The sequence below is a fragment of the Cucumis sativus genome, chromosome 6 (assembly GCF_000004075.3).
Source record: "Cucumis sativus cultivar 9930 chromosome 6, Cucumber_9930_V3, whole genome shotgun sequence".
In the NCBI taxonomy this organism is placed as follows: domain Eukaryota; kingdom Viridiplantae; phylum Streptophyta; class Magnoliopsida; order Cucurbitales; family Cucurbitaceae; genus Cucumis; species Cucumis sativus.
Window position 1 is genome coordinate 13,704,764 of NC_026660.2, and position 71,477 is coordinate 13,776,240.

General features: G+C 33.6%; 7 protein-coding genes across 16 annotated transcripts in view; 2 read left to right on the plus strand and 5 right to left on the minus strand.

Annotated features, from left to right (window-relative positions):
* The first annotated feature begins 16,317 nt into the window (after positions 1-16,317).
* LOC101207122 lies at positions 16,318-17,245 on the plus strand. The gene has a single exon (XM_004149330.3). The coding sequence runs from the start codon at positions 16,397-16,399 to the stop codon at positions 16,859-16,861; it is 465 nt and encodes a 154-aa protein (XP_004149378.1). The 5' UTR covers positions 16,318-16,396; the 3' UTR covers positions 16,862-17,245.
* Positions 17,246-19,937: 2,692 nt separating this feature from the next.
* On the minus strand, positions 19,938-24,473 carry LOC101206886 (cation/H(+) antiporter 18-like). Of its 9 annotated transcripts, XM_031887476.1 has the most exons (5): positions 23,167-24,473; positions 22,693-23,086; positions 22,506-22,579; positions 22,336-22,425; positions 19,938-22,165 (listed from the first exon to the last, which is right to left on the minus strand). In XM_031887476.1, exons 2-5 carry the CDS (start codon positions 23,060-23,062, stop codon positions 22,103-22,105), a joined length of 597 nt encoding a protein of 198 aa, XP_031743336.1. In that variant the 5' UTR covers positions 23,063-23,086; positions 23,167-24,473; the 3' UTR covers positions 19,938-22,102. The 9 variants fall into 9 exon arrangements, 2 of the variants coding, with proteins under 2 accessions (XP_031743336.1, XP_031743335.1); XR_004217497.1 differs by lacking the exon at positions 22,506-22,579 and having other exon boundaries at positions 22,693-22,791; positions 22,934-24,473; XR_004217493.1 differs by having other exon boundaries at positions 22,336-22,517; positions 22,693-22,791; positions 22,934-24,473.
* Positions 24,474-27,615: 3,142 nt separating this feature from the next.
* On the minus strand, positions 27,616-32,970 carry LOC116404796. Its single transcript, XM_031888279.1, has 9 exons — positions 32,720-32,970; positions 30,504-30,577; positions 29,860-29,868; positions 29,626-29,772; positions 29,229-29,540; positions 29,012-29,155; positions 28,470-28,928; positions 28,264-28,359; positions 27,616-28,165 (listed from the first exon to the last, which is right to left on the minus strand). The coding sequence occupies exons 2-9, from the start codon at positions 30,567-30,569 to the stop codon at positions 27,620-27,622; spliced, it is 1,779 nt and encodes a 592-aa protein (XP_031744139.1). The 5' UTR covers positions 30,570-30,577; positions 32,720-32,970; the 3' UTR covers positions 27,616-27,619.
* Positions 32,971-35,836: 2,866 nt separating this feature from the next.
* LOC116404370 lies at positions 35,837-39,119 on the plus strand. The gene is made up of 3 exons (XM_031886679.1): positions 35,837-36,419; positions 36,974-37,053; positions 39,009-39,119. The coding sequence occupies exons 1-3, from the start codon at positions 35,837-35,839 to the stop codon at positions 39,117-39,119; spliced, it is 774 nt and encodes a 257-aa protein (XP_031742539.1).
* A 15,722-nt stretch (positions 39,120-54,841) lies between these two features.
* Positions 54,842-59,851, minus strand: WRKY38 (probable WRKY transcription factor 33-like). Of its 2 annotated transcripts, none has more exons than XM_031886484.1 (5): positions 59,627-59,851; positions 58,649-58,819; positions 56,634-57,070; positions 55,514-55,684; positions 54,842-55,374 (listed from the first exon to the last, which is right to left on the minus strand). In XM_031886484.1, the coding sequence occupies exons 1-5, from the start codon at positions 59,822-59,824 to the stop codon at positions 55,065-55,067; spliced, it is 1,287 nt and encodes a 428-aa protein (XP_031742344.1). In that variant the 5' UTR covers positions 59,825-59,851; the 3' UTR covers positions 54,842-55,064. The 2 variants fall into 2 exon arrangements, with proteins under 2 accessions (XP_031742344.1, NP_001274406.1); NM_001287477.1 differs by having other exon boundaries at positions 55,065-55,374; positions 56,787-57,070; positions 59,627-59,743.
* A 3,108-nt stretch (positions 59,852-62,959) lies between these two features.
* Positions 62,960-67,848, minus strand: LOC101204734 (F-box/LRR-repeat protein 3). Its single transcript, XM_011658881.2, has 8 exons — positions 66,818-67,848; positions 66,619-66,750; positions 65,886-65,990; positions 65,418-65,811; positions 65,201-65,330; positions 64,653-64,947; positions 64,318-64,569; positions 62,960-63,571 (listed from the first exon to the last, which is right to left on the minus strand). The coding sequence occupies exons 1-8, from the start codon at positions 67,481-67,483 to the stop codon at positions 63,509-63,511; spliced, it is 2,037 nt and encodes a 678-aa protein (XP_011657183.1). The 5' UTR covers positions 67,484-67,848; the 3' UTR covers positions 62,960-63,508.
* A 3,612-nt stretch (positions 67,849-71,460) lies between these two features.
* Positions 71,461-71,477, minus strand: part of LOC101204979 (peroxidase P7) — a 1,366-nt gene continuing 1,349 nt past the window's right edge. The window contains exon 3 of the mRNA XM_004149321.3: positions 71,461-71,477. This exon is cut by the window's right edge and continues 696 nt beyond it. The gene's annotated coding sequence lies outside the window, so the exon portion shown is untranslated.

Genomic DNA, 71,477 nt, shown 5'->3' on the forward strand with positions numbered 1-71,477 from the left:
TCCGTAGTCATTAGGGGAATATTGTTGCCATTTTACAATCAAATAATGTATGATTGAGTGAGCATCTTGCCAAATAAATGAACAATTTAGATCCTTGAATGCCAGTTTTTTCATCATGCTTTGTAGTGAGATTTCGTTAATCAAAATCAATGAACAACTTGATTTATGAGATGTTTGAATTTTGAAGTTTAGTTTGAAAAAAAAAACTCATGTGTTGTGTATAGTTGTTTTTCAAGGATAACGTTGGATCATGATACATGTGAGTTTTTCGATGTATAACAATGACATAGTGGAGTATGGAAAAAAAAATTAAGTGAATTTTTGTTTTATGTTTTAGTTATTTTTCTAATTTTGCAAACATATATATCCCTTTTAAGTGAGTCTATTTCGCACGCATCTCACACACATCTTGAACCTATCTCATAACATTTTGCACATTTCAAACTTTCACTGAGTTTCACAATCAAATTGCTACCGTTCCTAAGCCATTGAGAGTGATTTTATGCATGTTTAGTAAGTTTATTAGGTCCTTGTGTTTTATGTCGCACGCATCTCGTACCTATCTCGCACACATCTTGCACCTATCTCGCACATTTCAAACTTTGACAATCAAATTGCTACCGTTCATAATCCATTTAGTGATTTTATATATGTTTAGTAAGTTTATTAGGCCCTTGTGTTTTATCTCGCACCTATCTCGTACACATTGTTCTTTATAGTTTTGTGAATGAAAAATGAGAAAGGAAGAAAAAGAAAATAAGAGATTTTGTGCAAATAGGGGAAAATGGAATACGGAGAGGGAAGGAGAAGGAGAAGGAATTCCATAAATTGATTTGTATGGTTTTTTTAACTTAAGGGCAATATAGTCTTTTCCTAGTTAATTTGTCCTAAAAGTCATCTTTTTTCAAATCCATCCCAAAACTCTTTATATCCTTTAAAATTATCCTATTTTTGGTAATTACCCATTTTTTTTTGTGTGTTTATTATGACTAAATTTGAAATGGGTTTTGTTTGTTTGGTTCTTTTCAGGTCGCTGCTATTCAAGTGGCTGTTGAGGATGCATATCATGTTGTTAGAAAAGGTTTTGTTTTTCTTGCCTTTTTCTGCGAAATTGGTTTCAATTTCTTGCTTTCTTTATTGATTTTATGGTGTTGCTTTTGATTTTGTAGGAACAATTTTTATTCACAAATTTGAAAGTATGGTTAGTATCTCTTGCTTCAAACTCAAGTTATGGAGTCTGCTAGTTTATGGCTTTTGAATGGTGAAATTTTCAATTTGAGAATGTTTATAATTGGGAACGAGACTTTTAATTAGTAGATTATAGTTATCTCTATTTTTCTATTTGTTGGGGTAGTTTCTGTTTTGAATTATCTAACACCCAAGTTTAGAGTTTTACATGAATAGACCAAGATTACATCCAAATTAGATAAATATCAAAGTAATGAAAGTATGATTAAGTAAGACTAATAGTTCTTAATTTTTTATATCTAAGTACTTTTTTTGCATACTCTGGTTGTGAATCACTCCAAAACTCAACATCTAATTAAATTATTGATGGAACCAAGAAATCATGATCGCAACTCCACAACTTTAGTCATTTATCTTTTAGTTGCTTATTATAGTTTTATTGTGGAGACCAAAATTTGATGTCTTGAATAAATATAAAACGATTCTCATTTCTTATTCATGGTATACCATTTCTTATTCATGGTATACGATTCTCATTTTTTATATCTAAGTACTTGTCTTGAATAAGTACGTAATTCACTGTCTAGGAATGGAATAAGAAAACGAGAATTTGAGTTTCTATTTCAAGGATATGATTATTTTCTTGTTTTTTCACTTTTAGGATATTTAGTTAATTTCAATTGCCAGCGAAAGATAGAAGGTGAATTTCCTTTCTTAGTGTGGAATTTAGACTAAACTCTTCCTTTACCTCTCCCTCTGGGCTGCTATGTGTCTCAAGCTAACCTTTCTATTTTGTGATTATACTAAGTAATGGCAAGTAAAGGAGATACTGGTTAATTAGCTAGTTGAGCTTATTTCAATAGTTATCAATTAAGAAGTATGGTTGTTGTTGAAAAATTAGTCATTTAATTAACCGCATGAAACTATATTTTCTTCCTATGACTATCTTATGGCATTTTGAATAATTGATTGAATTGAGGATTAGCATAAAGTTATAGCTCTTACTTCAAGGACGTTGTCGTTATTTGTTCAAGTAAGTAGTTTCTACCTCCCTACCAAAATACATATTCAACTATTGTGGTTTAAAATATATTTTGTATCATTCTAGTCTTGTTGAAAGTGTTTTAGTCAAATTAGTATGATATATTAGTAGTATAACAACGTTTGCTTGAATTAATATCATCTAAAATCTCCATAGTAGTTCTTTCCTTACTCTGAAAGATCTTGTAGAATTTCAATTTGGATATGGATCGACAAAGAAAAGTTTTAGTGTGTGATTTATGAAAAAATAGAGATTTATGAAAGTTAAAATTAGCTAAAAAGTCATACTAGTTCTTTATCTTTCTCATAATATTTCATTCAAAACTGACTTTGTAGGTATAATTGATGTCTATCTTTTCAGTCTGATTGATGAAAATGCTAAAAGTAAACTAGAGAGCTTTGAAAGGCATTGGAGAATATCATTTGAGTTTGATTGATAAAAATGCTAAAAGTATAATTAATGTCTATCTATGCTTGTGGTTTATTAATTTTCTTTCTTCACTACTAATTGAAAACATCATTTTGTTACATAACTTAGGTTTAGTTGAGAGGGCTTAATATGAAGCCGGTGGATGGGTACTTGTCGAAAGGAGAATTAAAGGTATTGTTCTAAGGTTTTTTTGTCTCTCTTTTTCATTTTCTTTCCTTTTTAGCTTTCTAGTCAATCAATGAGTTTCTGTTGATGAGGGTTAATTCTATGCTTTCAGATTATGTATAGATATTGTGTTGCTAAAAGCTGAGATTGTCGAGCTACTTTTAGCCACTTTAGTTGTCAATCTAGCTGGAACAAAGGATTTGGATATTGATCTTCAAAACTCATTTCACTTCAGGTTTTTTATTGTTTATTTGTCAAGAGATTATTGGTGTTCTATTCTTCAATGTTTCTATGTTTTGGGTTTAATCATGCTCTAAGGTGAGCTATCAATATTATACAAACTTCACGTATGGATCTTCTTGCAATCAAATAACTGTCGAAGCTAATTCTTTGCTTGCGTCCTTGAGGTTTTATTTTGTCAATATTGTGTGGTTCATATGGATTGAGGATTGGAAATGTAGGTTTTAGCATTGTGTTGTGTAATTGGTGTTTTTATTATAATTGAGATAGGGTTGGTGTTGTGTATGATAAAGAACTGGAAATATAAGTGAGCTAGGCTTGTGAAGGTTCACACTTTTTAACATTTTGTTTGGTTTATACTTACTTTATTAGTGTCTTAGAAGTTGGTATCTTTATTTTTTGTTCTGGCATGGATGGGCCCTAGTTTGGATCTTAGTTTGAATCAGCTCACAAAATAGTGTCATGTATTCAGTAGTGCTAGTTAGGCTTAGAAAAAAAAAAATGGTATAAAGCACTATTTCATCTTCTTGACTTCCTGTAGGAATGATTATTTTGCATGTTTGGTTTTTTCAGTACTGCGGTCTTCCAAAATATGGACAGTTTGGTCATACACATGGGATAATGTTGGACACTTCATTTCAGTAACAAGCTATAGGCCTAAATTGCCGCAAGCCAACTATTCATATTGGTACGTTGATACAAGTATGTTTTGACACGAACCCCTTCAGTTGGCCCACTCATCTGCATTCCACAAACTTGTATATGTCTCATTCATTGCTTGTTAGGAAAAGTTATTCCTTGATTATCGTAGTTACGCAAAACTCTGATTGGGGTGCAATTTGGCTAACTGCATTTTTGGCTTTTTTTTGTTTTAACTTGAGTACTTGTTGTAATCTTACTCTTTGTTTTAATAATCTGAGAGAATTGGTGCATGAATTATTCATAGTTCATCTTTATTTGCGATGATTGCCTAATACAAACTGTTGAACTTTAAGGACTAGAAATTGTATCAGGTATATTGCCTTAGCTTTTTTGTTGTAAGGACTAGGAATAAGGATATTTTTTTGGATAAGAAACTAGGAGACCTTTAATTTCTGTTAAGCCATAAATGATAAAAGTTGTTCCAGTTCCATTTTCCTAGTACCTTAATATTTCTTGGCTTCGTTAACTGAAGTGGATTGCACATAAAACTGTCTTCTTTCTAATATTTGTAAATTTGAAAGTGTTTGACTCCTTAAGATGGAAACTTTTCGGTTCTTGTTGGATAACGGTTCTTGTTGGATTCTTAAGTTTCATTCATCTCTATTATTACTTATGATTACTTATTCAATAATTTCCTTGTAGATTACTTATTTATATCCACCTAAATTTTCTAAAGAGTAATGATACAAGAGTTGTAATTTGTAAAAAGTTCCAATATTGTAGACCAAGTGGATGTTAAGGTGACATTGTTATTCTACATTTGTTCTCTGCTACGTAGTTGTTTCTCTTATCGACGCATGTAGTGATAGGTAATGCTCAATGTTGAAATTTTCTATAAGAGTTGTACTCTCTTGTCTTATGATGGATGCTTATATTCATGTTGTCTTCGTAGGTTCAACTGGAGTCGACAACTTCATGAGTTTACTTTCAAAGAACATTTTCAGAGACGAACATTCTCGATTGGTCGTTTATGCTTCTATAGAAAATCTTGTTATATGTATTCTGATGCTATTTAAAATATTTTTTGATTAAGGGCTGAGATTCCGTACTTGTAAATTGTTGGAACTTGATTGGAAATGTACGAATATTATAAATTGTATTATAGCGTATATATATTAAAGTGTCGACTATTTTTTCTATATGAGTGTCAATATTATAAATTCAAAATTGTCATTGTCGGCTACATTATTGTCATTCAAATGGTTCGTGTAATGGCAGAGCAGAAAGGAGAACAAGAAAAAACTGTAGTAATTGAGTAATTTGCAACAGGAAATAAATGTCGTAATATATGAATTTGTGACAATAATTAATTGTTGTCAATATGAAAACAATGACAGTTTTTTTTACAAAATTAATTGTCACGATTGCCCTATCTGATTGAAAAAAAATGTCGTCAATAACAGAACAATGACAATTAAAAAAAAATTGTCGCGATTGACATATCTATGACATATAAAAAATGTCACAATAAACGAATTCACGACATTTATTTAACTGTCGTTAATATACAAATTATGATAGTTATTTATTGTCATAAAATAAAATATGACAGTTATTTGATGTCATAGAATCCTAATTAACGATATTTATTTTATGTCATGAAATAAGTTATTGCGACAGTTTTTGAAAACTGTCATGGAAGGACTTTACATGACTCCCGCTTCTATGACTGAAAATAACTGTTACTGATTTTTCGTGACAGTAAATAAATGTCGTCGTAGACCATTTTTCTTGTAGTGTAAAACCTTTATTCCAACAATCCTCCCCATAATTGGTAAATTGACAAATGTGGAGAAAATAAGTGTTCGGTATTTTCCAATGGAAAACCTACATAAGGATAAGTAGTATAAACTCTAAAATTTCCTAGTGAACATCAATTGAGTTTACTTGGTTAATTAGTGGACATGATGCCTTCGACTGTCAACCGTTCTAGAGTAAACTAAAGCAATAGATATAACACAGCTTCTCATTATAACAAAGTTTGTTCTCATGGTTGTGTTCGTTTTGGCCTTCAATATCGCCTGGTCTCATGAGTGTTTTAGAGAACGCCTTAAAATTCTCACAGAAGCGGTCCCTTCACACTCACATAGGTGATTTCTATACAGAACATTGTATATGTTTTTTTTTTCATAAATATCACTTACAGAAATCATTAAAAGCATAAAAAGCTAACCCTAAAATCATACTAGCACTACCTCATCATTTGTAGAATGGGTGAAATCTTTTAATGTAGTGCTCGTTATGTTATCTAGAGATCGATTTTCCTGTTGAACCTAGATATTGGGATCTCCAATCAATTAGGTTGAGTTGCCTCTCTAGATAACTTCATATTATAGACTTTACTCCCATTCTTTTTTATGAATTTTCAACTAACTCCCTATTTAGGCCTTTAGTAGGTGGATCCACTATATTATATATCTTTTGACCTCACTTAGTTAATTGTGAAAATTTCACTATAGAGTAGTTGCTTGTCGTATTATGTCTCCATCGTATATGTCGAGGCTTACCATTATACATAATACTACGTGCCCTTCCAATAGTTACCTGACTATCATTATGTATACATATTGCAAACACTAATTTAGACCAGTTGGGAATATCTCCCAAAAAAATTTGAAGTAATTATGTCGAGGCTTACCATTATACATAATACTACGTGCCCTTCCAATAGTTACCTGACTATCATTATGTATACATATTGCAAACACTAATTTAGACCAGTTGGGAATATCTTCCAAAAAAATTTGAAGTAATTATGCTTCTTCTCCAACCTTGTCTAGGGCTATAAATTCATATTCCATTATGGATCGTACTATACATGTTTGTTTGGAAGATTTCCAAGATACAACCCCCACCTCTAAGGGTAAAAATGTAACTACTTGTGAATTTGGAGTCTTTAGTGCTCGATATCTAGTGGCATCACTATAACCTTCAAGTACAACTTTCCATTGATCTTGATATGAATTACTTGTATAGTGACTTAACTTGCTTACATCATACACTATATCAAGACATGTACAACTCATGATGTACATTAAACTATCGATGATGCGAGAGTATTCTAATTGAGCTATACTATCTCTAATATTTTTACCTAAATGGAGACTAGCATCAACTGTGGTCTTTACAATCACAAAGAATAACATCTGCAACACCCATGTCTTTCATCTCAAATTTATTGGCCAACATTATTTGTTTGGTAGCCTTAATGATGTTGATATTGCTACCTATAATTAGCATATCATCAACATACAGGCACATAATGACATGGTCATTCTCATTGCTTTTGACATATACACATTTGTCACATTAAGTGATTTTAAATCCATTGGCCATCATTACACTCATTGGCCATTATTACACTGTCAAATTTTTCATGTCATTGTTTTGGTGCTTGTTTTAGTCCATAAAGAGATCTAATTAATTTGTAAACTTTCTTTTCTTGACCGGAAGATACAAATCCTTTAGGTTGTAGCATGTAGATCTCTTCATCTAACTCATCATTTAAAAATGTTGTTTTGATATATCCATTTGATGTATCTCAAATCTATGCAAAGCTAATATTGCTATGAGCATGCGAATAGAAGTAATTCTAGTAATTGGTGAGTATGTATCAAAATAGTCAAGTCCCTCTTGTTGTTTGTAACCTTTGGCGAAAAATTTTACCTTACATTTATCTATTGACTCATCGGTCTTCAATTTTTGTTTGAAAATCCATTTTCAACTGGATTTTCAAACAAGTGGTTTACTTCTTAATGGAAGATCAACTAACTTCCTAGTATGGTTATGCATAATAGACTCAAATTTCACAATTCACAGTCTCTTTCGAATATGGAGTTTCTAGAGAGAACATGACCTCTTTAAATGTTTGAGGTTCGTTTTCTAACAATATGTTAAAAAATCAGGCCCAAATAATTTTGAGATCCTCATCCTTTTACTTTGTCTAAGTTCCTCATCCTTGTTTAACTCAACATTTGATGTATTATGAGATTCACTCGTTATAGCATCAAAAGAATGTTTTTGTAATCTTGCTTCACAAGACCTTCTATGTGGAAAAACATTTTCAAAGAATATTGCATTCCTTGATTTCATGATTGTATTAACATGTATATCTAAAATATCTGATTTATGAACTAAAAATCGATATGCACAATTGTTACTAGCACAACCAATGAATATGCAATCAACAATTTTTTGTCCTATTTTAACCATTTTAGGTTTAGGCACAACAACCTTTGCTAGGCATATATAATAATCATTTATTCCAACATAATTCATATAGAAAATCTTATTATACAAAAACAAGTTCACAGTGTTGGGATTGATGCCCTAAATCTTGTGGTTTTGTAGTTTGTAATTGTATATGTTATACAAACATTTTATTTATCTAATAAAATAAAGTGTGTTATTTTATTTGACATTTAGTTGTATTAACCCACAAAACCAATAAACTAACATCCAAGGTTATCTTATGTAACCTAAACATGTATGTGGAGACATACAAGTGGATCATGTTTAAATGATAACCTAAATGGTTTGTAGTAGATGGATAAGGTTTGATACCTTATTCTGGTGACACTACGAATACGGTCTGCTTTGTAGTTGTTACAATTGTTCTAAAGTGCTACAAATCATTTGATCCTAATCAATCATGTCGAGACATTAGAGCAGGGGTATTCTATACAAAGAGTTTGTATAAGATCGGACCATGAAATGAATAGTCTCTCTTATTAACATTGTTACTAGTTGAGACTACATTTCACCAAGATGACCATAGGTGACTTGACCTGAATCCTGAGTGAGTTGTAAACTCCTGCCTATGAAGGCGGTCCTTTGATTTGCATGAGTGAGAGTGGCCTATATTGTCGATTCAACAGGCCTACCATTTTAGGGATTCGTTTGATTAGGGAGCTGGGAACAGAACTACACAAGAAAAAATTCACTCATTCTCTATAGATAGAGTAAGTAGAGAAATTGCTCTCTTAAGAACTGATTCTAAGGTTTGAACAATGTGGCGCCACACCCTCTCTTGGCTCGAGAGGAGTTTAGTTATAGTGGGACTATAACTATTGTTCATTAGAGGGATTGGTGGTACTTAAGGAGTTAGATGTAACTACAGGGGCAAAATGGTAATTTTTGGCCTAGTTGTACTTATGAGCAATTTGTGAATGATCATTGCACTGTTGATTGGTTATATCTAATGGACACAAAAATATATCTACAGTAAGAAGAGTGCAACTATTGGTCTTTAATGGAATGACTGATCGTTAATGAATAATGATTAATTTAATTAAAGAGTTTAATTAATTAATCTCACATCATTTGAGTTTTAATCTGTAGGTCCATAAGGTCCCCTTGTTAGCTCAATAAAGATAAATGAGAATCAAATTTATTTTGGTTTAATTTGAATCGTTCAAATTGATTAAAAGGAATAAATTGTATATGATACAATTAATATAATGTATTTGATATATTATAATATAAAGTTTTTATGAGAGGAGTTAATATTTGGATATGATTCAAATAATAATATGAATAAGATTCATAAATAAACTATAGATTAAAAATTAATATGGATTCGATTTGTATTAGAACTATAAATCATATGAGTAGATCTAAACAATTGGTTATATTATATATGATATAATATAAAATTAATATTATATAAAATATAATATAATTTAAATTTATATTATATTATATTTATATTAATATTAATTTAAATAAAAGAATAACTTTCAGTAATGAGAGAGGAATGAAGTTATTTTGATAACTTCCCTCTTCATCTCTCTTCATATTTTTTGGTTAAGATATAGAAGGAAGGTGATATATACAATCTCTCAAAAAATCTCTCTACAAAGATAATTTTTCCTTTGAAAACAAAACAAAACAAAAACACAGAAGCCCCACAAATTCTCTGTGTTTTTTTTTTTTATCTTGAGGATAACAAGGAGGATTTTGTGGTGTTGCTCGTGGTGTTCGTTGGGAAGTTCGAGACTTCTTGGGAGGTTCTACAAAGGTTAGTTTCTTTCTTCTTATCCTCCATAAGAGCATGTTTAAGTGTTTTCTCTGTGTTTCAAATTGAATTTCTTTTGCATGGCGTTCACATGCTTTCGCTATGGAAATTCCATTCTTTCACACAGAAGATTAAAATGTTTGTTCATTATTACGAAGTTTCAATGTTTTGTACGAAGGATTACAATTAAAGAAGAGGAAACACAAGGAGTTAGTTGCAACGAAGAATCGTGAAGAAATGAGGCGACCGATATTTACACAAGATCGACATGTCAAGTGACAAACCAAAAGATTGCATGCATGAAGAACATACAAAGGGATGAATTAGTTATTTGGTAGCTGTCCAATTAGCAAGAAGTTGGTAGTCACCAAAGCTCAGATTGTGCCACATCCAATAGATCTGTAACGGGATGAAGCAGCACATCAAGACATGGAATTTAATGTTCCATTTCAAATCAAATCATATGATAGATGTTAAAAGAGAATATGCCAATTCAACACCTATATAAAGCCTTCAAAATATAAGTTCAAGATACAGACCCTAGGCGGAGATATTATTTCTAGCTGAAGCATTGCCACTTTTTCTATTCTATCCCTTTCCTCAATACTTTTAGGTTCTGGGTGAGAACTTAGTTCTTTTATGAAAACAGAGTTGAAATCCATTAATTTCATTCACATGATAGTTGAGAAGACAAACATCTATGATAATCATTTTGTTTGTAGACAAAAAAAATCTAATATAAGTATGAGCACGTTCATCATACGCCTTTCATCTCTTTACTTTCCATAATATCAGTTATATCAAAGTTTTAAATAAAGTAAAAAGATTAAAAAAAAAGTTATCATGAAAGAATAAGTATCAATAAGATATTGATAATTCCCTGTTTAATCTGTGTCATATTCAATGTATAATCCAATCGAAAGATTGAATTGACAATTGATCGTTAACTGCTCAAGAGAGTAAGTGACTTGGATCACATTAAACAAAAAAAAAGTTAGTTTTAGAAAATAAATTTGAGTCTTTGATTTAACCTTAACATGCATATCCAAAAATGAGAATGCTTGTGACATTAAAACACCAAGAGGTAGTGATATGAAAACTCAAATAATTGAAACTAAAAACCCTTTTGATATGAGAACTCCTACTTCTCAATTACTTAAATTCCAAAATCAATATGATTTCAAGTCTATGGATTGAGTTAGACGCGGATTGCTTTAAGATCAATATCTTGAAACAAGACCTGGTTCTTTGTCCAAGATTCCAACAGTCCACATGATAGGATGATCAATCTAATTTGAATGATTTTGCAAAATTTAAAAAACTATAATGTTAATATTGAAAACAAACACAAAGGCTAAATTTGATTCACCATCTGAACTAATTAAAACAACATAATAGCAAGGCTTAAATAGCATGCAATAAAACCTAATTCAATGTAAAAAGACTAAATTACCCTTACTTAAATGTCGTTAAAAAAGATAAAACTGAAAAAGTATTAAAATTACATCATAATTACTAAATAAAAATCTAATTAATAATTTGATATTTGGTTGATTCATATATGAGGTTGCATTTCTTAATTAAGAATTGAAACATAAACACATTATTCATATTTACTTAGAGAAAAATTAGTACTTCAACTTCAACATATATATATTCAAAGACGTGAATATGTATGGGATAGCCGCCGAGAGGTTGCTTGTCTTAATTAGAAATTAAGTATAAAACTTATAGTCGTTTTGAAGAAATTCAAGCATTTTTAATTCAAAGCTATCAGGTAGATGGAAGTCATTCCTTCATTTATTTTTTAAATTTGTACTACGTATAATTGTTGGTTCAACTTCATCGCCAAACTCACACACTCCTTCAATGTCATTCATCACATTCCACGTAACTTGTACATAATATAGGTGTAGTTAATCAATTTAATTGAGCTGCATATTGAGAATATATACACACACAATGTACAGTTTCATCCCAAAAGATTAAAACGCTGCATTTGATTTTGATAACCACTAAGTCTTTGATTTTGACATTGACTTACATTAAAACATTTATCCAATATTTGCCTTTGAATATGATAGAGGAAAACTTGTATGCAATTTGACACATCTATACATTGAGTTCATACTATTTACCAGTCAACCAAAGTACAAAGAATAACACACATGCTCATTAACTTATTGAACTATATTTAGGTGAGACACTACTTAATTTGTAAAAATATGAATTTGTACATATTGATCTAAGTATATAATGAATTGTGAGTTTAGAAAACTTAGAGCACGTTTGGTTGGTAATTCATATATTTTGTTTTATATCTTTTAGATTCACTCAATCCAAAATTTTGTGTTTGACAAACAATTCCTATCATGTTTTTTCTTTTTAATTTTTAGATTATGATGTAATTCAAACCAAGGAAAAAAAGAAACAATTTTATGTCAATATTATATCTAAATTTTAAATTTTAAATTTGAGAATTAAAAATTATTTATATAAAAATGAACGGTGCCGTGTTTTAAACTTAACTAGTTTTTAGAAAATTTTAATTATCATGTAATATAATTTATTTGTTTTTTAAAAAAGTGCATCACATAATTTATTATAAATTATCTAATGTTATCAAATAATAATTATACAACTTTTCAAAGAAAAATGGTAAAAAACAGAACATTCTGATAAAATTAAGTCTAATAAATTTTAAGAAGTAAAATAATAAACAAGTTAGTAATACTTTATTGTCAACTAATATTTATTAGGTAACTACAAATAATTAATCAATTGTATGATCCATAAACATACTATCAAACATATTTTAAACTATGGTCAAAGTTAGAAATCAATTTAAAAATATATATACTACCATAACACAATTAAAAATATGATACCTTATTGTCAAATTTCATAAAAACAGATTCTTAAATAATATTTACAATGTTATAGTGTATCCCATGTGAGCAGTAAAATTTCAATTAGGAACAATTAATTATTAAACAATCAACCTAACCTAGTATGTATATACTTTTAGATGTGTACGTACAATCATATAACTAATACACATGAATTAATTAAAGTCATAAATAAATATCAAATAATGCATCTGATCAAGAAGCTAAAAGTATGTCAATTAAACTCAACCCATGAGTTTAAATACCTTCACATGGATAGGGAATAAAAATTGACACCTTAATGTGATATACATATATATATATATATATAAGTACTTAAAAATGGATGCATTGAACCAAATATATTACAATGAAACTGCCAGCTATATTGGAATTAAAGATTGAAAACTACAAAACATCTAAATCAAAAATATAATGCACCTAGAGATTATAACCCCACTTTCAATATGGAAAAATTATTCCATTTCATAAATGCATATGCCCCATTATTATTTGGTTGAATTGGGTGAAGGAAAATCCCAAGTACCACGGCAACCCACAATTAGTTAGCCTCTTCAATATAATAATATACTCTCCAATCACAACTCCATTTCAAGGTTAAAGCCTCTCAAGTTCACTCATTCCCAACACTGTTGCTCTTTTAGACTCCATCAATATTACACCCATACGGCCATATATATACTATCACTTGTATTAGTATATATGTATATATGCTGTGTGACATGTCAGCTAGGTGGTGTATGGCTATAGTTTTGTTGTTTAATTAATAATGAAGAATAAAGAAATGGGGTTTCCAACTAGGCTTTCGTGTAAACTCACGTTCTTGAATTATAATGGAAATTAAATGATTGGGTTTTTCTCCATTAGATTGAATCTGGCAAATTTCAAATTTAGTAATTTTGGAATCTTTTCTTCAATGTGCCCTCCCCACCCCTCGTGCGTTTCTCACTGCCCAAACCCCTAATTATTCTTTCTCAACTCTTATGCTTTCTTAACTTTAATATTAAAACTATATCTAATTAATAACTCCTTTTTTTTCATTATTAATTATGTTTTTCAACTTCTAAATTTATCTACTTCTTCTTGTAATCAAAATAATAAACTTTTAAAATTTATTCAACATTTATAACCCCGGTTATATTTTCAAAATTAATCAAAGTTTAACTACTACACTTTTAATTTAACTTTAACTATAAAATTCAACTTTATGTTTAATTAAACCTTAAACATTCAATTTCCTATCATCACGTAGATTCAAGAGTTTAAAAGAAAAAGAAAGTTGAAAGCTTCAAAATTTTATTACACATAAGAATTGAAAAATGGGTGGATAATTAAAAACAGAAGACAAACTTCTTTTTACCTACTGAAACTCCATCAACTTCTTCTTGTACATTTTTGAGATATAGGACGACAACTTTTCTAATAATATATATATTATTTTACCTATAATCGAACACAAACTTAAATTAGATATAAAATTTTGAAAATGGAGCAATAATAAACACATTTTAAAACTTAAAACAACCCAAACATATATATGTATATAGATACAAACACAAAAAGGTTCAAAGGCTAACTATGTAATTTCGTTTTTTCCTCTTTAGGTTGCCCTTTACATTATTATGCATATTAGGACATGGTCGGTGCCTCTAAAATAAGGTCCATTTCGTGGATGCTTGTCCCACGAAGCTTCGTCCCCCATTGTACCAACTTATATTTTATAAAATGCACATTACAACTTTATATTATAATTTAAATCTCCTATAGTAGTTCATAAAGTAACAAACAATAGAAAATAATTGGATTTGTATTCCCCATTGATGCAACAAACTTAACTGCTTCCCCATTTTCTTCTTCCTTTCACTATTACCTTACCTTAAAGTTTAACATTTAGGAAAATCAATGTCTATAAATTAACTAGCAAACTTTTTAATTTTAAGCCACTATACAATACTTGTTTGCTAATGGTGGGACAATCACAAATATTAAATTATATTGTTGTTGTTATTTTAAGAAAGAGCTTTTGTACTTGGAAAAATTATAAATTGTTTCATGGTTGATTAATTGTTTTTAGTCACAAACATGGTGTTATTTATATCTTCATCTTTTTCCAATCCACATTATTCCATGCCTTAATTTACGATCGTGAGCTGTGACATTTTATAATGTTATATTTGGGAAAAAAACTATATAATATAACATAATATATTTCAATTGTCCCATTATATTAATTATGAGATGTCTATCCATTTTAGAATTGTTTCATTATTGCTCTTATCCTTATGTGTGTGTGTGGTTTTATGATTTTTAATTAAATTCATTAATTTGCATGATTAAATCTCTCACATTTTTAAGGCTCTCAATTTTGAAGTCCCTCAATTTCTTTTTTTCTCCCATGTTCAAGCCTAAATTATCAGAGATATAAATGGTGTATAGCTCACATAAGGCAACCATAGTTTGAGGAGTAATTAACATATAAAGTTTTTGTTTGAAATGGAAAGTTTCATTCTAATTTCATAATTATTGTTCTAAAAAATAACATCATTGATAAAGAAGTTAGAAGCTTGAATCTCTTATTTTCATATATTATTATTAAACTAAAAAAATGTTAGAATTATTTAATTTATATAATTTAAAAATTAAAAATGGATGGATATAATAAAACTTGATAGTCTATTGTTTTAGCAATCTACATAGAAATTCAATTCTAAACTTATGAAATTATAAGATTTAAGAATATGGAATTCTTGTAATTTAATGAAGAGAGAAAACATATTTGTATAAAATAAATTTAGTAATTAAAACCGGTATAGGAATTTATAAAAACATACATGGAAAAAGAAGGCTCTACTTTGTATAAAAAAACAACTAATGTGTTGAATTAGGTTGAAAATGAGATTAATTAAAAAAGAGAGAATCACGTTGATTGGGTTTAATTATGTTGTAGTATAGGGATTAGGAGTTGCTTAATGAAAACTTAAAGAAGGAGAGAGAAAATTAGTGGTCGCCACAATCATGTTGTAGTTATTTATTATATAAGTTAATGCATGGCCCTATCCTTGGCCAGGCGCCTCATAACTTTGGGGATACCCTTAAACCCCCGCTTGCTTATACCAAACACACCCCTCCAAAATTATTTTATCTTATTTTACTCCATATTTTAAGCTTTAATGTTTTCTAACCATCTTAATCTTAATCTTTTTTTAAATTTAATTTAACTTCTATTAAAATCCATTATATAATAGTAATTTTTTAATTACTTTTTTATTCAAATAACAAAAAAGGGAAAGAAATACATGACTATAGTTTTATTAAAAGAATTTACTGCATGGGATGATAATAAAGTAAAGGAAGAAAAGGCACATGGATCAGAATAAGGATTTTTAAAATGAAAAAAGAAACCAAAGTAAAGAATTTAGAATCAAGATGATACTAAAGTCAAGTAGTGATTTTTCAAATACAAACAAAAGGGCCACCAGAATTGGAATTTACTCAAAGGGGCAAATTGGTAATTTAATCCTTCAATTTAATAATTTTTTTTTAAAAAAAAAAACGAACTTGATGGTTTTGTTGTTCGTACGACTACGAGTAAATTTGGGGGTCTTTATAAATCCATCGTTGTCCTTCCATTTTCTTCCCCCATTCATAAAATTCAAAACATTTTTTTTTTCCTTCAAACTTCAAAACTTTTCATATTTTCTCCAAATGGGTAACAGTTTAAGATGCTGTTTAGCTTGTGTTCTTCCTTGTGGAGCTTTAGATTTGATCCGAATCGTCCATTTAAACGGCCACGTCGAAGAAATTGCTCATCCGATCACCGCCGGCGACGTCCTAAAAGCCAACCCAAATCACGTTCTTAGTAAGCCTTCTTCACAAGGAGTTGTTCGCCGGATTCTGATCCTCTCCCCTGAATCTGAGCTCAAAAGGGGAAGTATCTATTTCTTGATTCCCTCCACTTCTCTGCCGGAGAAGAAAAGAAACGCTGCAACCACCCTTAAGACTCCTTCAAGAAAAGTAAAAAATTGCACCGTCGCCGCCGTGCCCACCACCGCTGACACTGACTCTTACCTCTCCGATGTTGTCTCCGACAAAAAACCGTCGCGGCGAGAACGACGCGGCAGCCGGGTTATCGTATGGCGGCCCCATTTAGAGAGCATTTCTGAAGACTAAACAAATTATACTTAACATATAAAAATTTCATTTTTGCCGACGCCGGAATCTGAATTTCCGGCCGGAAGCGGAGGGGTAATTTGGGTTTTTTTCCACTTTTTTTACTGGGGGGTAAGTTTGTTATTAATCATCCAGTTTTTTTTTTTTTTTTTCCGAGTTGTGAAATCTTGAAAAGAAAAAGAGAAGACTCGGGATTTTTACCATTCGTTTTGAAGCGGTAAAAAAGAAAAGGATCTGTTTAATTTTCTCATGGTAAATTTGGAAGTAAAAAACAAAGAAACCATGAGATTTGAGAAGAAAACGTTTGGGATTTGTATCTACAGTGTCATTTTAAGTTGTAAAGTGAATATATAGTTTTTTCTATCCCTATTTATCTTTTTTTTTAATTTATTTTTTCATCCATTGTAATTTGGTTCCTTATATATTTTTATTTTCTCAATATTATTTGTTGTCATTCTTAAAATAATTGTCGTAAAATATTTGGATTTTTGATTTATATCTTAACAGTGAAACTTGGAATCCACAAATCTATTTAACTAATTTTATTTTTACTATATGATAATAGAATCTTTAGATCTACATGGTAATGTTAAAAGAAAATAAATGAAAAGGTATGGTTTAAGGTAATGGAGAAAGGATACATATATTTTGTAGTAATGTTTTGAGATTTGGAGTTAATAAGAATGAAGTTTGTAATTAGGGTAAGAGAGTGAATTCAATGATTGGGATCATTGTTTTGACTTTGAGATACATTATGGTTTTTCTAATTTTAATATAATAAAACCAATAAATTATTTTCTTTCAATCATGGAGGAAGCTGATGAGCTGCCATACACTAAATTAATTTTCCTAATACTGTTTAATCTTAGCACTGACACAATATGCTATTATTACAAACAATAATCAAACCACCTTTTGTTCAATGTTCATTTAAAATGATTTTGTTCACATAATTATTTATATACAAAAATAGGAAATTCATTTGTGCATGGATCGTAGGTCAATCAACCATAATTCAATCACTACTTGTTAGATTATATATATATGCATCATTAATTCATATAATAATATATATTATATATTATATATTTGAATTAAATTAAACCAAATTTAACATCCAACTTATAAAAATTCATGCGTCACAATTTGAGTCCAAATATTTTTCTTTTCAACATACAAAATCAGAAATTTGATTTTCTCAGTTCACAATAAAACAAATATTTATTACTACTTTAAAATTTTCACCTTAATTATTTTTAAGAAAAAATAACAAAAAATGTAACGTCACTAAAAAGAAGTTTAAAGTAATTATACAAAAAAAAAAAAAAAAAAAAAGAGTCATCCATATAGTTAATTTTTTTTTATAGTCTTGAAACGAGAGCAAGTCACTTTATTTAACTAATTGTAGTAACCAAGATATTTGATTCTTTTCATCTCACTTTAAAAATCTTGATTTTACAAATTTAAGATTTAAAGTTATTAACCTAGATGTTGATGAAGAACAAAAGCACCAAAAACTAATAAATAATTTACTATACAAGTTATAATATTAATAAAAATATATATACATATACTGACACATTTGAAGCTCAATTATGTACGATAAGCTGAAAAACTAGCTGCCAAATGTATATTATTATATTTGAATTGAATATAATAAATTTCATACATACATATATATATATTATATATATATATATATTATATATATATATTATTATAAATGGATCTTCTCAATTTCACATGGATTACCCCATTTTTCCTACTCCCAAATTAAATAAATACACTTCCACGATTACAATAATGTACATGTTAATTATTTAATTAATTATTTTTTTGTCTTGGAGTACAAACTTCATTTGACTAACTACAATACAATTTAAACCCCTTATTTGAGTATAATATAGTTTTATCTTTCTTTTCTTTTTGTAATGATTTATTTCTCAACTTAATATATGAATTTTCATTTTTAATATCAAGTGATTTGCCTTGGTTAAAGTGCAATCATATTTGTTTGAAAAGATTATTTAAACTTTTGTTTTTATTGATCATATGCCGATTCAAGTAACCTGTCTTAACCATATGTTGAATTGCTATCAGTTTATGTCTATTTTAAATCTTGAGTATGATTGTGAAAATTTGATTATATATCATCAAATTTGATCGGTAGAGATTGACTCTTCAAGCTATTAAAATTTACGAAGAACTCCGACGTTAATAAAAAACCTGGGAGAAAGCATAACTTAATATGAATTTATTGCTAATTAAAAGGTTTGTTGTTCAATATTAAAAAATGAAAAAGAAAAAAAATGACAGAAAATTTTAATGAGTTTATTCACTTAAACATTAAACTAATAATTGATCAATACTCTTCTAAAGTTATATGAAAAATATAATTGTTTTATTTAAACTTTAATGTTGTTACAAATAAATCAATTTAGATTCTTGATTAACATTACATTTAAAAAGATCTATAAATTCAACTATTACATATGTGGACTTCTTCAGATACGAGGTTGAGGTTAATAAAATGGACGAATGAAATTGATGCATGAACATTTTTTTTTAAAGAAAAACTCTAACAAGAGTCTAAATTGATTAGCTTATAAAAATTTAGAAGTTTAAATTTATATAACTCACAAGGTTTAGCATGTAAAATGAGTATTTTTCGTAATGATTCAGAATGAGAATTTAATGAAAATTTTAATTTGCTTGAGTTTGTATAGCTTATAATGTAATTAACATATAATTAGGTGTACGTAAAAGTAAATATTTATTTAGTTTGTACACTTTTAATTTGTAAAAACTAGGGGTGTGGTACAAAAGTAGCTCCATTAAATTAATTCATGTAACAAGACTTCACATAAGGGAGAAAAAAAGAAAAAAAAACAGATCACTACAAAACCAAAAAAAGATTGAAAAATCAAATGATAAAGATGTTTGAAGATAAAAAGACTTTAATAAATCAGATGAACTAAAATGGCAATGTAACAGAACAGACTAAGAGCAGTTAACAAACATGTAGTCCTGAATAAGTAAACAAACTCACATGCACACTGAGAAGAGACTCCTAAAGTGATATTAAATCAACTAATCCATTAGCTAAAAGTAAGATTGGGAGTAAATCTAAACAGTACATGCATGTGAGTCTTGCAAAAGCTTAATGTTCACAACACTAGATCATTGAAAAGAGTGCACATGTAATGTTCAGCCATTGAAAATTCCCAAAAAAAAAAAAGAAAAGAAAAAAAAAGCATTGATGAGGATAAAGAGGATCTGGGTTTACAGATTAATACTTCAATCCCCTGAGAAATTGGGAGAGTCTTCCCCATATTGAAGACATACTCTTCCCTTCCTTTCCCTGTTTAACCTTTTACACCTTCAGCTCAAATTCAACCAATGGTCATCTTTTTCACAGTTTCCGAAGCAACAAAATCACTACTTTATCCATATTCTCCATGTACAAAAACTACATTTATCTAGATGGATGAATAATAATATATCATATCCTCAGTTCAGGCATTTCAATATCTTGGCATGGTTAACCTTACTAACTACATGTAAAGGAAGAAGGAACATATCTGTTTAAACTTGGTCACTGTTTAAACTTGGTCACCGATGCTCTCTGCAAGTGCAAGCAGATGAATAAAAGTTCATGACAACGATGTCGTTCAACCACGATACTTGTAGTCCTTACTTTCGACGGTTGATGAACTTGTTTAAGTCAAGAGGAGCCTTTGACATATATCATTTGTTGATTTATGAAGCTGATCCTTGCTAGCAAATTAATGGTTTTCTTTGAATGATTTCGATCATTGTGTATGTACCCAAAGTGTACATCAGCCAGATGATTCAGGTTCTGCTTATTTATATTTTGACTTTTTCGAGACTATATCTAGGTAAAAAGTCAATGTTGATCAATGAGGTTGTAAGGTTTTAACTTCCAATATCTTTCCCAATCAGAATTAAGAACACGAGGTTGTAGAGTTTTAACTTCCAATATCTTTCCCAATCTTAATTAAGATGTTCTCTGCATTATGTTAACATATCAAGAGAAGGAAAAACTGGAACCAAAAGTAGAGGCCCAACTCTGAACTATATACTGATGGAGGGACAATGTCTATGCAATAAAATAAGTCAGATATCATTGCAGTTGATATTAAGGTCCTAAAAAACTGCTTATATTTTCACTCTTCTCAAACGTGTCGAATCTTTGGGGTCTCGCAGTCCCCATAATTCTGTCTGCTGTTGAACCACAAGTATAGATGTCCACACTCATGGTCGAATGAAGCAAGAAAGTCTCCAACAGCCCCCAAATCGCCCTGCCATTCGTTAGATTTCCTAACATCAGACATCAACCATGATTCGGCATGTCGCCTTCCAATCATTACAAGGTCATAAGCATTTTGAAGAGATACAGAAATCTATATCCCCGCCATCCATGACCACCTTATATTGGCAAGATATTCGGTTATTTTGAGAGGTTTTGAGCTTAAATTCACTCAATAACTTTGTATCAAGCATCTTGCCGCTAGCTGTACTCCCAACAATCTCTTCCGAAGACGAGAAATGAAACAGAGTGACCATTATTCTATCCTGTTCTGACACTCGTGTTGCAAATGCTAATGCCTCTCAATCATCGGCACCACCAAAAAAGAGCACTACCACTCGATGGAATGCCAGACACGAAAAATTATGGGAAGACCTGACATTCCCATTATCAATTAAAACTCCAACAGTACAAGGTGCCTTCTCAAGTACATTATTGTATAACGTCTCATAGCATGAGATGATTTTAACCCTTCGCCAGCCATATGTTGCCTATGGAAAGGGATGACAATAAAGGTCGTTCTCTTGTCAAGTGCTAATGAGCATACATCATTGTACATGGTTGGGTATGGTGAAATACCTTCGTAGCAAGTTATTATGATACGGTCACTGAAATGTCCTTCAAGCCTTCTAAAAGCACTGAATATCTGTTCCGACAGTGTCTTACATGAAAAAGACCTTTCACGAGGCTGATGAGGAATTAAAAGTGGAGAAAAACGGCCTGCAAGCTTAATATGATGTAGGACAATCAAATTAATGTGGCTCTGATGGGTCGGATTTGATACCAAAAGGAGATCTAGAATTGCCTGGGCATTCTCTAATCCATGGATGCAAGCAAGTATTCGAAGTTCTTCATCATTTCTAAGATGTAAGATAGTCCTCCGTTTGTAAGCAAGAAACCTCCTCGAAGGATTATATATGGCCTTGATAAGAGGTGAAATAAATCATAATGGTAAAGCTTTCATCATTCATGACCTGCATTCAGTGTAATTATTTTCACTGAATAAGCAAAATTTAAAAATAAATAAAAGAAGCAATGCCCATTAGTTTGCCTCTTCTTAAGATTTAGTAAACTCTATGATGGTAAGTATCATTTCTGATAATACAGTCCAAAAAGATTTTGAACAAGAGGGAAGTTTACTTACATTCTGTACTTTCCAGCTAATCAAGATTACAAGTTCAATGCCTTTGCAGTTCATAATAAGTCCGAGAGTGAGTGCATCTCGAAATGCATCCTACAGATAAGAGAAGGCAGTATGCTCCTCACAACCTTTCCAAAGAGTGAAACAAAAACAACTAGGTGAATTACACCCACATTCTCCAAATTCTGTATAGAAAAAACATTCATTCTTAATCCACAAGCAATGAAGAATATTGGCATGAGCAATACTGATACAAAGCAATCAAGCATATCTGTTAGTGCAGCTCCTAAGGGTGGACCATCTGGAATGACCAAACCCAAAACAAATGATGTGTAAACAGCCGTTAGATCGGTAGCTCACCCAAGAGTCCACAAATCAGCAATGCAACAAAAACTGCATATATATAAATTTCCTTCACAGGTTTTCCTTCTGGGCTATTTTGAACAACCCAAAGAGCCCCTGGACGTATTCCAAACACGATAAGAGACATAAGAAGACCATTTGAGAGAAAAAAACCTAGTGAAGTTTCTGGTGACATTTCTTCAAATGATGTTACGACATAGCTAAAAGATACAACAGACCAAAAGCATATCTCACACACCATAGAAGAAGAACAAGTCAGACGACCAATATCTGAGTTAAGAATCTCAAACTCATCGAGAAAGCAAGCAACCACTGGAAAGGACGTCATGGATAGTAGCATCACCACATGAGGTAGCACACTTGACATCTCCTTGTCCAATGAGAGAAAATTCTTGAGAACAAAGGAAGTGAGTCTAGTCAGTGCGTTAGGAAGAATGAAGCTTAAAATTCCAACAGGCAATGCTTTTTTACCCGATTTTACAATGACCATTGGGTGCCTCTTCACTCCAATTTGAAAGATAAAAAGCATCAGACCAAAAATAGAAAAGGTTTCTAATACATTTATTCCACTCTATGGGAAAACTATACTTGCAAATAATTAGTAGCCAAGAACTGAAGGTCCCAATATTATGCCAGCCTGATTAAAATAAAACCATTTAGCTTCATATCCCATGACTTTAGTATCTCAAAAATAAAATAAAATAAAATCCAGCAGCAATCCATGTTTGGACGGAAAAGATGTCAACCATAAATTATTTTCCTCTACAAACAAAGTAAGGTATGAATGGCAGTTAACAAAACCAAGCAAGCTATAAATGCTAGTTTTCCTCTAAAGACTCAACAATTTTCAGTGTGCAGTATTTGTATCAAGTATGATCAAAGCACCTATGAAGAACCAGAGATTAAGATATGAAGTCAGCATTGTCAAGTTAAAGTACAACTTGAATGTTCAACAGACTATGTAACCATTATTGTATTGAAAATTGCATTGGTCATTCTTTGGATACTGAATACTCATACCCAAGTCAAGCAAATCCTGATTTTAAGAAGAAATGAAACTTAAGAACATCATAACACTCCTCGCAACTTAACACTCATATAGATATAAGCAAACCCATTTAAACTAAACTATTTAGATAAAATTGCCCACAATAAACTACATAAATATTCATAAATCTAGACAAGACCCATTAAAGAGGGCAATGGAAAACATAGAATTATCATCAGAACAAGCAACAATGAGAGGCAAAAAGTATACAAGTCAAATAAAAAAGAGAGAACGTGAGAAAGAGAGTTAGAAGAATCTGCGAAATAAAGGAGGGTTGAGCACAGCGCTTAAGAAAGAAGGCGAGGAAGCGAGTTAAAATGGAGGCAAGGGAAGGATGCAAGAGGAGGAGAGGGAGGGAAAAAGAAAGAAAGTCATGAAGGAGCCAAATGCCTGTAAAGTTGATTGGATTGGAAGGATGACAGGTAAAAGGAAAGTCCATTTCCATCCGGACTTCCATGGCGGAACGGGATGGGGAAAGATCGAGAGAGGAATCTTGAAATGGGGACATTGGGTTTGAGTTAGAGGTTGGGAAGAAGGAAATGGGTGGTGGAGGGGGAAATGAGAGAGAAAAGAGAAGAAAGAAGAGTGGTTTCTTTCATGTAATTTGTAGAGAAGTTTGAGCAAATCAAAGGTTTCCCATTTTTTGGATTGAAGAACAATTGTTGAAATCCAGAGAAAGCATTAGCATTCGACATTCTTCATTACTCTTCCAGAAAACAGGAAAATCAAAAGGGAAATTGTCAAAAATAGGCCAAAAATGGGGTATAAATAGAGTTTTAGGATTGATTGTAGAAAAGTTGAGATTTAGGATAAATTGGAGGTGAAATGACGAAAATACCCTCTTTTAATTTTAATTCACATTTGCTCTTCTCTTCTTTTCCAACCCCTCTCTCTCTCTCTTCAATGTCATTCACCTGAAGAAAAAAAACAGAATTGCGAACGCAGCCTTCTTCTCCTCTCCTCATAGATTACGTAAAGGGAAAAAAAAAGAAGAATCCTTCTCTTGCAGTCTCATAGATTACGTAAAGAAAAAAGAAGCATTTCTCCTCCTTCTCATAGATTATGTAAAGGAAAAAGAAAAAAGAAAAACTCATTTGCGATTCTTCTCCTCTCTCAAAAGTTTGTCAACTTTCCGCTTTACTCCGGTGTCGTTCATCATCTACTCCGGCGAACATCTCACGCATTGTGGTTTGTTTTAATTTTTAAATCCGAATCTGAATTGTGTTGTGTTATATGTATATATATTTTTGCATCTTAAATGTATAAATCAAATATTATTTTTTATTGTTTCAAGTTGATTTAGGGTTGATTTAAGGTTGCTTTATAGATGTTTCAAATGATGTTAGCAATTTATCATTATTATTATTTTATCTCGCAAACATCTGGTAGACATCTCGCAAACATCTCGCAGACATCTTGCAGGTTCTTAAATTGAAATGTTTAATCTGAAATGAATTGATTTAGGGTGACTTTTAGCTATTGTTTTTTGTATCTCGCAATATCCTAAACATTTTGTAGCTGTCAAGATCGTAAACATGTAGGGTGTGACTATGCACGTTTTATTTAGTATTTACCTACTGTTTTTTAATAAACTTTGTTTATGTGATATGTCAAATGCTAACTTCTTCAAATCATTTTTTGCAGCAATTGAAAAGTATAAGGTGGTTTAAGGATGCCACATATTCCCATGTTAGTGCGTTACGGTGGTATGTGGGATGAGAGGCGAAGAAAATACGAAGGAGGCATGTTAAAAGGCATCGTTGTCAGTAAAGAAATAACACATAAAGATTTACAGGCAGAATTATATGACCTTGCAGAAGTTGACCCTTCAAAGTTCGACGTAATGATAAGATGCATATATGAGATAAAAGTGGAACACGAAGCTCCTACATTTGAGTTAAGCAATGACCGTGATTTGAAGTTTTATCTTCTTAGTGAAAATCCATTAAAGGTCCCTTTATACGTCTCATTTGAGCCTAAAAGTAATCAAAGCAAAAAAGTGTTAAGCAAAGATTACAATTCAGTATCTGGCAGCAACCAAGCTCATAACTTAAACCCTCATCCTCCAATTGTAATGGATACATTAAATGAGAATGAAGTCCATGTTCGTGAAGTTGAAGTTGGCTTGTGTGATAACGTGATAGGGACCACTTCGGCTATATGGGAATCATATGAGTCATATGATTCGAAAGATGAGACTTTTACATGGGAGCCAGTAGAGATGAATAGTGAATCATTTGACATCCCACAACATAGAGATGGTCCTACAAAAGATTGCAAAGGAAAATCTAAAGTTCGTTACAGCTCTTCTAGCCAAAAGTTGAAGACAGACATGAATGATTGGTCCGAAGAAAGCTCTACAAGTGAGGAGTTTGATGTAGGACAAATATTTTTTTCCAAAAAAGATTTGTCAATGAGATTAAGTGTCTTGGCAATGAAAAAAAATTTTCAGTTTGTAGTAAAAAAGTCTACAAAAGAGGTTCTCTTTGTTAGATGCATTGACAACAAGTGTGGTTGGAGACTGCGAGCGATGAGATTGAAGGATTCAAATATATTTAAGATTAAAAAGTATGTCAAAGTTCATTCGTGTTCTCTTGACGTTTTGAATCGTGACCATAGGCAAGCAAAATCTTGGGTTGTTGGAGAATTAATAAAGTCAAAGTTCAAGGGAGTCGGTCGTCTATACAAACCGCGTGATATCATAGAAGACATGAGGCAAGACTATGGCATAAATATGAGTTATGAAAAAGCATGGCGCGCTAGAGAAAATGCGTATGAACGAGTGCGCGGGTGTCCTGAAGAGTCATATAATCTATTGCTTAGATATGGTGAAGCTCTCAAACTTGCAAATGTAGGTACAATATTTCACATGGAACTTGAAGATAATCGTTTCTTCAAATATCTTTTTATGGCTGTTGGTCCATGTGTTCGAGGATTCTTAAACTGCATTAGACCGGTTATAGTCATGGATGGAACATTCCTTAAGAACAAATATCGGGGTCAGTTGATAGTTGCTGTTTGCTTGGATGGTAACAATCAAATTTATCCTCTTGCCTTTGGAGTGGTGGACAGAGAAACAGATGCTTCAATACAGTGGTTCTTAGAGAAATTGAAAGGTGCAATAGGAGAGGTGCCTAATCTAGGCTTCGTGACAGATCGAAAAACATTCTGCTTTCCTGTTGTTTTCCTGGCAGTTGTCTTAGAAAATGGGCTTCTTTTATGTTGGTACTTCCATTAGAACAACTCCAAAGCTGCAAAGAATAATGTTTGAACAATCCATGAGAAGTAAATAATATTGTGTGCTTTAGAACTCAATAACTGCTCTCCTTTTGCTACTGCAGTAGTAATGATTCAAATCTTCAAGCATATGAACCACCTCTTCAAGCATAGTAATCTCAAGCATAGTAATCTCAATGCAGTAGTAATGAGTTGACTCTGAAAGTTCAGGTAGTAGCAAGACTGAGCTAATTTTAAGTAATGTATAAAGCCGGCTGGTTAACAGCAAAGGTACAGAACAAGACACAGATCAAAATGCTGCTATTGGTAATGAGGATCAATTGTTCGTACATAAGATGTTTTTATAATGAAAACCTGCTACGTGAGGCTATATATAAATCAGTTCCGCAGCCACCATAAACCTCTGCTCCACCACCGGTAACACATCAAGAATGTCTATATAAAAGTTCTGCACACTTTACAATTTTTCACCTGCATTGTTGTACATTATATAAAAGTTCTGCACACTTTACAATTTTCCAAGATAATGAAATAAAAATTGCATACCAAAAAACAAAAATGGTCTTCATTCCATTATATAAAACTATTTATGTACATAGTTTGGAACATATACAATTCCTTCAAAGTTGAAACTGAAAGTCAATACATGGGATTGTTGGTCCATAATTGAAATGCCAATTGTTTTCTAAAATATGACATGTTTTCTTGACATAATGTAGCTACATCTAAACCAGAAGCTTCATATTCGAAATACTTAATTGTAAATACACCACAATCACTATTGTTGCGTTGAAGTGGAATGGAGTCGACAATGACAAGTGGCCAAGGTTCCTTGTGTGTTGATGATCCGCCTCTCCTAACAAAGAATCCAGTAGCATCGAGCAAATTTGGCACCATCTCTTGAATTGGCTCTAATATGCTTCTCATATCTTCGGCACTCGTCAGCGACGGAAGCGAATCCCATACCTTAACTTGACAACGTACCAAGTCCAAGCATAATAGAATCCAATGATTGCCATGGATATTGAATGGAGAGTAAATGTAATCAACATTCACCCAAGGATCTTGACAGTCTTGTTTTGATCCGACAACATAGTCAACCAACCGATACTCCTCCTTCCAGTGAAATGGTCGATTCTCTTTAATACATTCTTGGTATTCAGGCCACTTCGCAACTAATAGTCGCTGGAAGGAAAAAAAACACACATGCATGTATACAATGAGACAATAAGACAAATATCAAAAGCAAACTCAGTACATAAAGTATGGTTGCGAGTACAAACCATGAATAGTGTGTCTACAGTTGTGAAGTTTTGAGCAGTAGGTATCATGGCTGTCTTAATGTTGAAGCGAATGAGAAGAAACAGTGCATCCAAATGCTAATAGAAACAAAATAAAGCATTTAATTCGGTTATGCGATCAAACCAACTTCTTGAAGGTACTAAGTGCTCTAAAACTGTAAATAAGAAATAATGAGAAAAGTTCTAACCTCATCCGCCAACCACCGACGACACATGAACAAGTCTCTGAAAAACTCCTTCGATTTTTTCCCGTGAAAAGTTTCACGCACCTCATCTTTCGTACGCTTGTCTGTGATCCAAGCTCTGAGTCGATCTAAATGGGCGTCAGGTATTTTGTGCATAGGATCATAGACGGATGGTTGAGACTGAGAGGTGGTGGTGATTGATTTTGTAGTCCGTTTATCTAAAGCTGTGAAGGGGGTTGACAAGTATACACTTGCACGCTTGCTACGTGCGGGCCGAACATGTGGTCGTTCAGTGGATAATGGTTCTATTTCCATGACGTCTGAATCAAAATAAGTAAGACTTTTTACTCCAATTTCCTCGTTCAAATCGTCAACGACGTCTACTGGCTCCTCCGAATGAATATGAACCTTCTTATCCAACTCATCCATTGTGTCATCCTCCGTGCGGTTTGCTTCGACACCCTATGGAAGGTCAAAATGCATTACTAAGGATAAAGCATTAGTAAGGATGATTTTCACCCCACTACAGAACTTTGATTCCTAACCTGCTTTTGACGTTCAACATGTTTCACCCCATCACTTGTGTCATCCTCCTTGGGCATCCTCAACCAAGAAGGTGTACCGGGTGTGTCAACATCTTCGGTCTGGGCATCATGACCTTCAACTCCCGTGCAGTCTCCTTCTTCACCCTTTGGAAATGTCAAAATGTATTGGTAACGTTAAACAAACTTTGAAAATGTTAAACAAACTTTGATTCCTAACCTTTTTTTGAACTTCAAGGTGTTTCAATATAGTCGACAGCATTGATTTTAGGCTTTCACGTTCATTCTCGAGAACCGCTACTCGATATTTGAGTTTTCGAACAACTTCTTTCATCTTAGACTTCCACTTCTTCTTTTTCTTACTCTTTTTGCAGTCATTGTCATCATTACTAGCTTCTCCTGGTCGTTTTGAATCACCATTCTTCTCAGAAACGGTGTTATATGGATGAGTTTTCTCAACAAGTTCCCCTGAAGACATTCTTAGATGCTCCTCCTCTTCAGGCATCATCTCAATTACCACGTTAATTAAGAACTACAAAGTGGAAATGTAGTTAGTTAGTCAAAACATAAAGGAACAAAGTCATGCATTCGGTAAGTTACTGTTTGTTGATACTTACCATTGGTGAGTCAAACACCTGCCTCTGTAGGACATGAGACTTCGGCGATAGTTCGCACACCCACCTCAGCATTCGTGGTATTGCATCGTTGCTTACTTTATGTACACCACATTCAGTGATGGTTGGTATAGACTCATATGCCCAAACCTATTCCATGTTCAACAAAACAAGTTTAGCAAGTGTCCCAAGATATATGTATATATAAATATGTGCATAGGAAGTAAAGTAACATACCTGTAACGCCTGCGGAAATCCCATGACAGTATATTCTGTCTTAGTTGATTTATTCTTTCCCTTGGCATGTTGCATGTCCAAGGCTCGTTTTAAGCAGAAAGTGTACGTCCAAAAACCAACCCTCCCCAATCGTAATTGTTAAATGTGGTCCAATCATCTGCAATCCTAAATAAAGTTCGGTCCACTTTCGTCCGCCTATCTTTTCCTAACAATGACATCTCTATAAAGTAAACTAGAGCTAATTTAACTATGTCATCGTCATCGTCATCCCCCTCGTATTCCACAAATGTGTCCTCTAAGTCACTTATATAAATACACTTTTTTTGTTCGAAGAACTTCTCCAACAACCTACTATTCCCAACCAAATCAATAGGCTCTGGTTGAGAACTCCATAGACCCGTCATCATATTAAATTCTCTCCTTCCAAAACTGCACACGACTTCTCCTATCTTGAAACTTATGTGATCAACCCTTTCATCTTCCACCTCTCTTAACAATAAGTAGTGGATGAGCGGCCCATTAAAGATTATATTCAGATCCAAAAAGTGGCCGAACTTTGTATTTCTAAATAAGGTTAATTGATCCGGTTTCAATTTAGCCTTTATTGTACGTGTACTGTTTTCTAAATGTGCTAAACTACTTACTATAGACTGAAAATGATGAGCAGGGTCAATCTTGTACATGGGACCGTTAGTTGATGTCGAAGCCATACTGAGACCTGCATAAAAAAAAAAACTAATTAAATATAATTGCATAAGAGACTTACTTAACATGGATGCACTAGCATCTTGGGACTTCTACTCAAAATTTTGGAAGGTGAGAGATAGGTGCTGATAGGTGAGAGATGATGAAAACTTCAAGGCAAAGTTGCTAAGTCTAATAGAATTGCTAACCCTATAGCCTTAACACCTAGTAGACTAGCTAAACATGCATTCTAAACCGTTTAGGAAGTTTACACTCTTATATTGGGACTTCTACTCAAAATTTTGGAAGGTGAGAGATAGGTGCTGATAGGTGAGAGATGATGGAAAACTTCAAGGCAAAGTTGCTAAGTCTAATACAATTGCTAACCCTATAGCCTTAACACCTAGTAGACTAGCTAAACATGCATTCTAAACCGTTTAGGAAGTTTACACTCTTATATTGGGACTTCTACTCAAAATTTTGGAAGGTGAGAGATAGGTGCTGATAGGTGAGAGATGATGGAAAACTTCAAGGCAAAGTTGCTAAGTCTAATACAATTGCTAACCCTATAGCCTTAACACCTAGAAGACTAGCTAAACATGCATTCTAAACGTTTAGGAAAGTTACACTCTTATATTGGGACTTCTACTCAAAATTTTGGAAGGTGAGAGATAGGTGCTGATAGGTGAGAGATGATGGAAAACTTCAAGGCAAAGTTGCTAAGTCTAATACAATTGCTAACCCTATAGCCTTAACACCTAGTAGACTAGCTAAACATGCATTCTAAACCGTTTAGGAAGTTTACACTCTTATATTGGGACTTCTACTCAAAATTTTGGAAGGTGAGAGATAGGTGCTGATAGGTGAGAGATGATGGAAAACTTCAAGGCAAAGTTGCTAAGTCTAATACAATTGCTAACCCTATAGCCTTAACACCTAGTAGACTAGCTAAACATGCATTCTAAACGTTTAGGAAGTTTACACTCTTATATTGGGACTTCTACTCAAAATTTTGGAAGGTGAGAGATAGGTGCTGATAGGTGAGAGATGATGGAAAACTTCAAGGCAAAGTTGCTAAGTCTAATACAATTGCTAACCCTATAGCCTTAACACCTAGTAGACTAGCTAAACATGCATTCTAAACCGTTTAGGAAGTTTACACTCTTATATTGGGACTTCTACTCAAAATTTTGGAAGGTGAGAGATAGGTGCTGATAGGTGAGAGATGATGGAAAACTTCAAGGCAAAGTTGCTAAGTCTAATACAATTGCTAACCCTATAGCCTTAACACCTAGTAGACTAGCTAAACATGCATTCTAAACCGTTTAGGAAGTTTACACTCTTATATTGGGACTTCTACTCAAAATTTTGGAAGGTGAGAGATAGGTGCTGATAGGTGAGAGATGATGGAAAACTTCAAGGCAAAGTTGCTAAGTCTAATACAATTGCTAACCCTATAGCCTTAACACCTAGTAGACTAGCTAAACATGCATTCTAAACGGTTTAGGAAGTTTACACTCTTATATTGGGACTTCTACTCAAAATTTTGGAAGGTGAGAGATAGGTGCTGATAGGTGAGAGATGATGGAAAACTTCAAGGCAAAGTTGCTAAGTCTAATACAATTGCTAACCCTATAGCCTTAACACCTAGTAGACTAGCTAAACATGCATTCTAAACGGTTTAGGAAGTTAACACTCTTATATTGGGACTTCTACTCAAAATTTTGGAAGGTGAGAGATAGGTGCTGATAGGTGAGAGATGATGGAAAACTTCAAGGCAAAGGAAATGGTCTTTCAACAATGCAGCTTATGATAATGTCTTTAGAATACAATATTTAGAATGCATGTTTAGCACATATCTATTGTACTGGTAACTTTGCAGAGTTTATATGGGATACCAAATATATGTTCGAATTCAAGTTCTAAACTCCAAGGTATGGTTTTTCTATTATTACAGTACATTGCAAAGGAAATGGTTTTTCTTCCTAAAAACAGAATGGCTCCCACGGTTCTCTATGTCTGTGTGCATATGACATGCATTTCTTCTCCAAAATGTGCCAAAAACAAAAAACTCACATCTTAACAGACAACTTAAACAAACAAGATGGAATACTGTAATAATAAATAAGCTACAACAGACTAACTCTAAAAAAAAAACTGAGATTTTATTACTCACTTGACTTCAAAGATGATGGATACGGCACTGCCAATGTAGAGGAGTGGATAAGAAATGGAGAGGTCCGGTGAAAACAAACCTGAAATCGAAATGGATGGAAGTGGAGAAGCGTCCGCCGGAGATGAAGTCGAAATGGAGACCCGTGCAGAAGAAATGGAGACGTTCGGTGAACAAGTTGAAATCGGAAAATATAGCGGAGAGTCGTGAAGAAGAAATGGATGGAAGTGGAGAAGAAATGGACGGAAGAGAAAAACGTTCACCGGAGGCGGGAGAGAGTTGAAGAGGGTAACTGCAGACGCGGGAGAGTTCAAATGCGAGTTTACGTTTTTCTTTTGAACGGCCTTCTGTCTTCGGGTTGAAGAAAAGGAAAAAGAAGAAAAGAGGAAGGAAAATAAAAGAGGGTATTTTCGTCATTTCACCTCCAATTTATCCTAAATCTCAACTTTTCTACAATCAATCCTAAAACTCTATTTCTACCCCATTTTTGGCCTATTTTTGTCAATTCCCCAAATCAAAAATCCGTCATAGAATTGACAAAAATAGGGGGAAAAAAAAGGTAGATAAACATTTTTAGGATGGATGGTAAAAAAGTTAACATTTACCACAAATTAGAGGTGAAATGATGGAAATACCATCATTTAATTTTACTACATATTTGCTCTTCTCTTCCAACCTCTCTTCAATGTAGTTCACGTGAAGGAAAAAAAAGAATTTCGAATTGCTTTCTTCTCCTCATAGATTACGTAAAGGAAAAAATAAAAGAAAAACCCATTTGTTACGGTTCTTCTTTTCATAGATTACGTAAAGGAAAAAAAAACCCATTTGCAGTTCTTCTCCTCTCTCAAAAGTTTGTCAACTTTTCGCTTTACTCCGATGTCGTTATCTCTACTCCGGCGAACATCTCACGCATTGTGGTTTGTTTTAATTTTTTTTTAAATCTGAATGTGTTGTGTTATATGTATATATATTTGCATCTTAAATGTATAAATCAAATATTATTTTTATTGTTTCAAGTTGATTTAGGGTTGTTTTAGAGATGTTTCAAAGGATGTTAGCAATTTATTATTATTATTATTTTATCTCGCAAACATCGTAGCTCGCAAACATCTCGCAGACATCGCAGGTTCTTAAATTGAAATGTTTAATCTGAAATGAATTGATTTAGGGTGACTTTTACTATTGTTTTTTGTATCTCGCAATATCCTAAACATTTTGTAGCTGTCAATATCGTAACATGTAGGGTGTGACTATGCACGTTTTATTTAGTATTTACCTACTGTTTTTTAATAAACTTTGTTTATGTGATATGTCAAATCTAACTTCAAATCATTTTTTGCAGCAATTGAAAAGTATAAGGTGGTTTAAGGATGTCACATGTTCCCATGTTAGTGCGTTACGGTGGTATGGGATGAGGCGAAGAAAATACGAAGGAGGCATGTTAAAAGGCATCGTTGTCAGTAAAGAAATAACACATAAAGATTTACAGGCAGAATTATATGACCTTGCAGAAGTTGACCCTTCAAAGTTCGACGTAATGATAAGATGCATATATGAGATAAAAGTGGAACACGAAGCTCCTACATTTGAGTTAAGCAATGACCGTGATTTGAAGTTTTATCTTCTTAGTGAAAATCCATTAAAGGTCCCTTTATACGTCTCATTTGAGCCTAAAAGTAATCAAAGCAAAAAAGTGTTAAGCAAAGATTACAATTCAGTATCTGGCAGCAACCAAGCTCATAACTTAAACCCTCATCCTCCAATTGTAATGGATACATTAAATGAGAATGAAGTTCATGTTCGTGAAGTTGAAGTTGGCTTGTGTGATAACGTGATAGGGACCACTTCGGCTATATGGGAATCATATGAGTCATATGATTCGAAAGATGAGACTTTTACATGGGAGCCAGTAGAGATGAATAGTGAATCATTTGACATCCCACAACATAGAGATGTCCTACAAAAGATTGCAAAGGAAAATCTAAAGTTCGTTACAGCTCTTCTAGCCAAAAGTTGAAGACAGACAGGAATGATTGGTCCGAAGAAAGCTCTACAAGTGAGGAGTTTGATGTAGGACAAATATTTTTTTCCAAAAAAGATTTGTCAATGAGATTAAGTGTCTTGGCAATGAAAAAATTTTCAGTTTGTAGTAAAAAAGTCTACAAAAGAGGTTCTCTTTGTTAGATGCATTGACAACAAGTGTGGTTGGAGACTGCGAGCGATGAGATTGAAGGATTCAAATATATTTAAGATTAAAAAGTATGTCAAAGTTCATTCGTGTTCTCTTGAGGTTTTGAATCGTGACCATAGGCAAGCAAAATCTTGGGTTGTTGGAGAATTAATAAAGTCAAAGTTCAAGGGAGTTGGTCGTCTATACAAACCACGTGATATCATAGAAGACATGAGGCAAGACTATGGCATAAATATGAGTTATGAAAAAGCATGACACACTAGAGAAAATGTGTATGAACGAGTGCAAGGGTGTCCTGAAGAGTCGTAAAATCTATTGCTTAGATATGGTGAAGCTCTCAAACTTGTAAATGTAGGTACAATATTTCACATGGAACTTGAAGATGATCGTTTTTTCAAATATCTTTTTATGGTTGTTGGTCCATGTGTTCGAGGATTCTTAAACTGCATTAGACTGGTTATAGTCATGGATGGAACATTCCTTAAGAACAAATATCGGGGTCAGTAGATAGTTGTTGTTTGCTTGGATGATAACAATCAAATTTTTTTCTCTTGCCTTTGGAGTGGTGGACAGAGAAACAGATGCTTCAATATAGTGGTTCTTAGAGAAATTGAAAGGTGCAATAGCAGAGGTGCCTAATATAGGCTTCGTGACAGATCAGAAAACTTGTTAAGTGTATTTCATCTATTTTTCCTTCCGCATTTCATGGACTTTGTGTCCAACATTTAACTCAAAATTTGAATGATAAATATAAGAATGACACTGTAGCTACTTTGTTTTACAATGCATCTAGAACATATCGTGAATCAACATTCTCAGAAGCGTGGAGAAGTATTCTTGCATTTCCTAATGGTTCAGAAAAATATTTAAACGATGTTGGAATAACACGATGGTCTCGTTTTCACTGTCCAGGAAGACGATATAATATGATGACAACAAATATAGCAGAGTCCATGAATTCTATACTGAAAGAACCTAGAGATTTGCATACTGCTTCATTCCTTGAACATATTCGAGCTTTGCTACAACGTTTGTTTTTGGAGAGTCGAGAAGAAGGCATTAAAGTGACGTCTACATTGACTAAATGGACAGAGTTAGTTCTACAAAAGAAACAAGAACGAGTTTTGACAATGAAGGTCAACCCAATTGATTGTTACCAATTCCATGTTAAAGATTTAGATAAAGAGAATGTCGTAAATCTTCATAATCAAGAGTGCACTTGTAAGGAGTTTCAAGCTGATCAACTATCATGCACACATGCCATTGCTGTAGCACGGGATCGCAATATAAATGTTTATAGCTTATGTGCTAACTATTACACTAATGAATGTTTGTTGGCAGCATATTCGGAGGCCATCTACCCAGTTGGAAATCAGTCGGAATGGAAGACAAGTGAAGAATATGTACATATGACTGTCTTACCTCCGAAAGTAGTGAAAAGAGTTGGTCGACCGAAGAAAAAGAGGATTCCAAGTGTCGGGGAAGCACCAAAATTGCATAAATGTGATCGATGTAAAGAAATAGGTCATAATAGATTAACATGTACCAATCCAATTTCAAACATTTAGAAGTCGAGCATACAAGATTAGTACCCGTCTTGGTATGTAGTATTAGTTTGATACTTGCTTGGTTTGTGCTTGAGTTGTTTGCATGATCACGATGTAAAAAAGGTTCATTGTTTTAATGCAGGTGAAAGATGCTTATAAAATTGTGTTCTATGTTGTTTACAATATCACTAAAGTCATCTCACTGACAAATCTAATTTGAAGATTTTCCTTCTGCAGCTTCAAGACTTTCCTTCCCTTTTTATTTATCCTACTGTGAACATTTTATAGAATATTTACTTATTGTATTTTTTTACAATGTTTGTATTACTTTGCGTGTAACAACCATTTTATATGGTATTTGGTTTTATCTCATTGGAATTGCATGTCCTTTCAACTCTAGTTTTGAGTAATGACTAATAACTAATGACTAGTGGGGACATAGAGTAACCAAACTGTTGACTGGAGTCTAGCTGACTTGTGGTGCAAACTGTTGACCTTGCTGTTGTTGGACATTAGCAGATTTGTTGCAGAAGGTTTTCATGCTGACCTTGAGTGACGAGGGCTGGAACCTGAGGAAACTGAAAAACATTGTTCTACTGGTAGCTTTGCTGAGTTTAGATGGGATACCAAATATGCTGGAATTCATGTTCTAAACTCCAAGGTATGTGTATATATATATATATATTTGTAGCATGCACATATATAATAGATTCTTAACCTAATTATCTATTATTACAGTACATTGCAAAGGAAATGGTTTTTCGTCCAATATGTTTATTAATTATATGCTTCTTCTTCCTAAAAATAGAATGGTTCCCACGGCTCTCTATGTCTGTGTGCCTACGACATATGCATTTCTTCTCTACAAATTTAATGATATATCTCAAAATGTGCCCAACAAAAAACTCAGATCTCAACGGACAACTTAAACAAAGAGGATGGATATTGTAATAATAGATAAACATATCTCAACAGACTAACTTAAAAAAAAAAACTCATATTTTATTACTCACTTGACTTCAAAGAGGATGGATACGACACTGCCAACGTAGAGGAGTGGAGAAGAAATGGAGAGGTCCGGTGAAAACAAAGCTGAAATCAGAAAGGAGTGGAGAAGCGTTCACCGGAGTTGAAGTCGAAACTAAAACAGAGACCCGTGGAGAAGAAATGGAGAGGTTCGGTGAAAAAGTTGAAATCGGAAAATAGTGGAGAAGAAATGGATGGAAGTGGAGAAGAAATGGACGGAAGAGAAGAAACGTTCACCGGAGGCACCAAGTTGAAGCAACTGGCAGAGGCGGGAGAGTTCAAATGCGGAAGGTTCAAGTTTACGTTTTTTTTTTTAACGTTGTTCTCTGTTTTTAGGTTGAAGAAAAGGAAAAAGAAAAGAGGAAGGAGGAAATTAAATGAGGGTATTTTCATCATTTCACCTCTAATTTGTCCTAAATGTCAACTTTTTTACAATCAATCCTAAAATCTTTATCTATCCCATTTTTTGTATATTTTTGTCAATTCTCCAAATCCCTGCTCTTGCAAATTTTTATATATGAAAATGTTTAGATGTTCTTTCCCGCAAAACCAGCTTTTCAAATTTGTAATTATACTCTCATTCTATTCTCTATTTGGGGTGCAACAATTATTAGGACTCAATCCCAACTCCTAACTCAATCTCAACTCGTTTGGTTTGTTGGTTTGTTGAGAAGCTTGAAGATTTGCTATCTTTCATTCTTTCATAAATAGAGAAGAAATCACAACACTTACTTCACACCATTCCTCCTATGGATTCTTCTTCAATCTTCTTTTTTTCTCTTTTTGTGTTTGCCGCCAGAAAAGAAAGGAGAGAAAGAACGAATGGAATGGGAGAAAAGAACACAAAGATTTGGGGGAGGGCGTCCACAAGATGGAAAAGGAAATTTTTAAAATTGAGTTTTGTTTGGTTTTTATTTTCTTTTCATTTTTCATTTTCTTATATTTTTTATCTTCGGTTTTTTCTTTCTTTTTTTTTTCTTTCTGTTCTAATTTTCTTTTCATTTCTTTCTTTTTTCATTATTTTGTTTTATTCTATTTTTTTCAAATGTTTTTTTTTCTTTTGTTTTTCCTCTTTTGTTTTTCCATTTTTTGTTTTCTTTTTCGCTTTCTTTCTTTCTTTCTTTTTTTCCAATAATTTTTTTTCTTTTTTCCAAACTGTTTTGCTCCTAAACATTTTTTTTTACACTTTTTTCTAATTTTTTTCTACTAATGACTTCACTTTGATATTTTTGTTAAAGGTATAACAACTGATATATGTATGGCATCTTCTAATCTCCTCGACGTCCTGATTCTTTGTTGGCTTCATGGGTTTATACATTATAGACGATGCAACTCTATCATGACACCCATTGTTTTGACTTCTTGGGTTTGGGTTTGTACATGATAGACAATGCAACTCTATGATGCCAATTGTTTCGGCTTCTTGGGTTTGTATATGATAGACGATGCAACTCTATCATAGCGTCCAATTGCTTTGAGTGAAACACATTGAAGAAGAATATGTTGATGATGATCCTCTTGGCTGCAGCATATCGAAGATGAAGATGGAGATCCTATCAATTACGGCGCATCGGAAGATGAAGATCCTATCGATTACAGCACATCAAAGATGCAGATGATGACGACTCCAACACGTTAAAGATGCAGATGAAGATCACACGTCAAAGATGCAGATGACGACGACTGCAACACGTTGAAGAAGCAGATGAAGATTGCACGTCGAAGATGCAGATGATGAAATGCGGCACATCGGAGATGCAGATGATGATCGCACTTCGAAGATGCAGATGATGATGAATGCAACAAATTGAAGATGCAGATGATGATGGTTGCAACACGTCGAAGATGCAGATGATGATCGCACGTCAAAGATGCAGATGATGACGATTATGGCACGTTAGAGATGCAGATGATGACGACATCGGCAAATTGGAGATGCAGATGATGACTGTTGCAACACGTTAAAGATGTAGATGATGACGACTATGGCACATCGGAGATGCAGATGATGATCTTCTTGTTTGCAACACATGGAAGATTATGATGATGATCTACTCAGCTGCAACACGGAGAAGATGGAAAAGATGATGATTCTTTCAGTTGCAACATATTGAAGATCAAGATGATGATCCTCTCAGCTGCAACACATTGAAGATGAAGATGATGATCTCCTCGGCTTCCACATAGAGAATATGAATATGATGATCTTTTCGACTGCAACACATTGAAGATGGAGAAGATGATAAATCCTCTCGGCTGTAACACGCAGGAGAAGATGAGGCTTAATAGGAAAATTAGATAGATAGAAACAAGAGTAAGAAGCATCATGATAAATTATGCAAACATAAATTAATTAACATATTGACATTTTAATAAAAGAAAAATATTGAAAATCAATCTCAGACTCCCAAAGAATCGACTTCTCACCTCAAGAATTCTAAAAAATTGGACTTCCAAATTTTCTAGATTTCACAAACATTTAAATAAGCATATATGTACAAAAGTGTAAAATAAATAATAATCTATAAGTAAAATAAAGTATGAAACAAACTGTTCGCACGAGATTTCCGGAGAAATTTAATTCGTGCACTTGAACTTGGGTTGATGTTGTATTTTTGTTGATTTGATGCGATGCGGTTCAATCTCTAGAATTTGATCCTCTGATTCTCTCTCAACTGTATGTCTACGCTTGATTTGGAGGAAGCGGAGCACGTGATGTCTTGAAGTTTGTTGAACGTCTACGCTTGATTTGGAGAAGCGGAGCACGTGATGTTCTTGAAGTTTGTTGAACGTCTACGCTTGATTTGGAAGCGGAGCACGTGATGTTCTTCAAGTTGGTTGAATGCTTACGCTTGATTTGAGGAAGCGGAGCACGTGATGTTCTTGAAGTTGGAGTCTTGGAAGAAAGTTTGTATCTCAAAACAGCTTCAATCTTCGAGGGTAGTCAACTTCAGAAGTTAGGGAGTCTTCTAGCTTTTGGAAGAATTCTCTCTGGATCTTCTAGAGTCAAAATTTTCCAACCCCTGCAAATGAGGAGAATTCCTCTATTTATAGAGTTCACTGGTGGGCTTTATATGGTTTGAACTGGTTGGTCATGGACCAGACCCATGGGCTCAACCATATGGACTTAGGTTATATTTAGTCTTTGGGCTCAATTAAACTTATTTTTTTTTGGCTTAATTGAACTAAAATGATTAACTTAATCCAACGATTAATATGAAAACATGTGGCATTATTAGAATGACCAATTTATTTATTTTAACTCTTTAATTTGGGGCATGTGTTAATTTAATTAGTCCAAATTTAATTATTTGTACTTTTCATCATTAACTTAATAAATGATGTGGCAACTTGTGATTGGTCTCAAAATTTCTTATTCAACAAATGCCCCTTTTCGAGATTTATGCACGTATATGGGTGAATGAATCTCGGAAAAGATAAATTTGAAGTCAAAGTATGAGCTTTTTTTTTTTTTTTTTTACTCAATTCAGCATATCAAATTAATCAAACTATGAATTTAGTACGTGAGTTTGATTTAAATTTAAAATAAGGGTTGGAATATGGCCAAACCTTAAAAAAAAAATTCAAAGTTTTATTTCCCACTTAATTTTATTTGAGGGAAAAAAAAAAATTAATATGATGATTTTTTTTTTTTTTTAAAGTAAAATTTGGAATATAACCAAAATTTTAATTTTGAAATAAGGATAAGGTTTCTACCGTACCTTAATTTATCTTGGGATGCATAAGAATTTGAATGACCAATTTTAATTTGAGATAAAAAAATCAGGTCCTCAATCTTAGGTAAAGTTGGATTTATGGCTCGATTTAAATTCATGATAAAAAGGAGGTCATATATGCAAGTTAATTTAACTTGAATTTTGAAATTGAGAATATTTATATATATATATGTATATATTTTTAAAAATGTTGAAAATTTTTAAATATTTTAAATATCTCAATAAAAGTTAAACTTGAGATTTATCCAAAAAAAGAAATAATTTAAAAAAAATAAGATAATTGGATTATCTTTTTTTATATATATATATTTTTTAAAATCATTCCTATTCCTTTAGGAATTGGATTTGTTTTTTTTAAAAAAATAATTAAATATCATTCCTAATCCTTTTAGGAATTGGATTTGTTGGGCATAAATAGACTCATACCCTACTCACTTATACCTCATCCAACGCTTATTCCTCATCAAATCGGCAGAAAGGTATAGAAAACTTTTCTTCTCCTTTCTCTTTTTTTTTTTTCTCTTTTTTTTTTTTTTGTGTGGTGTGTGTGTGTTGTTTTTTTTTCTGTTTTGTTTGTTTTTTTTGTTTGTTTTTTTTTGTATTGTTTTTGTTTTTTTTTTTTTTTTTGCAAGAATGACTTTGTCGAGCTTCTTCTAGGGACGATCGGGCTTCTGCCGTCAGATCTATCGCCCTAGTAGGAGAGATCGACTCTGTCATCGTCGGGCTTCGATCTTCGTTTGCAGAAATGACTTTGTTGAGCTTCTTCTAGGGACGATCGGGCTTTTGCCGTCAGATCTATCGCCCTAGTTGGAGAGATCGACTCTGTCATCGTCGGGCTTCAATCTTCGTTTGCAGAAATGACTTTGTTGAGCTTCTTCTAGGGACGATCGGGCTTTTGCGTCAGATCTATCGCCCTAGTAGGAGAGATCGACTCTTCGTCATCGTCGGGCTTCGATCTTCGTTTGCAGAAATGACTATGTTGAGCTTCTTCTAGGGACGATCGGGCTTTTGCCGTCAGATCTATCGCCCTAGTAGGAGAGATCGACTCTGTCATCGTCGGGCTTCAATCTTCGTTTGCAGAAATGACTTTTGTTGAGCTTCTAGGGACGATCGGCTTTTGCCGTCAGATCTATCGCCCTAGTAGGAGAGATCGACTCTGTCATCGTCGGGCTTCGATCTTCGTTTGCAGAAATGACTTTGTTGAGCTTCTTCTAGGACGATCGGCTTTTGCCGTCAGATCTATCGCCCTAGTAGGAGAGATCGACTCTGTCATCGTCGGCTTCAATCTTCGTTTGCAGAAATGACTTTGTTGAGCTTCTTCTAGAGACGATCGGGCTTTTCCGTCAGATCTATCGCCTAGTAGGAGAGATCGACTCTATCATCGTCGGGCTTCAATCTTCGTTTGCTTTTTCTTCTTCTTGTTCTTCTTTCTTTTTGTTTTTTTCTTCTTTTGCTTCTTTCTTTTTTTGTTTTTTGTTTTTTCTTCTTTTTCTTCTTTCTTTTTGCTTTTTTTTTTTTCTTTCTTCTTCCTTCTTTCTTCTTCATCATTTTCTTCCTTCTTCTTCTTGCTTCTCTTTTTTTTTTTCTTTCTTGGTTGTGGTACCAGGGAGAAGATGAAGATGAATCATCTAGCTTACGACAACTTAGAGCTGATGAAAATGAATTCCATCGGCCGGGTTGCGACACCTGTTAGATGATAAAGATGAATACTCTCAGCTACGACATATAGGAGAAGATGAAGATGAATCCCCTCGGCTATGACATATGGAAGGAGATGAATCCTCTCGACTATGACATATGGAAGAGATGAAGATGAATCCTATTCAATTGCAGCACCTGGAGAAGATGAAGATAAATCCTTATCGCTATGACATATGGGAGAAGATGAAGATGAATCCTCTCGGCTATGACATATGAGAGAAGATGAATCATTTTCGATTGCAGCACCTGGGAGAAGATGAAGATGAATCTTCTCAGCTATGACATATAGAGAAGATGAAGATGAATCCTCTTTGATTGTAGCACCTAGAAGAAGATGAAGGTGAATCCTTCGGCTACGACATATGAAAGAAGATGAAGATGAATCCTCTTTGGTTGCAACTCCTAAAAGAAGATGAAGATGAATCCTCTCGGCTATGACATATGGGAGGAGATGAAGATGAATTCTCTTCAGTTGCAGCATTTGGAAGAATATGAAGATGAATCTTCTCAGCTATGACATATAAGAGAAGATGAAGATGAATCCTCTTTGATTGTAGCACCTAGAAGAGATGAAGGTGAATCCTTCCGACTACGACATATGAAGAAGATGAAGATGAATCCTCTTTGGTTGCAACTCCTAAAAGAAGATGAAGATGAATCTTCTTTGGTTGCGACACCTGAAAGAAGATGAAGGTGAATCTTCTCCGGTTGCGACTCTTAGGAGAAGATGAAGATGAATCTTCTCAGTTGCAATTCCTAGAGAAGATGAAGATGAATCTCTCGGTTGTAGCACCTGAAGAAGATGAAGGTGAATCTTCCGGCTACGTCATATGAGAAGATGAAGATGAATCTCTTTGGTTGTAGCACTGGAAGAAGATGAAGATGAATCTCTGGTTGCGACACCTAGAGAAGATGAAGATGAATCTCTTCGATTGCAACACTTAGAAGAAGATGAAGATGAATCCTCTTCGGTTGCAACACCTAAGAGAATATGAAGATGAATCCTTTCGGTTGCAACACCTAGAGAAGATGAAGATGAATCTTCTCGTTGCGATTCCTAGGAGAAGATGAAGATGAATCCTCTCGATTGCAACACTGAGAGAAGAAAAATGAATCCTCTGATTGCACACCTTAGAGAAATGAAGATGAATCTCTCGGTTGTAAGCACTTGGAGAAGAAAGATGAATCCTCTCACTTGCGACACCTTAGAGCAGATAAAAATGAATCATCTCTTGCGTTCCTTAGAGAAGATGAAGATGAATCCTCTCGGTTGCAATAAGCTGAAGATGAAGCAGAGGTTAAAGCTTTAGCATTGCATGCATCTTCTTCAAGAGGCAGAAACGATGTTACACTGTCGTTTTCATCTTGGAGAGGCGAAGGCAGAGCTGCCCGATCGTCGTCCTATCAAAGTTGTACCATCGTTATCCTCTCAAAGAGCTGGAGCTGCAGCATCGATGAAGCCTTCAAACTTGAATATAAGGAATCATCAATGAAACTTTATGCTTGAATTGAGGGATCATTAATGACGCCTTTGAGCTTGATTTTGAGATTCTTTTTTTTTCTTTTTACATGCACTCAACTTGTACATAGTCTTTGCACGGAGTTTGTACATCTTCAATTTATTTCATCTCATTGTTACTAAGATGAACATCTTGAATTTAGGGATTTGCCCCCAATTTGTTATGATTCCTTAGTAGAGATGAACACCCTTTGAAGAAAAGAATTAACTCACGACGTAGTTCAAGGTTTTTTTTTTTTTTTATAATGGTGGACTGAACTTAAAGTTTTCTTTAAGTTGCCTACGTACCCTTTATAATGTAGGGATCAAGTCATAACGTAGTTCAACTTTTTTTTTGCTGGACTGGGCTTAAGGTTTTCCTTAAGCTGCCTACGTACCCTTTATAATATAGGGATCAAGTCATAACGTAGTTCAACTTTTTTTTTGCTGGACTGGGCTTAAGGTTTTCCTTAAGCTGCCTACGTACCCTTTATAATATAGGGATCAAGTCATAACGTAGTTCAACTTTTTTTTTTTTTTTTTACCTAACAAAATTAAGCATAAAATTTTTTAAGAAATTTACCATTGATTGGGCCAATTCGTAGTCCGTCTTGATCAACGATCTTGTATGCGCCATTTGTATAAACTTCTTTAACAATGTAAGGTCCATCCCATTTAGGTGTGAACTTATTTCCTGTATGCCTTGTTGTGATGATCGGTCTCCTTACGGCAAGTACTAGATCACCGACTTGAAAGGAGCGAGGTTTAACGTGTTTATCAAAAGCTTTGGACATTCTCGCTTGATAACATTCCAATGCTTGCTGAGCCTCTAATCGCTTTTCGTCAAGTGCTTCTAATTCTTGAAGACGTAACTTCACATTATCTTCGGTAGTCAATCCCTCTTGTACTGCCATTCTTAGTGACGGAATTTCCCTTTCGAGAGGAAGGACAGCCTCCACACCGTAAACAAGCGAATATGGTGTAACCCCTGTAGGGGTGCGATGAGTCGTCGATAAGCCCATAATGCCTCGCCGATCTTTTCTTGCCAATCCCTCTTTGACTTGGAGACAATTTTCTTTAAAAGATTACACAATGTTTTGTTGAATGCTTCTGCTAGTCCATTCGCAGCTGCGTTGTACATGGATGACTTATATTGCTTGAATTTGAATTTTTCACATAACTTGTCCATCATACTATTGGAGAATTGCTTTCCATTATCCGTCACGATTCGATGTGGAATACCGTATCGATAGATGATGTGTGTTCGAATAAAGTCTGCCACGTTCTCCTTCTTGGCTTCTCTCAATGAAATGGCCTCAGCCCACCTTGAAAAATAGTCTGTTGCTGCTAGGATATAAGAATGTCCTGCTGATGATTTTGGTGTAATGGGGCCAACCAGATCGAGTCCCCAAGCCTCAAAAGGCCAAGAAGCCACAGTTGGATGAAGAGGTTCTGGAGGTTGGTGTATGAAGTTTGCATGGTATTGACAAGGCTCACACTTCTTCACATAGTCTATTGAATCTTGGATCATCTTAGGCCAGTAGTAGCCCATTCTTCTTAGCTGGAATTGAAGCTTTGGTCCCGATTGATGTGCTCCACAAACACCTGCATGTACTTCCTTTAGAGCTTTTACCGAATCTTCCTTTCCGAGACATCGAAGGAAGAGCCCTTCAAGAGAACGGCGATATAAAGTTCCCTTGTAATAAATGAAGTGTGCTGCCCTTCTTCGTATCTCAATTTTATGACGAGAATCCTTTGGAAGCTTTCCATGTTCAAGATACTCTATGATGGGTTGACGCCAATCTTCTTCATCAATCAAATAGGATGTTGCCATGTTCACTTCCTGACATTCAGGCCTAACTGGGGTATAATCCATCGTTGACAAAGTGGTATGTTCAGAGTTACATCATCTGGCATGGTCAAGGCCGTGGCTAAATTTGCCAATGCATCCGCTCTCTTATTTTCTACTCTAGGGACATGTTCTAACATCACATTATCAAACTTTTCCATCAATTGTCGAGCATAAGCAAAATATGGCTTCAAGTCTTCATGTTTCACGTCATATTGAAGCGAGAGTTGATTGATTATCAATTTTGAATCACCATAGACCTCTATGAATGACACTCCGATTTCTAATGCTATTTGAAGGCCAATTATCAAAGCCTGATATTCAGCCACATTGTTTGAACACAATTCGGAAAGTGCAAAGCTATAAGGCAACATATGCTTCTCAGGAGAAATGAGGACAATGCCTGCCCCCGCACCACTTCTTCGAGCTGCACCATCGAAGTACATAGTCCAAGGTTCCATAACTTCTGTGAAGAAAACCTCATCGTCTGGTAGGTCATCACATAACTTCCAATCCGAAGGAATTGGGTGGTCTGCTAAAAAGTCTGCTAGCGCTTGTCCTTTTATCGCCTTTTGGGGAATATAGACAATGTCATATTGTTGGAGTAGAACCGCCCATTTGGCTAAGCGTCCAGCGATGATTGGCCTGGATAGAACATACTTTATAGGGTCTGCTTTTGCCACTAGATGAACCGTGAAGGCCTGCATATAATGCCTCAACTTATCAATGGCAAAGAAAAGTGCAAGACACATCTTTTCGATAGGAGAATAGTTAACTTCAGCCCCAATTAATGTTCTGCTTAGATAGTAGAGAGAACGCTCCTTTCCCTTTACCTCTTCTTGTGCCAGTAATGCTCCTAAGGACCTTTCTTGTGCAGCAATGTACAATATTAGTGGTTTGTCAGGTACTGGAGCTCCCAGCACTGGGGGAGTAAGCAAGTATTTCTTTATGCTATCAAAAGCGTTCTGACAAGCTTCATCCCACACAAAATTTTCTCCTTTTCTCATCAACTTTTGAAAAGGTTGACACCGACCGGCCAAGTTAGAGATGAACCTTCGGATGTAAGCCAGTCGTCCTTGGAGACTTCTTAGGTCATGCAAACTTTTAGGTCTTGACATCTTCTGAATGGCATCAATCTTGGACTGGTCTATTTCGATCCCTCGATGCCTTACAATGAAGCCAAGAAATTTTCCTGAAGTTACACCAAACGCACACTTGAGAGGGTTCATCCTTAGCTGATATTTTCGCAAGCGATCAAACACGACTTTTAGATCCTTCAAATGGTCTTGTCGTCTCTTTGTTTTGACTACAAGATCATCAACATAACATTCAACATACCTGTGCAACATATCATCAAACACTTTCTGCATGGCACGTTGATAAGTAGCGCCGGCATTTTTCAATCCAAAGGGCATCACCTTGTAACAGTATATTCCCTTTGGAGTTCTGAAAGCTGTCATTTCTTCATCTGAGAGGGCCATCCGTATTTGATTATATCCAGACGACCCATCCATAAACGACAACGCCTCGTGTCCAGTAGTTGCATCAACCATGATTTCGGTGATGGGCAAGGGAAAATCATCTTTAGGGCATGCATTATTCAGATCGCGAAAGTCTACACAAACGCGAAGTTGTCCATTTTTTTTTCTAACAGGGACAATGTTTGCTATCCACGTTGGATATTTGACCTCGCGAATGAATCCTGCTTCGATCAACTTGTTGACTTCCACCTCGATTTGAGGGATAACCGGTCGAAAACGTCGTTGTGCTTGTTTAATCGGTCGATATCCAGGTTTAATTGCAAGATGATGGACTGCTACTTTTGGGTCAAGTCCTGGCATCTCCTTGTACGACCACGCAAAGATGTCCCTGTATTCGGTGAGCAAACTCATATATTTATCCACCTCTTCGTTAGAGAGGGACGCACTAATGAAAGTCGGACGTGGTTCCTCTATTGTACCAAGGTTCACCTCTTTTAGCTCGTCTACAGTAGATTGCCACCATCCTCTAAACTTTGTGGGGCATTTTCTGCGTCTTCTTCATGAGTTCCAGTCTCTGATTCCTCAATAATGGTGATGTGATGACATGAAGTTTCACATTCCCCTTGTTCCGACCCTTCTTTTTCAGGATTCGTTAGTATAACATCATGTCTTTTTACCTTTAACGAACCTTGACTTGTATTGAGAGTAACAAAAGTTTTTCTTTTCATGCGAGAAGGAACGTTGCTATGAATTTCTCCATTTTCCTTTGTCTCGCAAGGAAACTTCTTACTACGATAATTATCGACATCTGTATGCTTAATTCGACGCCAAACTTTCACACGAGACATTGGTTCCTTCTTCTTTGTATCTATGTTGGAATCAATGTTGTCGTGTGATCCTTTATCCCCGAGATGATTAAAAATCGGAGCACGGGGTGCTTGTACATTTTTCTTTTTAGACACACCTAGCCTTTCAAAGGCTGATGGTCTTGTAGTTGTCAAGGCATGGCATGTGCTTTCTTCCTTTATGGGAGTCGTAGTTAGCCTTCGAAAGACCGAATGTCTCTCAAGGTTTGGTACTGACTGGAGCCTTTCTCTTTCTGCCTCTGTCATGCTTAGCCTTTCAAATACTACGGGACGTGCAACAGATGGTCTAATTCGATCAAATACTGAGATTCTCTGATTATCACCTTCTTTTACGTCAGTATTGTCATCCTCCTCTATAGTTATATGATTGATGTCAACCACTTTTTCCTTCCCCTTTTTAGTTATACGGATCGGTTCTGGCGACTTGTATCCGAGTCCTTTTCTCGACACGGGTATAGAATGTCCTTCCCGTAGAAGCTTCTTTGAGTTGAGGAGAGCTCAGGTCGGTCAATTTCCAAGCTTTTAAACTCGGTGTGAGCTGTGAAGTCATAACCTGCTTTCGCCATCAATTTGTAAGCCTTGGGGTCGAATCCGTCTTTCGTTCGCCTTTGGGGCAAGTTTGCTTCCACCAGATCTACCTTTACCTCTTGCTTCGCTATCTTAGTTAGTGGTGTAGTGAAGCTTTCTTTTATGATTTCGATGTCCAACTTTCAAACCTTTTGGAGACTCCATGAATGGTGATTCGCCTTTCTTGCGCCTTGACAGAGGGACATAACGCAAAACTGGTGTGTTTGCAGCATTTTCATCTTCAAGATCATACCCTTTGTTGCTAGTGTATGCTTCACCCTTTCCAGAGTTAAAGGTTCTCGCACTTTCATGTGGTTCTGTGGTTGCGAGTGATTTCATTGTGAATTATCTTCTCCTTTTGTAAGAGGGGTTTCTGCAGGCAAAACTTCTAAAATATTATTATTCTTTGAATAAAACTTTGCATCTGCGAAGTGAGACTCAGCTTCTGAGAATGGATTAGAGTCGGCTTCAACCTTCTTTACACCGTCCTGATAAAATTTGAAGCACTGATGCAGTGTTGAAGTTACTACTCCGTTTCCATGAATCCAAGGACGCCCTAGTAACAACTTGTAAGTAGTCCTTGAGTCTATGACATGAAACAATGCACTGGCCTTTAGGTCGCCAATTATGAGTTCTAACCGTATCATGCCTATTGCTCTTTGGCTACCTTGGTTAAAACCTTGAATTACTAGCTTGCTATTTGAGAGCTCGTCCATCAAGATGCCTAATTGCCACATAGTCGACTTTGGCATTATGTTGACAGCTGAGCCATTATCAATGAGGATTCGATCGACTCTCTGTTCTCGAACGTATCCAGAAACATACAAAGGTCTATTATGAAGTTTAGATCCCAACAACAAATCCTCATCTGAGAAGTCTATAGACATACAATAAGAACCACTCTCATATGTCATAGTCGGAGTACTCGAACTTGATGCTCTTGAATTTAGCAATGCATCAATAAGGATGGTTTTGGTCTCTTGAGGAAGTGATAATAGATCCTCTACATTAAACCTTGAAAGGTCTTTTGATACTCCCTCTCCTTCTAGTGATCTTGGAGGGATTATTTCTTCCTCCGTTGTGTTGATAGCATGACACGCAACGACTTCTGGGTCTTCATCCTGATGATCACAAAGGAAGCTTTTTGGAAGGAAGTCTGCCAAGGTCACTAAGCGTTGAGGTCGAGAGAAATTCATGTCTTCATTATGTACGAGCTTAAGCTTATGAGTCTTCTTCTTTTTCTTATTCTTTTGAGTCTTATTTCCTCTTCTATAGTTTTGGTAAGAGCGAGACTCTCTTTGGGTCGGGATCGACTGTCTTTTCTTTCGGTGGGTCACCACTATCCACCCTTCATCGTCTTCTTCATTGGTCTTTTCTCTCCTTGAGGATCCTCGTATGAGATTTCCTGAAAGAATTGGACAACTATAGGCTCAAAGGTCCCGAACTGGACCAAGCTTTTCCTTTGCTCAAAAATCAATCTCGACGAAGAAGCCTCAGACATTATCGTCACTTCAGCGTGGTTTGTTTGAGCTACTTCCTCCAAATCTAGCTCAATCCTTTTCTCACGAGCCAACCTTAGAATTAGCTCCTTCAGCACGAAGCATTTCTCTACTGGATGACTGATGACCCGATGATACTTGCAGTAATTGGGATCATCTACCTTTCCTGCTTGCTCAGGTCGTTTACATTCTGGCAGCTGGATCAGCTGCTTCTCTAGTAGTTGCTCTAGCATGTCAGCGATATCTGAATCAGGAAATGGGTAAACTTTTTCCTGCCTTTCTTTTAAAGTCAGACGTCGCCTTTCGCTTCCATCATCCTTCTTTTCAACCCTCGCTTCCTTTCCTTTGGAGAATTTCAGCGGGGTTGTGTTTACGACCATAGATTCTTTCGAGGTGCTTTTCACTATCTTTTCAGCACCTTTCATCTCTTTCTTATCTTTCTTTACTTCAGGAACAAGAAAATCTTTAGTTCCTCTACTGGCGATGCTCAACTCCATATCATGAGCTCGAGTTGCCAGTTCTTCAAATGTGCGGGGCTTTATTCCCTGCAAAATGTAGAGGAGTCCCCAGTGCATGCCTTGGGTGCACATTTCTACAGCCGACAGTTCGGTGAGCCGATCTTTACAGTCAAGACTTAGAGCTCTCCATCTATTGATGTAGTCGATGACTGGTTCTCCCTTTCTTTGTTTCGTATTTGTAAGCTCCATCATGCTTACAGTACGCCTGGTGCTGTAGAAGCGATTGAGAAACTCCTTTTCTAGTTGTTCCCAACTCTCAATGCTTTCTGGCTCCAGATCAGTATACCATTCAAAAGCATTTCCTTTCAAGCTTCGAACAAATTGTCTGACTAGTTGATCTCCTCTTGATCCTGCATTCTCACATGTTTCGACGAAGTGAGCAACGTGCTGTTTTGGATTGCCCTTTCCGTCAAACTGCTGGAATTTTGGAGGCTGATATCCAAGCGGCATTCTCAAGTTGTCGATTCTTTTGGTGTATGGTTTAGAGTACATGAAAGAAGTCTGAGATGGGCCTCCATATTGTGCTCTGATGGAGCTTGTGATCATATCTTGTAATTGTTGAACCGAGAGAGAAGCCACAGAAGTTGATTGTTGTTGTGGCTGATTTTCTTGTACCACGTTCTTCCCTTTGTCATCAACTTTAACGACAGGAGTTTGACTCGATTCAGCAGTTTCACGAGTCTGCATCTGCTCCTTTAAAGCTGCAATTTCGTGGTCTCGTTCATCAACAACCTTCATCAGGAGATTAATTTTTCTCTCCATCTCCGCCATGGCAGTCTCGACTGCTACATCAGCCATCATGACGGACATCACATCTGGGTGTGCTTCTTTCAGTGACCTGCTAGAGGCAGAATCATAATCATTATATAGAGGATTTTCCTTGATGACAATTCCAGCTTTAGGAGATTCCATCAATTGCTTCAGGATGCTCTGCGCGATGGCGGAACCTTGGTCTTGCCCTTGGATGATCCCCTTGGAACGACTACGGGTGATAGGTCCCGTGTAGGTGTCGCTTGCAGCTGAAGATTTGGATGCAGCTTTCTTTGATGCCATTGATTTGCTTGTAGATCTAGATGATGAGAGAGAGATGAGAGGTAGAGATGGTCCACTGGGCGTGCCAATTTGTTCGCACGAGATTTCCGGAGAAATTTAATTCGTGGACTTGAACTTGGGTTGATGTTGTATTTTTGTTGATTTGATGCGATGCGGTTCAATCTCTAGAATTTGATCCTCTGATTCTCTCTCAACTGTATGTCTACGCTTGATTTGGAGGAAGCGGAGCACGTGATGTTCTTGAAGTTTGTTGAACGTCTACGCTTGATTTGGAGAAGCGGAGCACGTGATGTTCTTGAAGTTTGTTGAACGTCTACGCTTGATTTGGAGAAGCGGAGCACGTGATGTTCTTCAAGTTGGTTGAATGCTTACGCTTGATTTGAGGAAGCGGAGCACGTGATGTTCTTGAAGTTGGAGTCTTGGAAGAAAGTTTGTATCTTCAAAACAGCTTCAATCTTCGAGGGTGGTCAACTTCAGAAGTTAGGGAGTCTTCTAGCTTTTGGAAGAATTCTCTCTGGATCTTCTAGAGTCAAAATTTTCCAACCCCTGCAAATGAGGAGAATTCCTCTATTTATAGAGTTCACTGGTGGGCTTTATGGGTTTGAACTTGGTTGGTCCATGGACCAGACCCATGGGCTCAACCATATGGACTTAGGTTATATTTAGTCTTTGGGCTCAATTAAACTTATTTTTTCTGGCTTAATTGAACTAAAATGATTAACTTAATCCAACGATTAATATGAAAACATGTGGCATTATTAGAATGACCAATTTATTTATTTTAACTCTTTAATTTGGGGCATGTGTTAATTTTAATTAGTCCCAAATTTAATTATTTGTACTTTTCATCATTAACTTAATAAATGATGTGGCAACTTGTGATTGGTCTCAAAATTTCTTATTCAACACAAACTTACTAGAAAAAGAAGAAGAAAATAAGAACAAATAAGGAGTTAAAAAGATAAACAAGATATGATATGAAATAATGTACATAAGCAAATAAATTTTAAATTTATTATAAGAGAAAGGAAAATGTAGAATAAGATATTAAAGAAGTAATTACAAGAGAAGAAAGATGGAGAAATAAGAACAAAAATAAACAAATAAGGAGAAAAAATATAATAGTAAATAGTATAAAAAAATGAGAAAATTAATATTAAAGAAACAATAATAAATGCTATGAAAAAAAAGAATTAAGTATAATGCTAAATATAAAGAAATTAAAGATAAATATATAAAGAATAAAACTTATTAATAAAGGAAAGAAATAATGATAAAAAAGATAAACAACAAAATGTAAAGCAAATATGTATAATAAAAAAAATTATATATAAAAGAGAAACTCACATGATAATAAATAAAGGCAAGAGGAAAAAGGAAAAAGGAAAAAGAACAATAACTAAAAATAAGAGGAACAATAATATATAAAAAAGAAAAAGGTGAAATCCAAAACACTAAACTCTTTTGTTGTTTAAAGTGTGAATCATTGGGACTTAAACACTATCATACACTTCCAACTAAATTTTTCTTTTTTCTGTGTGATGTGGATTTTTAATATTGTAGAAAACTTTTGTGAGGAAGATGAATATTTAGGAGGTTGCTAGAAAAGAAAATAAAATGAGTGTGGTAGATCTTTTGGATTTTTTTTTAAAAAGTTAGATACGGGGCATAAGAGAACTAGGGGCTATGAAGGTTAGAGATTTAATTAGATGAAGAAGAGAAGATGTGAAAGTTGTAGAAAAATTATAGAGTTTTTGTGTGTGACCTTTTTCTTTTTGTTCCTTGGTGGAGGAAGAAGAGATTACTTATAATCAAAATCATTTCTTCAAATGGCTAAATTCCAACTGGTGGGATTTTTTGAATTTAAAAACAATAGTACTATTAGCATTTGTATAAAAAGGGCATGGAGCCTTTATTAACATCGTCAATTTCAAAAAGTTATCATATTGAGTAATTCTCTACACCTACCTTATCTAGACTAACTAATTGGTTTATTTACTCTAACCAAACTATCCACAAAACTTTAATAGTAATAATTAAATAACTAATTGGTCTTGTACGTGGTCTAAGCACACGCCTCATGCGACCTGGCCGTGCTAAGCCGACCCAAAATAAAATCTTTCTCCCATATTGCACACCCCACTCACCTAACCTAACTTCTATCTTACAATAAGGTGTTTTGTCAAGGCATCTAGTTGTCTAGACGTTTTGTCTAAGTGACCACCTATCTAACCATGTTTTGTCTAGACCACAACTACCACTAGGTGTTCACCATCCATACAACCAAGTTCTAGACATTTTTCCATCAAGACGTCATTGTTCCTTCTGTACTACTTGATTACAAACATAATAGGTAGAAACATATTACAAGACACCTAAGTATAAGCTCACCAAGCAATAAGACAAATTAGAAAAACAAACTCAAAACAAACAACCATAACCCTTAGTAAACAATCTTCTTAATAAAAAATATAAACTAATGGCAGCATGCAGAGCTGCACTTACGTTGGCCATGATTAGTTGTCTTAGGCTTACTGCAAAGATCAGTTGAACATAAAAACACACTATTTGTAAAAAATAAACCAAAATAAGTAAAAAGAAAAAAAATGTCACATAAATTTAATTTTGGTGGATGAATATTTTCCGTAAATGTTAGAAAACAAATATGAATTCGTTAAGTATGGTTACTTACATAAATAAGTTATTTTGTACCATTGTAGGTTAATTCAACAACCCCTAGTTTCTATATATATACACAAACGTATCTCCTACACGACATAGAGAAACTTATGGCGAAATGTAATTATCATCCTAATTATAACAACTCGTATATGTTATCGACGACCTCTTCTTTGTTATTCCACAACATATTTGTCAACCTCAATAATCCATTAGTACCACTACAAATCTTTGAACTCGATCGTGGATCACCACCAATGCTCGACGACACAACCTCATTATTTCTACCCTGCTGATTACTAAGTATTGGTTTTCCGGCACGGGCCGTCGGAATATCGTGGTTGTGCTTCCCTTCGTAGGTAGTGACAACTGCTCTAAAATCATGGGATGCCCTCTCTATATGCTTCCTCACTCCACATCCTGGATATGTGCACTTGTAATAGCTCCTATTTTCACATAAAGCATATCAGGTCTTAACTAACTTTTAAACTTATGTTACTGAGTTCAATGTGAAGGATTCGATTTCCAAAATAACATTACAGAAGTAATAGTAATAAATAAAAATAAAGGGAGAAAAAAAGAAACCTTGGATTTGGATTTCCCTTGACCACTTTCTGTCCATATTTTCTCCACCAGTAACCATCATCTAATTTGTCCACATTGCTAATTGTTTGAACTACAATCCTTTCTTCCCTCATTGTTTTCACCCCTCCTCCTCCTCTTATCATTTCTTCCTTCTCACTACTCTCACTTTTCCTATTTATAAAAATATTCAAATTCAAGTAAATTTAATATATATATATATACAAATCATAGTCTCTTCAAACTTTAAAGTTTACATCTATTTTTATTCTTCAACTTTTAAACATATTTAAAGAATATTTAATGGATTCACCAACTTTCATTTTTGTATTCGACAATGGAGTATTAAACTTTATAAAGTGTCCAAAAGGTTTCAACTTTGTTTAAATGGATTATTTATATCTGTTAATTTAGTTAAAATATCGTATCTTAGTGTTTTTAAATTTTTGTCTATACTTTTAAAATATTATATTTTAACATCTATACTTTAAATAAAGGTTAAATTTAGTTCCTAAAATTTTGCTAAATAATAATAAATATAATGCAAAACAATATCTTTAATGTATATATGTTTTTAAATTTATAGTAAAATGGCTAAGAAAATTTTCCATTTCAAAAAATACAAAAGATTAAAGGTTGAAATTATAAATAAATAATAGTAAATTTGACAAAATATGTACTATATATATAGCAAAAAAAAAATAGATCCTATCAGATACTACACATTGATAGTCACTGATATAGATAGACAATGATAGAAGTTTAGACACTCATTGATAAAATTTAAAAATTTATTATAGTTTATAAATATTTCAATTTATTTTGCTATTTTTGAAAATGTTCGTTAAAATTGAAAGTACAAGAACCAAAATGGTTATTATCGATTTGTTTAATATTTCAAAATAGTTTTTACTCAACCTCAAAATGAATGATTTATATGATTTATATTTATATTGAAAGTTGAATAATGTCATAATATTTACATATGAAATCTAGAGTGAAATTATTAAACACAAAATAAAAAATTTATTAAAGAAATAGACACCAACTTAAACTTACAATTTAGTGAAAAGATAAGGTAGGATGAAAAGAGAGAGAGTTAAAAGAGGGTTTGGAAAAATACCATCTTCTTGGATGAGCTTGGTCGGAATGATCATCCCCAATGGTGATTGAAGAGTTCTCCGGCGTGGTTACAGAGTGAGAGGGTATTGAACTCTTTAGCTGCGCAGGTTCAAAAGAGGAAGAAGAAGAAGAAGAAGAAAAAGAGGAAGATGACCTTCTAGTGAAGTCTGGTTTTGGATGGTTATGTTTACTTTTGTAAACAATTTCAGTAATTTGACCATTGTTATTCAACGATCTTTCAACTTGTTTTCTAACAGGGCAATTTGGGAATGTACATTTGTAATAGCTTCTAGGATTTTCACTTCCTTTTACCACTTTTTGCCCATATTTTCTCCAATTAAACCCATCCTCAGATCCTGATCTGTTCCTCATCCCCCATCCATCTCCCCGGTCGTCATTCTCCCATTCCAAACCCCATGCCTGAGTTTGCACCTCAGACTAATACAACACATTCAAGATCAAAAACCAATGCATTAAATAACTTATACATATCCATTTATAAACCAACACAAATATTCAAAAATGGCTCTAATATTTACCACTCATTAATACATTTTTTACAATTCACGTACATCACCAACACTCCCCAAAAATAATAAAAATTTATACAACTCTATTATTAATAGAAACCGATAAAAGTTTATCAATATCTTAAAGTCTATCATTTATCCTACGAGTTTATTAGAAAAGAATTCAATAATGTACTTTTTTAACTTCGTTTTTTTTGTTACTTTTGTAAACATTTTGACTTTTTTTATGGGGATAAAAGTTTCTCTTTCATAAGTCTCATTTTAGTTCCTAAGCCAAGTTTTTTTTAGTTTTCATACCTTAAATCATTAGATTTTAGATTTATGTAGTTTTAATAAATATAATCTTAAATTTAGTTCATCCAAATTAGTTTTATTAAGATTGATTAAAAAATAATAAAAAATATATAGTTTTCAGGTAAGAAAATATAAAATGAGAACATGTTTTCAAAATTTATAATAAAAACAGATTATTAAAAAAGATCTTCTCAAAAATAGAAAAATATGATAAATTATTTAGACTTTATAGAACAAAACTACTAGAGACAAAAAAAAAAAAATTATACTTCAGACAAAAAAAAATTATACTTTCTATGAACATGGTTTTATTTTTCATAATTTTCCTTATTAAAAATTATGAAAATAAACTACAATAATTTATATTAGAGCATTTAAAAATCAAATATAAGATTTAAAGTCTAGCAAATTTCAAATTACATGGATCAATCAATACAGTACTAGTATGGCTTTGAAGTTAGCTTGATTCACCTCAACCAATTTAGGCTCTAATATCGGTAGGAAAAATGTGAAGATGAATGTTTAATGTTGGTTTTTAAAAAGTAGATCTTTCATGTTAGTTTTAAACACACCTCAAATATGAAGGTACCCATTATTTTTTCATTTGAATAAAATTAATTTCGTACATTTCTCCTCCTCAGTTTTGTTCGCTCCTTAGCTTTTCCCAAAGACTTCACCCCAAAACCCTCTATTTCACTTTGTTCCTCTTGACTTCCCCTCAAATATATTTTTATTTTTAAAACAAAATTTTAACGGTTTTCATTTAAAATTAATCATAACAATATTTTTGAACCATTTTCAAAAGTTAAATACATTTTTAGAAATTTTAAAAGTTTAAAGATATTTTTTTTTCTTTTCACAAAAACATCGAAGTTGAGGAACAACTTTTGTAATTTAGCATTTTAGTTATTATACCGAAAGTGTCCAATTCTGGTTAATGAGTTTTTAACAAATTTTAGGTTTTCGGTGTTTAAAATTTAATTGTTATTCGCTAACTTATAATAGAAATTTTCGTGTGATATAAAGAATAAAATGGTATTTAATGACAGAAAAACTTTTGAAAAAAAGGCAACAAGTTGGAACTTAATTTAGTATAAAGACTCCAAAATTGGTTATCTTTTAAATCACAAATTCTAAAATTTGAACATCAAAATAGAAGATCAAAATGAAACTAATTTTTCTTTTAACGTACTGTTGAAGAGGATTGAAAGATTGATGATGATGATGATGATTTTGTGGTGTGATTAGGAGGAAATGAGAATTTAGTAATGTTGTTGTGTTCTTGTTTGACATTCTGTTGGTGGTGGCCGGAACAGTTACTTGCTGATTTTCTCAAATCTCCGGTGGACGGCGATAGCAGAATCTGCAAATAATATATCTCAACACATTTACTTTATATATATATATATATCAAATGATGTTATAATGCCAATAATGAAACAAAAGATGAAGATGGGGATGAAAAGAAAATTAAAATAAAAGTCAATTTTTCTTGTTCAATAATTAATTGGACCAAGTCTACCCTATTTTTTCTTTTTTACCCTTTAAATAGTTGTAATATATTATGATTTAACACGAATCAATATTATATCATCCACATCAAATTTAGAACTTCCATCTCCTTTCTTCTCAATATTGTCAAAAAGAATAAAAAGAATTTGAGAAAGATGAATAATAGTGTTTTAAAACAAAGAATAAAAAGTTTAATTACAATTTTCTTTCTCTAATTATCTAACCATTTTGTATTTGAAGGTTCAAGCTCCATGCATATGTGTTTACCAAATACAAAGCTTTGCTATCCTAAACATAACTTAACGTGAAAGTAATAATACCTTCTTTCCAATTAATAGATGATGATACAGTTATATTTTTTAAAATTCATATTCCAAACAATTTCAAAAGATAGAAAATCAAGAGTACTTCAAATAAAGCATACTACAAATTGTGTTTACCTAATAGCTTAGTTAATGTATCCAACGTATGCACATATTCAAAGCATAGACACAGATTTTGGTTGCATCAAATTAATTTATTAGCATATATATATATAGACTCTGTGACATGAACACAGAGTTGAACTGATATAGGTTAAAAGTTTGAAGATGGATGCAAAAAAATATTTGAAATCTCCAATTTGAGAATAAAAACGAAAAGGAAGGGAAAAACTTACACGAGAAGAGTTGAGAAGAAGAGGGGAATCAAGTAATTGGGTGGGGCTGATACCAGGAGGAATAGTGAAGAAGGAAGAAGGAGAGAAAAGTGGTGGAGACAACGGCGGATTACCCATGGCCACCACCGCAAGGTCCGGCTGTGTCCGGCGGCCGTTGCCACTACGATCGTCTAATGTAGCAGAGAAAAAAAATTCCATAAACCAATGTAATAGAAAAACATCAAAAACTTGAGAACAAGAAGAAAATGGTTTTTGTGTTTATTATTACATGTGTATATATATAACCAAAATGTTAAATGAATAGATTAGATGGTGTGGAAGTCAAAAAAATTTATTTTTTCTATTGTTGTTTTTAGAAATTGTGGTTGTATGGTTTAAAATGAATGATTTGGAATAGTTTTAATAGAATATATTTTTTAGATAGTCAAATTCTGATCATAATAAAAAAAATGTGAAAGAATATAATTATAACATATTGAGGAGGCGAAATTAGAAGAGGAAGAGAGTATATATTATAAAAATAGGTAGTTTTTCCTATACATTTAATTTAAATTACATTTGGTCAATATATTATTTCACCTTTCATATCTTGACTACCAAAATAAATTAAAGTATTATTAAACCTCACAAATTAAAAATAAAAACACAGAAACTTTGAAACTAATCTAAAAACCTAACTCATATCTCAAGGTCCAAATGCATATTCATCCATTTTAGTATGATGTTGAACAAAAAGAATATATATATAGCAATAAATTTGAAGATACAAAATTTTCTATAAATTATTTTTGTAGTAACTTCTAACCAACTTTCATGTAAATTCTACACAATGAGTCGTCTCTTCCAAGGTGAATTCTAACATGTGACTAAACATAATAAAAATGTGGGACTTCATTAATTGTGAATCTGTAACTTTATCGTTCATGATTCAAATTCTCATATTTTGAAAACTTAGATGTTCGTCTGTTTGATTTGATGATCATTCTATTCTAGATAACTTGGGTGGGTATACATAACAAACTTACATTACGATCATGATCCTCAAAACTATTTTCAAATACACTTTACCATTACTGAATGGGTAAGTACATGATGGTGCGAGGTGTAGAGGGTAAGTATGAGGTGACGACAAATAAAGTGATGTGGACACATACCAGTGTAATGTGTAATGAATAGAAATGAGGTGACAAACTTATGATCATATGAGGTTTTTGCATGATTGACATGTGTTGTCAAATTGATGTAAGCAGTATTATGAAAAAGAGGAAACGAAAGGATTAAAAGATAATTAAAAATTTGGAAATTTGTAAAGTTGATGTTGAAAATTTTAAAACTTACGGAACAACGAGGTGAGCATAGAGAATTTTAGAACTTTTATTTAAAATATCACAGTACTAGTGAAAAACTCACAGATGCCCTCCTCTAATTCTCCTTGGCTCCCTTTTATACGTATGATGGAAGTTGGGAGTTGTTTATGCACTAGATTTTACTGGACACGTTTATATCTTTTACATGACATGTTTATATCTTACATAACAGGTTGAGATACACTTTGAAAGTAAAATTAACACGTATGCTTATAGTAAACGACATTTGTTTCATGATAGATGTTCATAGGGATTTGAATTTTGACTTTAGGTTTTTTCTTCTACCCATTTTGATTAGCTGATTTTGTTTCAGTATAGATATGATTGAAGAAGTTGACAAAATCATCTTGATCTTCTTTGTGAACATTAGAAGTACTTTCTTCTTAGCTTGTGACGAAATCTGTTGAATAACAATATTGAAGTTCTTCTTAGTTCCTTTCCAACTTGGACCATGATGGCCATTAACTTTGATTTTTGGGTTAAGAATTGTTGGTTCTTTTGTTGATTTAGCTTCATATCGTGAAGATATATAGAAAACTATTTTTTTACTACATTTTTTTTTTGCAACTGTGTTGTATTGAATTCTTCCACAATTTAATTTAGTATGTGCGAAAAAGACGAGAGATACTATTGGTCTCTATGATGAACTAATTCCAACAAAAAATCTAGGCGACATGAAAATAGTTTGAAGAATGTAGGGTTTGATCAGAAGAGTTTGGAAAAATATTGTTAGAGAAGAATTTGAACTTTCTAAAATTGGATATGGTTGAATTGTCTCACTTACACTAAAAATATTCCATCAATCATTAAATATAATGAAAAATTTTGAATGCAAATTTTATCAAACATAATAAACTAAGAATGATTAAACTTATTTAGTTAAAACATATTGTACAGACTTGTTGATAATAATCAATATAGTAAATAGGTTTGATGAAGAAATTGATGTGAAAATCTTTTTTTTAGTATAATACTTGTATTCCATTTAGTTGGGGTCATGACCTGCAAAATTTTAATTTTTAAAAAAGCAATTCTAGAAAGGTCTTCTTTATTCGTTGTGTGAGATATTTCAATAAATTCAGTTTTCACTATAACATATTCATAAAACATACGAGTTTTTTTAAGGATGATTTGTAATGAAATGAAAATTTGATGGAAATGTTTTTTCGATAAATATTCAGATTCAAAGATTGTGATGAAAGACGTTTAAGTTTTATTGTGGTAAGACAAGTGTGGTAATTCATTCGAGAAAGATTGATAATCAAAGAAGACTCTATTTTGAATATCAACTTTTATAGTTTCTATTTTGAAATCAAAACAAGAAAATATTGCTTCCCATTTAACAAAAATCGGTGGAGAAACTAAAATTTTAACATCATTTTGTAAAGCATCCGTTGCAACTTTATAATCAATATGTTAAAGAACTCTTTATAATCAATATGTTGAAAAACTTTTATTTATTAAATCACTCTAAAATTTGTTTGAACATAGATAAACTTTCATATTTTTTTATGGTTGAATAGTTTTTTGAGCTTCCAACCAAATACTCAAAACGATATCTAACAAATTGGTATTGAGAAGTATTTGCATTTATGTGAGACGAAATAAGAAAATAACAACGTACAAACTAATAACAAAACAAGGATGAGGCGAATATAATTTTGTCTCCGTTTAGTGAATGGAAAAAAACTAACCTCCCTCCCTCCTCCATTTTTCATGTAATCAAATTATAAAATATTGTATGATCTTTGGAGGATGCAACCTCGCAAAATAAATAAACATATCAAATCAAATTTAAAAGTAATTTTTGTATGTTTGACCAAATATAAACCAATTGACAAAAAATAACACAACTTGCTATTTATTTTAATTATTTCCCTCATCAACTTAAAAGAACAAGATATAAAAATCATTTTATTATTATTATTTTTCAGGAATAACTTTTGGACATCTATGGACATCTAGATGAAAGAAATAGAAATGATTCAAAATCAGATTTAAAAAATGGAGACTAATCCAATCCAGGGATGAACTTTTGGTTTAACAGAAGAAAATACCCTTGACTTTGGAAAAACAAAAAAAGAAAAAATGACCAACACCCTGAGTGAAATTTTCTTTAATTTGTAGATCACCCAATGAACAGAAATGTTATATATGGACCAAGTCAAAAACTTGGGGATCATCCCTTTTTCTACTAAAAGAACCAGCTGCAAGCCACAGCATGCACTACCTAGTTCATATTTTCGTGGAACCATGACGGTTCGCATCTCTCAACCCTCCCAAGGAGGCATGTTTTGGTGTTCAGGGATGCAAACTACAAGTGAGAAACAACTTGGCTGCTGGAGGAGCTGTGGCACTGAGAGGAGTAGACCATGCTGTGATATCTTTAGTCGTCATTGGCTACCTTGAATTATGAAATATCAAGCTGACAATTTGCTCCTCTTTTACTTGGGATTATGGTTTCATGTTAAGTTACTTGTCTAGAGTGTGTAAGCTTTGAAATTTTTGCCATGGATTACGTGGAGTCTCCCATACTTTTTCCACTGTGAAAATTCCAATCTTTATCGTCTCGGTCAACCTACTAACAACAAGATTCATCAGCCATTTTGTCCTCGCTTCCATTTGGTCAATCACATGGAAAATGTTAGGAAATTGGATTTTTCTTTTTTAAAAGGAAACAAACTCATGCATTGATAAAAATAGGAGAAATAATAGTTCATAGGACAAGAGGGTTATACAATGAGCAAGAATCAACAGATGCACCTGGACATCTCAACTAAGTTGACACTTTATAGCACCCTCATCATATTCAAACAAAAGGAGTCTAATCTAAGTAATTAAAAATCAAAAGGCTACACGCAGCCAAAACAAACCAAGCAACGATATGATCAATCCAGCTTAAACATAGTCACTACAACCCAAAAAAATCTGAAAAAATCTGAGAACAATACAAACAGAATCTTTAGTTAGGAAATTGGGATTTTAAAGTTAGTTCGGTAGAAGTCAAGAATCTTTAGCAGAATCTTCATGGTAAAAAGTTTTCAATTAAGCTTAGTATGAACATCCATATCAGAAGTGCGGAAACCTTGATACGTATCTGAATAAACTTATGAACAAAATACTGTTATTACGTCATGGTTTCAGTCCAAAGCAATAGAAGAGATTGATGGTTTCAAAAAAGGAAAAACCAAAACAATCAAACAATTTAATAAACTTCCTTACCCGAAAAACGGAAGTTCATGAACCAATATTTGAATATTTAGATAACAATGAAATTCAAAGAGATAAACAGGTTAATTTTAGTGGAAAGCATTAGAAGATCACCTGGAATGCTTTGTCCCTCCAGTACAATATGCATCCACGGGTTTCCATGTATTTACGAAAAGATGGAGGAAGCGAGGATTTGAACGACAAGTGCAGCTTCACCTTTCTTAGACCACTACCAACCAGCAGGGCAGCAGTTAGGCCATCTGGAGTCAAGCCAGCCAAATGCAAGATGGTCATGTTTCTCAGGCAGTTAATGCTTGCTAGAGACAATAGACCAACATCTGTAACCGAACAATATGATAAGTTTATCTGCAACCAAATGAGGAACATCTTTAGCGGTACAGCTTATACCAAACTCATTTTCAGGGTCAATAGAGAATATAGGATCGTGCCTGCTTCAAGTTGTGAGAGAATTGGGCGAGTGGAAGCATCCCATCATCATTTACATTGACACATTTCTTTATATCCAGCACAGTAAGTTGTTTACATCCCATTGCTATGGCTGAGAGGCCAATGGATGAAATGCAACAACACCCTCGAATTTCAAGGGCTTTTAAATTCAAACATTTTGACAAGGATATTAATGAAGAATCTGTAATTTTATCGTTATAAGCAATGTTAATCATCTCAAGAGCAGGACAACCCCCAGCAGTTGCTGCAATGCCTCTGTCTGTAATTCCTGTTGACCTAACAAAACGAAATGAAAAAAGAGAACTTACTAAATTAATTCTAAAGTTTCAGCATTGTGATGAGTCGTAAGTCTTTGGTATAGTAATCTAAAGATGTGCTATTTGGACTTGATGTTTTCTACATGTCAAAGAAATACAATCTCGAATGTGTAATACCAACAACAGATAAATCCTTCCTAAATTTCTACCGAAGTAGGAAGTTAACGAAGTTCCAACTCAAATAGGGGATTCTAAAGGTACGAACACCATACCTGTATAAATCAAGCTCTTTGATTTTTGGACAACCACTTGCAATGTGGCATAGACCATCATCATTTATATTCAAGCAAATTCCCAGCTTAAGAACACTAAGTCTTGAACATTTTGAGATTGACTTCAAACCTAAACAAGAAAAGCAACATTAATATTATAAACTAAAAAGATTCATGTACTATACAACGTAAAAAGGAGCTGAAATTCTCGTCCAACCTTCATTGTCGATCTCATTGTCAGTGAGGTCAAGTTCCTCCAAGTACGGACAACGTTGTCCTATCAACACATAGGCCTCTCTAGGAACTAGACTACAAGATTCCATTTTAAGGGAAACAAGGAAAGAACATGAACTCGTAATGCTGTTAATGGATCCATAAGTTATCTTGCGGCAGCATGTGATGTCTAATTTCCTCAACTGCTTGTGTTTTTGCACAAGAATGGAGAGACACTCATCCGTCACGCCTGCACACTTGCTCAAACTCAACTCCTTAAGAGATGCACGCCAATTTGCAATGGTTTTTACCCCAGAAGTAGTAAGTGAACAACAATCCAATTTTATTGATTGTAAACCAGAAAAATTATGCAAACATTTTGCCATGTCCGTTGTGATCTGATGTAAGAACATAATCAGACATGCACAATAATCTCAAATTATCACTAAAATACAAGCACATTCACACTTACTGAAGAGCCGTATGATAAGTTGAGCTTTTGAAGGTTTTCAGAGCCAATAATCAAAGAAGACAAACCCGAATGGCTGATACTTGGACAGCGAGACAGATTGAGAAACTGCCAACAAATTTGCACTAATATCAGATGTAGTTACATTGAAACTGCAGAAATATGTTGCCCCAACCACAGTGAAAATTCTCGGTTGAAATCTCAGAGTTTCGAGTTAGGAAGAATTTCGATTTCCCTCCATTTCTCAAAAATTTCACGAAATTTCCAAATTTTCCATCGAAATTTCATTTTCTCAAGCAATCAGATATGCTAGCTCAATTGAAGTTTTTTCAGTTTTATGGTCTTATCTTGATTACTAAAATTGTATAGTTTCATACAACAATTCATAATTTAACTTCAAATTTGAATTGATGTGAGTTTTGTTTCTTTTACCATCAAGACCTTTTGTTTCCATTTCCTTTTTAAATATACGCTCCCCTGTGGACATTCACACAGATATTAACAATATACATCTACATGTTGATTACTTGAAGATTAAAAATGGTCATCCATAGTCTCATTAAGCTATAATCAAAATTTCATTAACTAACTATAACAAATTCCATCAATTTCCAAAAATTTTCCTAAAGCTTCCATGGATATTTCCATAAAATCGGAACCCAAAATTTTGAACCATGGTGGTCCATCAAAGAAAAAGCCTAAATTAACAGTATACCCAAGAAAACAAAGAATGTACCTTCAATGAGTTTCTCTTGCAGTTACGTTTAAGAGCTTCGAGGCCTTCATCATCAATTCCATGGCATTCCTCGAGAATGAGCTCTTCAAGATGTTGCAATTGAAGAATTGTTGGAAGACATTTCTCAGTAATCTGTAAAAAAAATCTTCATTAGCTTTGGAACAGAGAGAGGGGGGGAGAAGAAAGAAGGGGAAAATACCGGCAAGAAAGAAAGATCCAAACTCCTTAGCTCCTTGCATTTGGTTGCAATCAAACCAACCCCCAAATCAGTAATATGCAAACACCAATTCAAACACAAGAGTTTCAACTTCTTGCATCCAACAGCTACACAACCAATCCCCATATCCGTAATCGATTTACACCTGGACAACCAAAGTTTCTCCAAGTTTTTCGCCTCGGCTAAGACCTTGATCACCGAGTCAGTCAGTGCGACTCCATTGGACAAGTTAATCTCAACCAACCCAGTACAACTCGTAACCAAATTGGACAATCCCACATTGGAAAACGACCTAGACCGAGACAAATCGATGGAACGAAGCGTCGTCTTCCAAGCAGTCGATACTGAAATTAGAAAAGAATCTTCGACATGTGGGCAAAGGGTAAGGTCAAGTTTGGAAATGGAAGGGTAACGAGGGGATACAGTTCGAATCGGGTGGGAATGGAGTGGCCTTAGAGATCTACGGTGGAGGGATTCGGCGGCGTAGAAGGACTTAGAGAGGAGAGAAAAGGATTTTCGAGAAAAAGGGTCGTCGTGAAGATGGTCGAGAATGGCAAAGATGATCTCCTCTGTGAGATGATCGAAGGGGCTGGAAAATGAGTGGAGCTTCTTGTTCAGGGATGGGGTAGAGTGGGAGTTGGAGAACATGGTGAAATGGGTTTGTGAAAGAAGAGAGGAAGAAGGAAGAAGTAAAAAAAAGGCGTAAAACAGGGGAGGTTGGTTTGAAGAGTCCAGCAAGAGAAGGTTGAAGAGAAGTCATCTGGGGGAGTACGGAACAGAGGTACGGAAAATTACATGAAAGTCCTTCATGGTCCAATTTGGGAAATTTTGTCCATCCCATTCTCCTAATTTTGTGTTTATTTATATACATCTTTTCCTTCCAAATACTTTTTTATCCAAAATCATAGGTTCAATCTCCTACTTCCCACAACCAATTTGGATCTCTTGGATGTTAGAAAGAAAGACAATGGTAATAGAAGGAAGTATAAGGGAGAGATAGGACATTGGCATCTGGTGGGTTAAAAGATTAAGGTGAAGATTGTTTATATACTAAAAGGAAAGGAAGTAAAATTGGGTATCATATGCTATAAAATTGAGAATAAAATAAGTAACAATAATAGAAAAGAAAGAAAAAAAGAGAGAGAGAGAGAGAAGAAAAAGAGGGAAAGAATGGGCAAAGGACGAATACAAACTGGAGGTGGTACTACGATCTCTGAGTTGGCCCCCACTTTCATTTATTCTTACTACTTCATTTATTCTTACATACAATTACACGTCCCAATCTCTACTCTTAATTTGGCCTCTCCCCGGAATGGACCATCCATCATCAATGCCTCCTTGGATCATCATCATCAATTCCTCCTTTTTTTTTTTTTTTTTGTTACATATAATTTCTCATCTTATAACTTCTTTTCAATATATACTATGTTATATTTGCAATCTTCATCTTCAACATTTATATTTCAAATATCTTCCTTTCATATTTATTATATGCTATGGGAGAGTTTAATCCTCTTTATAATATATACTGTATTACAGTTTTAATATTTCTTTTTCAAATGTTTTTCTTTTTTTTTAAAAAAATGTTTAAATTATTTTCATATATGACATTCTTTTTTTATTTAGTGCAAGGGTGAATATCACATTTTGACACAGATTTACCAAACATTGTGATTCATTTAACTATTAGTAAAAAAAAATGGTAACTTTAGGCTATTATTATAACTGGATCTATTTAATTAACTATGATACTAATGCAGAAAGCCTCCTAGTTTTTGCAAGTTTGGCCTTCTAAATACTTTTCACTCTAATTTAGTCACACTAATCAGACTCAAAATGATTTAAATGATTCTAAGGTTTAAAATAAATTTAAACCCTCATTTGATGATGTGCATATCATGATCATTTAACAAAATGTGTTTAATTTAGATCTTGTTTGATAACTTTTTGTTTAATGTTGACTTTTGACTTTGAAAAGTCAAACTTTGACCGGCCTTATATTCAAATGTGATTTGAATTTTGAAAAAATGAATGCGGATTCATGCTCGGGAGGTTGGAATTAGTCAAGACAGACAAAATGGTAAAAAGTCAAAATATTGACTTTTGACTATAAAAAGTCAAAGTTTGACTTTTGACTTAAAATATCTAATAACCATTTTACCCTTGGACTAAGTTAGTGGAAAAATACAACATTTTGTTGGATAATCCCACTAACTCTTAATGGGATATGTGGCTATATGAGATGTAGACACCTAGCCCACTAAGTTTCACTAATTGTTAGTGGAACATTAGGTGTTGAGATTTGTCAAATTAATTACATGCATTTTTGCAGGTAATTAGGTTATAAATAGGGGAGTTTTCAAATGGTTGAAAACTTTTGCGTTTTTGAATATACTCCAATATCTCAACCAAGAAAAAAAAACTTCTACCTTCCAATTTTCTTTTATCTCCATTACTTTCTACATCAAATTGGGTCCCACAACCCGGTTCTTTGTCCGGAGGATAGTAGTTGAGCACTAGTGGTCGTCTCGGTTTGAATTGCTAAGGAGGTATCAAAGTTTTTGAAAGCTTCAAAGGTAATATTTCCTAAAACCCTAATTTGATTAGTTTAGGGTTACTTTCTAACCATATAGAATTCTCCATTTAAAGGTAATAATGAACTTGTTTTGGAATGGTAGATTTCCACAGGTGTTGGTATATTTCGTATCTCGAATGAGTTAAACGTAGATACTCAGAAGAATCTGACGAGGATTAGAGGTGATGATGAGATTTGTGGTTAGAGTGTATTGAAGAGGGAGAAGAGAAGTTAGGTTAGATAGAGGTTGGGGAAGGGGATGAGATGGGAACTTGTTTGGATCTTATGATTTGACATCAAATAATGGGAAGCGGAGGGAATGTGAAAGAAGCCCATAATAATAGTTTGAGATGATTATATACATTTCGTCTCCTGTTAGAGAATGATGGATGTTGTTGTAATATTGAGTGTGAGAGATTCAAAATTGGGAGGAAGGAGGAGTTCTCCCCTTAATTGGTTTCAAATAAGACAACGTGGGTGTGAATAACAAAGAGAAGTGGGCAGTTGATTAAGAAAACTTAATAGTAATTAAATTGTAGTAGGTAGTGTAGTGTAGTGTAGTGTATTCATAAATCTAATTTTTGTCACATCATTTTATTGTTACATAACTAGGACCCACTATTCTAACCCTTCAAAACCCAAACAGGCACCTCCATTTTTAATCCCCACCTGGGTTTACCTAATTTTAATTTTCCTTTCTTTCTTTCACAAAACTTCATCACCTTTTATTTATAATATTGGTGTCCAGTCAACTCCTTTCCTTCTCCATAATACATCTCATTTCTGTGCTTAATTATATGTACTCAAAATGTTGAAGATTATTGTGTCAACCCAATACAATCATTCCCCACTTCACCTATACTCTTCTCATCCATCTTTCTTATTACACTAATATTAGGGTTTTTAAACACTTCTCATTCTTTTACCCCCACTAACTTTTTCTTTCATTCAACCTCCAACTTACCTAAATTATCCTTCAATTCAACTCACCTCCCTACTATATATATATATAACATATATACATATTCTAATAAATAATATTTTTACTTTTCTATTTGCTACCAACTAAATTTAACTTATAAAATAAACCAAATTTCAAATATTGATGCATGTCAAAAAACATCATCAATCAACAATTATTAAAATAAAAAATTGAGCCAATCAATTATAAACAACTTTAAATAATTTTGAAAGACATTAATTAACATCATTATTATTTACACTATATTTGCAATAGTCAATAGTCAAATATGGTTCTTTTTCTTTTAACCTTTTTCTAAATTTGTTTAAGATATAACAAAGATGCCGATCAATCTTTAATAAACAGAGATGAAAATATGAATATAATAATAAAAATTAATAACTACGATCATGTTAAACAATGAAAATAGACGTAATATTTAGAGCTAAAAAAAGATGATAATACGATGTATAAATCCATTTTATAGGAAAAGTCGACTATTGAGTTGTTCTAGTCATATATTAAAAAGCAAAATCAATACATTTAATCGATTTATTCTAATTCATTTTAATTTTCTTATGATTATGTCAAACTAAGTAGCGATCAAATGTTTTAATAGATGGAATGTTTAATTTACTATCCCTTCAATTGTAATAAAAATAATTACAATGGGTTTGATAAATGACATTTATGAACGAAATACGAGTAAGATATCTATGTCCTCTCAAAAAAAAAGAAGTGATATTTAGGACCTAGACTTAGAACTTAGAAATTAAATTTGATACCACAAATATGAATTTAGACTCAACATTCAAGTTCTACAATAAAATAAAATAAAAAAATAAAGAAAAGCTAAAATAAATGTACAATTTCGTAGACATTGATTATATGATCAAAATAAAATATGAATAAGTAGCTAGTAAGATTAAAATATTATTTTCATTCCCTGCTTTAATTTAATTTGGAGATTTATTCAATTTTGATTGTCGTAGTTTTTGAATTTTAGAAACATGTTCTCATATTATATTTTTATAATTGGAAACAATAATTTTAATTAGAAGTGCATTTGAAATTTAAATAACCCCGAGATAGAGCAATGGAAATGA

Coding starts and splice junctions, on each gene's coding strand:
- LOC101207122 (XM_004149330.3), top strand. CDS start 16,397: ATGGGTAACAGTTTAAGATGCTGTTTAGCTTGTGTTCTTCCTTGTGGA.
- LOC101206886 (XM_031887475.1), bottom strand. CDS start 23,224: ATGCTTTTTATCTTTCAAATTGGAGTGAAGAGGCACCCAATGGTCATT. Junction 22,426..22,505: donor CTATACAGAATTTGGAGAAT/GTGGGTGTAATT, acceptor TCTTATCTGTAG/GATGCATTTCGAGATGCACT. Junction 22,166..22,335: donor TTAGCTGGAAAGTACAGAAT/GTAAGTAAACTT, acceptor CACTGAATGCAG/GTCATGAATGATGAAAGCTT.
- LOC116404796 (XM_031888279.1), bottom strand. CDS start 30,569: ATGGCTTCGACATCAACTAACGGTCCCATGTACAAGATTGACCCTGCT. Junction 28,929..29,011: donor ATGTTGAACGTCAAAAGCAG/GTTAGGAATCAA, acceptor GACCTTCCATAG/GGTGTCGAAGCAAACCGCAC. Junction 28,166..28,263: donor CTGTAGACACACTATTCATG/GTTTGTACTCGC, acceptor TTTTCCTTCCAG/CGACTATTAGTTGCGAAGTG.
- LOC116404370 (XM_031886679.1), top strand. CDS start 35,837: ATGACAACAAATATAGCAGAGTCCATGAATTCTATACTGAAAGAACCT. Junction 36,420..36,973: donor ATTGCATAAATGTGATCGAT/GTAAAGAAATAG, acceptor GGACATTAGCAG/ATTTGTTGCAGAAGGTTTTC. Junction 37,054..39,008: donor TGAAAAACATTGTTCTACTG/GTAGCTTTGCTG, acceptor TCTTGGCTGCAG/CATATCGAAGATGAAGATGG.
- WRKY38 (XM_031886484.1), bottom strand. CDS start 59,824: ATGGAATTTTTTTTCTCTGCTACATTAGACGATCGTAGTGGCAACGGC. Junction 57,071..58,648: donor TCTTTCAATCCTCTTCAACA/GTACGTTAAAAG, acceptor GTGTTGTATTAG/TCTGAGGTGCAAACTCAGGC. Junction 55,375..55,513: donor AAGGGAAATCCAAATCCAAG/GTTTCTTTTTTT, acceptor ATGTGAAAATAG/GAGCTATTACAAGTGCACAT.
- LOC101204734 (XM_011658881.2), bottom strand. CDS start 67,483: ATGTTCTCCAACTCCCACTCTACCCCATCCCTGAACAAGAAGCTCCAC. Junction 65,331..65,417: donor CAATGAGATCGACAATGAAG/GTTGGACGAGAA, acceptor TTTCTTGTTTAG/GTTTGAAGTCAATCTCAAAA. Junction 64,570..64,652: donor TCTCTCACAACTTGAAGCAG/GCACGATCCTAT, acceptor ATTTGGTTGCAG/ATAAACTTATCATATTGTTC.